General features: G+C 37.3%; 2 protein-coding genes across 2 annotated transcripts; both read left to right on the top strand.

Annotated features, from left to right (window-relative positions):
• Positions 1 to 15,904: 15,904 nt before the first annotated feature.
• Positions 15,905 to 33,851, top strand: MOB1B (MOB kinase activator 1B; the record flags this gene model as incomplete). Its single annotated transcript, XM_079704559.1, has 5 exons — positions 15,905 to 16,076; positions 21,534 to 21,627; positions 28,331 to 28,464; positions 30,592 to 30,755; positions 33,774 to 33,851. Exons 1-5 carry the CDS (start codon positions 16,022 to 16,024, stop codon positions 33,849 to 33,851), a joined length of 525 nt encoding a protein of 174 aa, XP_079560685.1. The 5' UTR covers positions 15,905 to 16,021.
• An 11,097-nt stretch (positions 33,852 to 44,948) lies between these two features.
• On the top strand, positions 44,949 to 70,888 carry DCK (deoxycytidine kinase; the record flags this gene model as incomplete). The annotated part of the gene is made up of 7 exons (XM_079700377.1): positions 44,949 to 45,070; positions 49,761 to 49,876; positions 60,490 to 60,683; positions 61,677 to 61,824; positions 67,352 to 67,467; positions 69,014 to 69,104; positions 70,862 to 70,888. Exons 1-7 carry the CDS (start codon positions 44,980 to 44,982, stop codon positions 70,886 to 70,888), a joined length of 783 nt encoding a protein of 260 aa, XP_079556503.1. The 5' UTR covers positions 44,949 to 44,979.
• Between the last annotated feature and the right edge of the window lie 1,201 nt (positions 70,889 to 72,089).

The raw sequence follows: 72,089 nt of genomic DNA, 5'->3' as shown, positions 1-72,089 counted from the left end.
TCTCTTGTTGCAGAACATGGGCTTTAGGCTTGCGGGCTTCAGTAGTTGTGGCACACAGGCTTAGTTGCTCCACGGCATGTGGGATCTTCCTGGTCCAGGGCTTGAACCCGTGTCCCCTGCATTGGCAGGTGGATTCTTAACCACTGTGCCACCAGGGAAGTCCTTCCTTAGGTATGTTAATTCAGTTATTTATTCATCTACTTTCTAATTCCTAAAATTGTTGTTTTCTCCTCTTTTATTCTCTTTATCCTTATGGGATTGATTTTTTAAAAAAATTTACTTTATTATCACTTTGAGTAGGGAGTGGAAGCTAATGTGTGTTTTCAGCCCACCATCTTTAACTATCTCTCTTCAAAATAGTCTTCTTATAGGTACTGATCCATTTTATTGCCATGTTCTGTTTAGCATCCACAGTTTTATGGTGTCTCTAAGAGAAAGGAAATTATGTCACTGTGTTAAACTACTTAATGTTTTTTGAGTTCTTTGTTACTGCGATGTATTAGTAGGTAGTGAGTCTAAGAGTCCTTTTCCACCAAACAGAGTTCAATAACTCTAATTTTTGCAAAAGTACAGATTAATGTAAATTTGAGCTGCAAGGAGCTTTTATTTATTGTTTATTATCAGTCCTCACTGATATTCCAGATTATTCAGGTTATGCTTCTAGAGTGTGCTTTAGCAAATCTCATTTAAACTTTAATTCCTTTGACCTGAATTATTCATTGGTTAAAATTTATCTCCAAATCAGGAATTATCTCTTTTATTAAAACAAACAAACAAACAAAAACCAATTAGCTGCATTTGAAATTAGATTTATAGGAGAAAAATTATTGATAACTTTTGTATTCATGTTTCTAATATATTTCTCCAGTTCCAGTAATAAAAGAAATGGCTTTTCCTGTTTTCCAGGACACTTTATCAGTTTTTATAGGCATTAACATGGGCTTCTTCTTTTCTTAAAACTATTAATTTAATGCATTGACTTTCTTATAAATGCCATGGTTTTGAACTTTAATATAAATTATTGTACAAATATGAACAAAGCTTTCTATTAGAGTTACTATTTAATAGAAAAAGAATAAACCATAGAATACAAACTGTAGATGTTTTTAATTGAATAAAAGACCTATACTTATCATCCTAACATCTGTGTGTTTTTATCCAAAAGAATATATCTAAAGGATTAGAAAATAAATGTGGAGCTCTTAGAAGATTTCAGGAGAAAACGAATGTTCTCATGATAGCCTGAGAGAAGGGAGACAGACTAGGGCAGGAGTTCTTTTTCTGGGTTTATGAGCAGGTTTTAGCACTTCCCTGAATTCCTGTATGCAAAATATTATGTGTCTAGAGAGAAGGTTCATAATGTCTTTCAGATTATCAGAGGCTCAAAGTAGATTAAGAACTAGAGGTAAAAAGGTCAGTAAAGAAAAAATTGTATACATTTTTAAGAACATTACAGGAGGTATTTCCATCTTATGTACTTAGCTACAACTATGCATGTATAGTATGTACTATGCTTCTGTATCTATTATGACTGGGCCTATTTGTATAAGCTCAGAATATAAATTTAGCAAATGTTGTCAAAATGTTTGCTTTTACTTCACCGTTTTTGACCTGGAGTCCTTTATCAGTTTAGCTCAACAAACTTTTGTTGAGGATGTGTTCTGATGTAGGCCTTCTGCTAGATTCTGGAGATGCAGTGATGGCTTAAAACAGTCCTTGCCTTTGAGAATCTCACGGCGCATTGTAAAATAGAGACACATTTTAGTGTTCTGTGTGAACATGGAGAAGGCATCCTTAACATAGCTTAGGATATCAGTGAAGCTTCCTGAGGAAAAATGACCCTTGAATTAATTCTCTAGGGATGACTGGTAAAAAAAAGAAAGTTCAGTTAAAAGTGTATGAGATAAGGATGAGTAGGCTCCTTCTGACTTTCACTTTGTCTTTTTTTCCTAGTCAGGCTGGCTTTATTATAAGAGTTTAATTTCAAAGCACTTGGATCAGTAAAACTGCTGTGTCACTGAGTTGATACCTATTATGTTACTGCTTCATATTTGCAGGCAAATGATGGACTATAGGAGTTGTAGGTGAATCTTTGCTCTAGTGTTAACTTGAGATCTGTATCTGATGTAAAGATTGTTCCGTTACTGCCAAGACTGCAGACTTGATCTTTTGTTGAGCTCTTTATAATGAGCTGTGATTTTGAAATAGATGCCAGGGAAATTCTCCACTTTTACTTTGGTGGAAAAAAAAAATCCTGTTACTACAAGGAAGTGCTTATTAGTTTTTAAAGTATAGTTAAATTGCTCTAAACTATGGGAGGAAACCGCAACCTATTTAGTTACTACAAATAACTAAATAAAACGAAAAATAAGAGCTACCACCTCCCTCCCCCTCCCCTCCCCCAATGGGAGGAGTAGGCTTGCTTTGACTGAGATGTCTTGCTTTGATTGACCTATTTATTTATTTATTTATTTAACTTTTTATTTTATATTGGAGTATAGCCGATTAACAATGTTGTGATAGTTTCAGGTGCACAGCAAAGGGACTCAGCCATACATATGCATGTATCCATTCTCTCCCAAACTCCCCTCCCATCCAGGCTGCCATATAACATTGAGCAGAGTTCCCTGTGCTGTACAGTAGGTCCTTGTTGGTTATCCATTTTAAATATAGTAGTGTGTACATGTCGATCCCAAACTTCCTGACTACCACTTCCCCTTATCTTTCCCCGCTGGTAACCATAAGTTCATTCTCTAAGTCTGTGAGTCTGTTTCTGTTTTGTAAATAGGTTCATTTGTATCATTTCTTTTTAGATTCTGCATCATACAGTATTTGTCTTTCTCTGTCTGACTTACTTCACTCAGTATGACAATCGCTTGGTCCATCCGTGTTGCTGCAAATGACATTATTTCATTCTTTTTAATGGCTGAGTAATATTCCATTGTATATATATACCACATCTTTATCCATTCCTCTGTTGATGGAAATTTAGGTTGCTTCCATATCTTGGCTATTGTAAACAGTGCTGCAATGAACATTGGGGTGCATGTATCCTTTCGGGCCATGCTTTTCTCTGGATATATGCCCAGGAGTGGGATTGCAGGGTCATATGGTAGCTCTATTTTTAGCTTTTTAAGGAACTTTAATACTGTTCTCCATAGTGGCTGTACCAATTTACATTCCCACCAACAGTGTATAAGGGTTCCCTTCTCTCCATACCCTCTCCAGCATTTATTGTGTGTGGATTTTTTGATGATAGCCATTTTGACTGGTGTGAGGTAATATCTCATTGTAGTTTTGATTTGCATTTCTCTGATAATTAGCGATGTTTAACATCTTTTCATGTGCCTCTTGGCCATCTGTATGTCTTCTTTGGAGAAATGTTTGTTTAGGTCTTCTGCCCATTATTTGATTGGGTTGTTTGTTTTGATGGTATTAAGCCTCATGAGCTGTTTGTAAATTTTGGAGACTAATCCCTTGTTGGTCACATCATTTGCAAATATTTTCTCCCAATCTGTGGGTTGTCTTTTCATTTTGTTTATGGTTTCCTTTGCTGTGCAAAAGCTTTTGAGTTTAATTTGGTCCCATTTGTTTATTTTTGTTTTTATTTCCATTATTCTGGGAGATGGATCGAAAAAGATATTGCTGTGATTTATGTCAGAGAGTGTATTGCCTATGTTTTCCTCTAGGAGTTAAAGGACCTAAGGTTGAAAATGAAATTTTGGGGTCAGGGTTAGGAAATCTCCCCAATCCATCTGTTACTTCTTTTGCTGTAGTTTAAAATCTTTTAGATTTGTTGCACCAAATAAAGATGATGGGTCAATCCCTTTCTGTAATACTGGGAACAATTGCTCCTTGCAATAAGAGCAAGATTTTTCTCTCCTTTCAGTATCATTATTTAAGATCATAAACATTTATTAGTAAACCTGTTATATCCCAGGTTCTTTGTTAGATTCTCGGGATTTAAGGATGACCAAGACATGATCCATATTCTTGAGTAACTCACAGTCTAGTGAGAGAGAGAAAGAAAAATGAAAACAAGTAAGCATGAGGAGGTACTGTTTTAATCTGACCCTTTATGGATTCGTAGAAGTATGGCAGGGAGATTGCTGTGGTCTGAATGTGTCCGCCCAGATTCATAAGTTGAAATTTTAATGTGCAATGTGATGGTCTTAGGAGGTGAGGCCTCTGAGAGGTGATTAGGTCTTCAGGGTTCCACCCTCATTACTGGGGTTAGTGCCCTTAGGAAAAAGATCCCATAGAGCTCCCTAATCCCTTCCACCATATGAGGAGGTAGTGAGAAGTGGCCAGTCAGAAACCCGGAAGAGGGCCTGACAATGCTGACACCCTGATCTTGGACTTTTGGCCACCAAAACTGTGAGAAATAAATTTTTGTTGTTTATAAGCCACCCAGTCTGTGGTATTTTGTTATAGCAGACTGAATGGACTAAGACAGGGATAAAGTGATGATATCTATATGTGTGTGTATACGTATATGTATAAATGCATATACATATAGTCCTTCATTCATTGAGCATTTTTAAGCTGTCATTTCCTATATTGCGCATTTGCTGTGTGACAGCTACCTTAAAACTAAGCTGCTATAGGGGCTTCCCTGGTGGTCCAGTGGTAAAGGATCCACCTTCCAATGCAGGGGATGTGGGTTCGATCCCTGGTCGGGGAACTAAGATCCCACATGCCGTGGGGCAACTAAGCCCATGCGCCATAACTACTGAGCTCCCGCCACAACTAGAGAGCCCGCATGCCGCAAAGTAGAGCCCATGTGCTTTGGAGCCCGCGCTCCACAACTGCAGAGCCCATGCACCCTGGAGCCTGCGCGTCGCAACTAGAGAGAGAAAACGCACACACCACAACTAGACAGAAGTCAGGCACTGCACCAAAGAGCCTGTGTGCTGCAACGAAAGATCCTGTGTGCCTCAACGAAGACCTCGCATGCCGCAACTAAGACCTGACACAGCCAAAAAAATAATAAAATAAATAAATGTTAAAAAAAAGAATGTAAAAACTTATTTTAAAAAATTAAGCTGCTTTAAATGTATTCATTCATTTAATTGTCATAATGGTCCTGCAAAATTGGTGATGTCATGTCCAGTGTTTAGTTGTAGCTTGGAGAAGTTATATGATTTATCTAAGATTTCACAGCTAGTAAGTTATGAAGACAGGATCTGAAACTGGGTCTTTACTCCAAATCCTTTGCCCTTTCCTCTTCTGTATCCCAGATACCATATTGAGCAGTGTAGTTACAAAAATGAAGAAGCCACAGCCTCCTATTTAAAAGAGCCATCTGAAAGAGAACAAACACATATATATGTTACAGGTGTTTTAAGCTACAAGGAGACAGAAGAGAGGATGGAGAGTTTTTCATGGAAGGTTAGGAAAAGTTTTTATAAAAGAAGTGATGTTCAAGCTCCCTGGGTGTTTCTTGGTTGAAATATCAGTATATTTGGAATTACTGCCAACTCAGTTGCAGGTTGATGCTCATTCTGAGCTCTGCATATGCAAGTTTTGGTTTCTTCCTTCTAACAATCCAGCTCATTGTAGAGGATTCAGAAAATGCAGTTACTGCTGTTGCATGGAAATCACCTAGATATTCAACTATGGGCACGTCCTAAAATCTCCTGTGGTTTTAGTATCTATTTACTGAATAATGAATTCAGTTCTGGGCAAAGGAAATTGCAGTCTGTATACAACTCAGAAGCTCAGAGGGTGATTGGAGATGAGTGATTAAACCTTAGTGTCTTCATCTATAGCTGAAATTATGCCTCACATAACTTCACAGATGTAGAAACTAATTGGCCTTTGCTTGTGAAGTGCTTTTTATTTTCTTAGGATTAGATTATAAAATTTTATGGGGTGTTAAATAAATAGTGAATTGACCAACCCCCTACCTGTTCTTGCATGAAGTCATGGAGTTACACTTTATACAATTGAAGTGTTATGAATATGCTGAAAATTGAGAGGTAACGCAGTTAGCAGTTTAATATACTTGTGCAGTGATCCCTAATGTGTGTTAAGGAGCATGATGTTAACATGTGGATGAAAAGTTTCCATGACTAAAGGTGTTTGGGAAACCCTGAGCTAAACCATAAGCAATTTTCTTTACTATAGGACTTCTCATAGCTTATAAAATACTTGTTTTAATAATATACTAGTGCATCTTTGGCACTGTGCTAACCAGTGAGGATGCCAAGAGTATTAGTTACCTTCAGTCTTACTTTTCCTCTGAGCCTGAGACGTGTAGGTACAATTGCCTGCCTAACTTAACCATTTGGATGTCTAATAGGTATCTCAATTTGTGCAAAATCCATTTCCCCAGACCTATCTCAATAAATGGCTCATTTTCTACCTGCTTGATACTAAAAACCTACGAGTCTTTTTTGATGGTCTTTTCTTCACCACTCTCCACAAATTCTGAAATCCAAAGTGAGTCCTATTGGTTCTACCTACAAATATTGGAATCTGGCTTCATCTTTCTGTCCCTGTTTGTCCAAGTGATCATTCTTTCATTCTTTCTTCTTTGTAGTTTCTTAACTGGCTTCTCTGTTTCTACTTTTACCCTCCTCCCAGTCCATTCTCTACATGGCAACTAGAATGATCCTTTTTAGACCATTAAATTAAGTCATGTTATACTTCCATTTTTTTTAATCTGCAAAGTCTTCACATTTATACTTAAAATGATAATCTAAATTCCATACTTTGGTCTCTAAAGTCTTAGCTAGTGTGGTTCTACAAGACTCTGATTTCTTATACCACTGTTGCCATCATTCATGCTGCCTTCATCACCATTACCTTCTTAACTCCTCTTCCTTGAAAAAGTCACTTTTGTGCTAGTTTATCCTATAAGCCTGGAATGCTCTTCCTTCTTCCCCAGATCATCCCATGGCTGATTCCTTCTTCTTGTCTTTCTGGCCTTAGGGAGGCCTTCTCTAACTACCTAACCTAATATAGTGCCTTGTCATATCACATTATTGGTCACATCATTCTGTTATTTTCATCATAGCACTTACCACTACCCAGTAGTGTTTTGTTGGTTTTACTTTTTCTTCTACCTCTCCTCCCCACCATGAAAGTAGAGATTCTCTTGTTCAGTGCTGTGTCCCAGGGCTTAGAACAGTGCTGCTTAGAATATAGTAAGTGGTCAGAATATGCTAGTTGGATGAAGGAATGCAAGAGTGAATAAATGGATGAAAGAGACTGACTTATTGAACTGGTGAGGAATGTTATTGGGAGGCTACTTTTTTTTTTAATAGTAAAGGTTTTTCTTTAAGCATTTTAAAATACTGAGCTGTAATTCACGTACTATAAAATTCTTCCTTAAAAGTATACAGTTCAGGACTTCTCTGGTGGTCCAGTGGCTAAGACTCTGCACTTCCACTGCAGGGGGCACAGGTTCAATCCCTGGTTGGGGAGCTAAGATCCCACATGCTGCGTGTTGCGGCCAAAAAAAAAAGTATGCAATTCAGTGGATTTAGTATATTCACAAAGTTGTGCAACCATCACAACTAATTCCAGAATATTTTCATCACACCCAACAGAAACCTTGTATCATTAGTAGTCATTCTCCATTTCTTCTTCTCCAGCCCCTGGCAACCACTAGTCTCCTTTCTGTCTCAATGGATTTGTCTATTCTGGACATTTCATATGAATGGAATCATAAAATATGTGATACTTCATATTTTGTGTCTGAATTTTTTTCTCAGCATGATAATATTGTCAAGATTCACCCATGTTATAACATGTTATCAGTACTTCATTCTTTTTTTATGGATGAATAACATTCCATTGTATGAATATACCATATTTTATTTATCTATGCATCAGTTGATGGACTTCTGGGCTGCTCACACTTTTTGGCTCTTATGAATAATGGTGCTGTGTACATTAATATACAAGTTTTTATGGACATAAATTTCAGTTTTCTTGGGAATATACCTAATCATCTCTCCTCCCCTCCCCTGACCCCCTGGCAAGCACTGATTATTTTACTGTCTCTAAAGCTTTTCCAGAGTGGCTTGTATTTGGAATCATACACTATGTAGCCTTTTCAGTCTGACTTTCTTCACTTAACAATATTCAATTAAGGCTTCTTCATGGTTTTGTTATTTATTTTTTTGTGGTTCCATAGCTTGTCTCTTTTTATTTATTTATTTTTATTTTTTATTTTTATTTTTTGCAGTACGCGGGCCTCTCACTGTTGTGGCCTCTCCCGTTGCGGAGCAAGGCTCCGGACGCGCAGGCTCAGCGGCCATGGCTCACGGGCCCAGCTGCTCCGCGGCATGTGGGATCTTCCCGGACCAGGGCACGAACCCGTGTCCCCTGCATTGGCAGGCGGACTCTCAACCACTGCGCCACCAGGGAAGCCCAGCTTGTCTCTTTTTAATCTCTGATCATAATATTCCATTTTATGGATGTACCACAGTTTATTGATTCACCTATTGAAAGGCATCTTGGTTGCTTCCCACTTCTACGACTATGATCAAAGTTGCTATAAACATTCACAGGCAGGTTTTTGGGTGGACATAGGTTTTCAGCTCAATTGGGTAAATACCTGAGTGGGTTTGCTAGGTTGTATGGAAAGATTCTGTTTAGCTTTGTAGCAAACTGCCAAACTGTCTTCCAAAGTGGCTGTGCCATTTTGCATTTTGCATTCCTACCAGCAATGAATGTTGCTCTGCATCCTCATCAGCTTTTGGTATTGTCAGTTTTTTGGCTTGTAGCCACTTTAATAGGTGTGTAATGGTATCTCATTGTTTAAGTTTGCAATTCCCTGGTGACAAATGATGTTGACTGTCTTTTCATATGTTTATTTGCCATCTGTTTATCTTTTTTGGTAGGGTTTGTTCATATCTTTTGCCCATTTCTTCCTTGGGTTGTTTTCTTATTGTTGAATTTTAAGAACTTTTTGTATGTTTTGGATACAAGTGCTTTATCAGATATATGGTTTGCAAAGATTTTCTCCTAGTCTGTGTGCCTTACAGTGTCTTTCACAGAACAGAGTTTTTAATTTTAGTAAATTGCCTACAGAGGAACCTGCTCCTGAAAGCACTGAGCTTTAGCCTAATGTTAAATACCTGCTGCCACTTGCCTACTGCTCAGAAAAAGGTCAGCAGAGGAGGATATTGGGATTCACTTGCTCAGAGACTCTGAATCACAGTGCTATATAATTCCTGAAGAGTCTCTTTTGGTCCTTTCACTCTCCTGTAGTCCAGATTCTGCGCTTGAAGCACAGTGGGAACCACTCTTACCTTCACTGAGAAGGTAAGTCTTCTACTGGGCATGTTCACTGAGTCTTCTACTGGGCACGTTCTAGGCTAGGTTTTTTTCAGACTTTCACTGTCACTGTATCTCATCAACTTTTTAATCTTACCAGATTTCCTCAATTTCTGATCTTCTCTTAGCTGAAATTCTTTCTTGCTTTCCAGAAATATTGAGGGTTTCTTTTTTTTTTTTTTTTTTTTTTACTCTCATAACATTAACAATAACAGCAACAGCACCACCAGTGATTAGTGATTTTAAAAGGATGTTAGGCAGAAATGTAAATAGATGTGTCTGTTCAGATTGCTAACTTTCTGAATCAAGATTGTATTTTTGGTACTCATAGCTTTTAGCCTTTAGCCTTTGACTTTATTATGTCTAGAACACATTCTACTTGATTTTGACAGTTTCTAACATTTTTTGCTGGTGCATATGTGTGTTTCTGAAAGTACAAATGTGTTTGGCAATGTTTTAGGGGAAATTACTCCCGTGAAATTGTATTTTTCCTTAATGGCAGTACTAAATATTCATATAAATTAGAAGAGGTGTGAAGAGAGGAAATGGAATTAGGTACTTTGAAGATTGTTTTTAAAAATGTACCTACTAATGACACTCTCAGTACAAATTAGCCTTGTGTTGTTTCATAAGTGACTTGATTAAACTTTGGTGATAGAGGAAGAAAATAGCTAGAAATAATTGGATAGAAAATAAAGGTAAGCATCATGTAGTGTTGGGTAGTGGATAAAAGAATGGGCTTTAAATATTTAAATCCTAGATTTAAATTCTGGCTCCTACTTTACCAATATTATAAGCTTGAGCAAATTATTTAAGTACTTTTAAGTCTCAGTTTTGTTACCCATAAAATAAAGTATAGCATGTACATCATAGAGTTATGAAGATTAAATGGGATATTGCATGTAAAATACTTAAGAGTACAAGGCCTGCAGTAAATATTAGTTAATATTAATCATCATCATTACTATCCTAGTGTAGGAGTTCTCAGCCTGAAGTTGACTGGAACTATCAATTAACAAGTATTTATCAAGTATCTGATCTCTAGTATTGGATTTAGACCTATAGAAGGAGCTACTGTTGTGAATATCAGGTTGGTACCTTGAGGTGGAACAAAGTGAGCTAATATTAGTGGAGTTCTTACCACAGGGTTCAATAGCAAGGTAGATGTTATTATTCCAAGCTGAGGCTTGGTAATGTTAAGTAACTTGAAGATAATGGACTGTTTTTGAGTCCCACTTCTGCCATTTAATTTAGCTAGGTGGTCAGAGTAAGTCACTTAACTTTGAAGGTATGGAGTTATTGACACAAATAAGTTGATGTTAATTTACTTCTAATTTTGAATATACTGACATGTTCTTCAGTGTCAAAATATACACATCTGTATTCTTCTAACCCTTACTAGTGCCCCTGTTTTGAGTTCTCTGTAAATCCGCCCCCCCCAATTCCTTCAGCCTTACGATTCTCCAGTCCAACTTAGAAAATACCAGTTTTGTTGATAGTTGGATTGAACAATAAAGGGTTAAAATTGAGGGTAATGAGGGTGTGACTGTGTTGAGATAGTAAGAAATGGTTTATGAGAATAAATGTAGGTGTCACAGTGGAGACTAATCTATTTAGGGTCTCAAAGAGGAAATAAATGAAGCTTTTGAAATTTACAAAAGGTGATCAAGTTGGGTGACTAATTATAAGGGATACCTGTTCAGAGTTTTCCCTTTAGACTCAGTTATTTACCTTTCAAGCCATCCTGTCTTGCTCTAGAAATTGATTGTCCTTCAAATATGAGTAAGAGGACTAGAATAAACAAACCTGACTCCTGGATTTGGAAAGAAAAGACCTCAGTGTAATGCTGTGAATTGTCAGTCACATTTACATTCTAATCAGAAAGCTCCAAACTCTCATATAGTTATGATGCCCTGTTGGGAGCTGTACAAGAGAAACTAGCAATTGAATCCCTGTCCTCTAAGACCAAAAAAGTATATAGCTACTCTCATACATTGTTAATGGGTTTTAAAAGGGTACAACTTATTTTTTGGGAAAAAATAGACCTTATATAAAAATTTAAAATGTATGTGCTCTTTAGCACAGCAATTTTATCTCTACGAATTTATCTTTCATAATATGAGGATACTTACTACAGCATTTTTTTGTTTTGTTTTATTTTTTATAGTTTAAAACGCTCTTGGAATCATAGTGGTTTTTTTTTTTTTTTTAACTTATTTATTTATTTATTTATTTATGGCTGCACTGGGTCTTAGTTGCAGCACACGGGATCTTTGTTGCGGCACGCATGTGGGATCTAGTTCCCCCACCAGGGATTGAACCTGGGCCCCCTGCGTTGGGAGTGCAGAGTTTTACCCACTGGACCACGAGGGAAGTCCCTGTGGCATTGTTTGAAGTAACAAATAACTGGAAACAACCTAAACGTTTATCAGTAGGTGACTGATTGAAAATATTATATACCTATATAAGGAAATATTATTCGGTCTTTAAAAAGAATAAAGTAGATCTACTTCTACCTTAATACACAACAATATTCTGGATATATTAAGTGAAAAACATTATTTAGTATACTATAGTATGCAACAACTGTATAAAACAGGCACAGTCATTCTTATGCTTGTATAGACATAGACTCTCTGGAAGGATACACAAGATATTTCTTCTGATACAGAAATTTCTTCTGAGGGGGTGGGGTGGGTAGGAGGGCTACATACTTTCTGTTATTGAAAATGTTTTTGAATATTTGCATCAAATGTCTTAACCTGTCATGTGAGATATATTTGCATTTGGCCACATACATTGTTACCTTAAGAACTTGCACTCATTGATGAGGATTTTTATGTACATGCTTTGATACTTGTACTTTTGAACTTGAGGACTGACTCTCTTAATCTTTTGACATGGGAATAAGGAGCAGTATTGAACCACCACCCCTTCCAAGGTAGGGTGCATCCTGGTTGAAGTTTCAGGTAGTTGAAGAAAAACTGAATATAGTTTTAAAAAAGAACATTTAAAAAATCAGAATACTGAAATGCTTAATTATTCTGCCTGAATAAAGCAGAAGGGTCAGGAAGAGGGGGAATTTGATGGAGGACTTGAAAGCATTTTGGAAGTGTGTATGTACATGGAAATGTGGAACCGAGGAGGGAGTCCTCAGGGAACTAAAAACATTTTATAAACATTATCTCATCTCTAAATTATACCCTTTTGTAGAAAGTTATTTTCCATACTTTCAAAAAACAAAGTAAAGAAATTGAAGCCCAGATGATAATTTGTGGTTTCCTAAGTAATATAAGAAGAAAATAGCAAAATGAGGACTAGCACCTTGTTTTCTTGATTTCCCGCCCAGCCCCATGATTATTCTGAGATCACCTGAACCGTGACATGGGAGTAGCACCAAAAACCAAACCAAAACATTTAAAAAATTCTATTTGGAACTTGATGTGTAAGAGCATTTGTTTCCAAAGTAAGGTTATATTTTCCCCAGTCTTAGGAGACAAGGATGGGAATAGGGGTTGAATACAGCTTTGTACATTGCACTACCATTTCTTTCTTCTTCTTTTTTTTTTTTTTTCCTGCGGTACGCGGGCCTCTCACTGTTGTGGCCTCTCCCGTTGCGGAGCACAGGCTCCGGACGCGCAGGCTCAGCGGCCATGGCTCCCAGGCCCAGCCGCTCCGCGGCACGTGGCATCTTCCCGGACCGGGGCACGAACTCGTGTCCCGTGCATCGGCAGGCGGACTCTCAACCACTGTGCCACCAGGGAAGCCCCCATTTCTTTTTTTTACTATGAGTCATTCTGGTTCAGAAAAAGGAAGGATACTAACATTTGCACAGCATTTTACAGCTTTAGAAACTTTTTTCACCTTTATTATTTTCTCATTTTGCAGCTCTTTATGATACAGGTAGTGGTAATGTTTTGTTATTGTTATTAGGCTTTCACTATTAAAGAAAAAATAGGCTCGAGAAAGTTGGGTAATTTGCTTGACATAACACAGCTGGTAAGTGTCAAAACTGGCCTTTACAAAATCAAACTCAGATTTTTTTTTTTCTTTCTACCCAAGTATTAGGTCTTTGAGGTATATTTGTTTAGCTTTGTGGAAGACCAATTCTGGGTGGGTCATCAACCAAGAAAACATTTGGAAACCTAAAACTTGAAGGGACAATGGTTGAATAAATAGGTGGTTCAGGGGAGCAAGGGAGGCTCTGACCCTCCTGGGTGCAAGCACTGCTGATGTGCTTGTTGTTCTCATGTACTCTGCCAGCCCTTTTCAGAGCAGCTTGTCACCTCAGTTGCTGCACCGGTCTCAGCAGTGGGCTAATTAAAGGGAATGTACTTAACACTAGGCCTGAAGACATGCACCAGATTGATGTTAGGAGAGCTATTTTTGTAGTTAATCATACATAAATTAGTGAAATGTCTTTTTGTAAAAAATATTGGTGAAGTTTATTTCTCACACTAAATTTTGGTAAAGGATGAGAAGGAGCAGGAAAATGAAATAAGCTTCCAGCTTGGTAGGCATAATGAGCTTTTCTACATTTTCATATTTTAGAGATGCTGGGAGAGAATTTGGCATTTAATACATTGTCTGATTAAACTGAAGAAGAGTTTCCACACTCTAGTGTGGGTCCAGACCCTGTGTCTAATATTGACTTTGGGGTTTACTCTGAGTGCAATGGAAAGCCACTGAGTGGCTTTAAGCAGAGGAGTAACATCATCTGATTAGTGTTTGTAAAGAGATCCTGGGCTGTTGAGTAGAGATGTCTGGCAGGGAGAGGGACCAAGGTTAGAGTTGAGGAGCATCACTTTACTCTAAATAAACACCTGAGAGACTTACATATAAATGAGAATACCATTATCTTAGAGTGAAAAATACCTGTCATTTGAATTGGATATTTGGGTTGACTAGTAAGTAGATTCTTAGTTTCTCTAAGGATTCTCAATATTTTTTGAAAACTCCTCAGGGGATTCTAAAATGCAGCCAGGGTTAAAAACTACTGCTTTATCTTGGGAAAAAAGGAAAGATCTTGGGGGTAAGCTTGGGAGAAGGGGGTTAAAAGTGAAAAGCTTTGGAGAGCTTGGAAAGTATAACTATTGTTTATCTGTTTTCTTTGGAATTTTATTTTCAAATTCGTATGTTCAAATGTCTGAATGTTAACGGTAGTATGAATTTAGTAACATTAAACTTTAGATAATTCCTACTTATCCAACTTCTTCTAATTCATTCTTTCCCTATCTGTTCCTTTTCATAAGAAGAGCAGGGGAGTATTGAGAATGGATGACTAGAATATAATACAATTTGATAAGAATTTGCCAGCATTGGGGCTTCCCTGGTGGCGTGGTGGTTAAGAATATGCCTGCCAATGCAGGGGACACGGGTTCAAGCCCTGGTCCAGGAAGATCCCACATGCCGTGGGGCACCTAAGCCCGCGAGCACAACTAGTGAGCCCGAGTGCCACAACTACTGAAGCCCGTGTGCCTAGAGCCCATGCTCCACGGCAAGAGAAGCCACTTCAATGAGAAGCCCACACACCGCAACGAAGAGTAGACCCTGCTTTCTGCATCTAGAGAAAGCACACAGCAACGAAGACCCAATGAAGCCATGAATAAATAAATAAATAAATAAATAAAAAAGGGGCTATCCGTTTGAACATCTCTTTAAAAAAGAAGAATTTGCCAGCATTAACAGAAGAATCCATCTCTTAAAAACTCTTAAAACCATTTCTAAGATGAGTTTCCATTGATTCATTTAAAAATATATTTCTTTGTGTATACATACACACATTTAGAAATTTGAGCAACCATATTAATGTCTAGCTACTTATCTGCATACCTGGGATTCTGAATTAAGATTGCTGTTGCTTCCTATAATTGGATAGAAGCACATGTAGCTTTTCTTTCTTGCTCTAGGATTTTTGTGCTTTATTGATATAAAATTATATATGTGTTTTACACAAAGGAAACAAATTATTTGTATTAGGCTGAGAGACTTAGAATAGGGGTAAAAAGGAATACAATGACTAAAGATTATCACAAAAGTACTTTTTTGTTTTTTGTTTTAAATATTTATTTATTTATTTGGCTTCACCGGGTCTTAGTTGTGGCACACAGGATCTTCTTTGTGACGTGTGGGATCTTCGTTGCGGCACTTGGGATCTTTAGTTGTGGCATGCGGTCTCTTAGTTGCAGCACGCAGGATCTAGTTCCATGACCAGGGATCAAACCCGGGCCCCCACATTGGGAGCACAGAGTCTTAACCACTGGACCACCAGGGAAGTCCCCAGTACTTTTTTGTTTTTATAGATTACAATTTATAATCCTGAATCAGTAATTTATTGTTAGATTAGTTAGTTGGATTAGTTATAGCTAAAAATTCTTCTTCTCCTTTGGAGTTACAGTAGGGAATGTAGAGAAGGTTTGTAGGAGTTTTGGGTGATCAAACACAGTAGTTACAACAGTGATGTTGCCAGGATTTAATGTAGCCGGTACAATTTAGGGCTGTTTATTTGTGGACTTTTAGGATCACCACTGTTATTTTATGCAGTAATATATTATAGTAGACTCTATTGAAGTCATGCCTTAAACACTGATGTGCCTTTTTCTTCTTTTCTATTCATAGTGGTAGTCGCTCTTCTAAAACGTTTAAACCAAAGAAGAACATACCAGAAGGTTCTCACCAGTATGAGCTCTTAAAGCATGCAGAGGCCACACTGGGCAGTGGAAACCTCCGGATGGCTGTCATGCTTCCTGAGGGGGAAGATCTAAATGAGTGGGTTGCAGTGAACAGTAAGTAGCCTTTCTGTTTCTCAGTAGACTGTAAGTTAGGTTAGTAGCCTCACTGTAGGTGAGTGTTGGAGTGCTCTCTATTCTAGGATTTAGTTAGCAACCTAATACCACAAGATAGTGGTACCTCAATTTACTTTAACCTTTATGGTATTTTATTTCTGAATATGGAGTTACATGAAATTCTTATCTCCTGTTATCATGTAATACAAAGCACAGATTTACCATCTTCATTGGAAAAAATGATAATAATAGCAGCAATTAAAGTTTATGGAACACTGTGGCACTCTGCTATTCTTTCTACATGAATTATTTTTATTTATTTATTTTATTGAAGTTTATTTGATTTATGGTATTAGTTTCAGATGTATAACATAGTGATTCAATATTTTTAGATTATACTCCATTTAAAGTTATTACAATATAATGGCTATATTTCCCTGTGCTGTACAATATACCTTTGTGGCTTATTTATTTGATACTTGCTGGTTCGTACCTCTTAATCCCCTACCCCTGTCTTGCTCCTCCTCCATTCTCTCTCCCCACTGGTAACCACTTGTTTGTTCTCTATATCTGTGTGTCTATTTCTGTTTTGTTATATTCATTCATTTTATTTTTTAGATCCCACATGTAAATGATATCATACAGTATTTGTCTTTCTGTGTTTGACTTAACTTCACTAAGCATAATACCTTCCAGGTCCATCCATGTAGTTGCAAATGGTAAAATTTCATTCTTTTTTATGGCTGAGTAATATTCCATTGTGTGTATGTGTGTGTGTGTGAGAGAGAGAGAGAGAGAGAGAGAGAGAGAGAGATAAAGAAGATGTGGTGTTTATATATATGTATATATACATACACACACACACACCATTATCCATTTATCTGTTTATGGACACTTAGGTTGCTTCCATATCTTGGCTCTTAGCCTCCATATGCTGCTATGAACATTGGGGTACATGTATCTTTTCAAATTATTGTTTTTATTTTCTTCTACATGGATTATTTTATTTCATCTTTACAACCTTATGATGTAGGTACTATTATTATCCCAGTATATAGATAAGAAAGCTGAGACAGAAAGATTGTAGTAATGTGCTTAGGTTATACAGCTATTGAATGCTAGGGCCTGGGCTCAAATATAGAGCTCTAAAATTTCAGAGACTGCGCTTTAACCCCTATGTTAAATTGCCTCTTTCAGTAGCATACTTAGTTATTTGTCTAAACTATGCTTTAAAAAGAAAAAAAGACAATTCAATAGTGATCTTATGAAATTAGTAAAATATGTTTATGATATATTCTTAACCTCTAGAAAGAAAAAAATATAAGTAAAAAATAAATATATTCTTGGGAATTAAGCCAGAGTAAGTTGGGGAATAAAAGTGGTACTTTAAAAAAAATTTTTTTTAAATTTTATTTTGATTCTTTTCTCTCTCTCCTTTTTTAAATTAATTAATTAATTTATTTTTGGCAGTGTTGGGTCTTCATTGTTGTGTGCGGGCTTTCTCTAGTTGCAGAGAGAGGGGGCTACTCTTCGTTGTGGTGCATGGCCTTCTCATTGCGGTGGCTTCTCTTGCTGAGGAGCACAGACTCTAGGCGCGCGGGCTTCAGTAGTTGTGGCTCACGGGCTCTAGAGCACAGGCTCAGCAGTTGTGGTGCACGGGCTTAGTTGCTCCGTGGCATGTTGGATCTTCCTAGACCAGGGCTTGAACCTGTGTCCCCTGCATTGGCAGGCGGATTCTTAACCACTGTGCCACCAGGGAAGCCCAAAAGTGGTACTTTTAATATTCAAGGTTTATCAGCATTGGTGAAGAAATTAATAGAATTTTATAACTGGAGGAAATTTATATGACTCTAGTTATAATAAATGAAATTTAATTGAAAATATACACTAAATGCCTAGGCTTTGATTAAGGAAAAACAGAGCAGTATTTTTACTGTAATATTTGATGGTATCTTATTGTAATTTGAAACATATCATGGGATTTATAAATTGAGCTGACACCCACTAACTTTTAGGAACCTAAAGTATTTTACTGAGATGTCTTAAAACCTTACTGTGACAACAGTTCTGTAAGAGCGGTATTATTAGAGTATGGTTATCCTCCTGGACCCAGAGAGTTTAGTTACTAAAGAGATAAAGTGATTTGTTTGCTTTATTGATGAGAGTCATCTAACCTATAAGATAGTTCTATGACACTTTAAGGACAATATTCAGAATAAGTTTCCAATATATGTGTACATCCTTTTTTTGGGTACTTGTTTGTGCCTTTTTGTACCACTTATTTGAGAGCTCATTTTCTAATTTTAGAAATCTAAGGAAAGCAGTGTAGAGCTTCTGTACTACATGAGATTGTGACTTCTAAGTATAAAAGCAGATCATTGTTTTCTGTCTGTATTCTCTCTTGTCTCAATTATCAGAACTGAGTGTCTGTACTATTGAAATGTCTAGAACTTCAGGAACTTATAAAATTTCACAGACATTTTGAAGTTACAGCCAGAAAAAAATTGCTTTGAACTGAAATGTTTGAACATCCCTGTAGAACATAGAATTCTGCCTTTAAAATACAGCAGTTGACTGAAATATTGGATTACAATTTTTTTCTTATTTATAGTAATCTTTCCAAGTGACACTTGATGAAGTGAATAGGATTTGAGGCTAGATAGATAATTTCCATTCACTGACAGTGATTAAGTAAACATTTCGGGTACATAAAAGAGTGAAGGGGATTTGTTGATAAGATTGGCATCTTAATGGCCTTTTTCCTTCAGTTTACTTGCCAGATGAAGATAAATGGGAGAAGATGGGAAATTTTACAAATTCAACAACTAGTCTCATAGCCAGAAACCAGAGGCTGGTTTTGAACATTCTGCTGCTAGAAAGAGTGATAGCTTAAAGAAGATACAAGGTTCAGAGTTTTGGAAAAAGTGGGTGGATGGCTTATTGTTAATTTTTGTGGCACAGAATCTTGAGGCCATATCTTCATTTGTGGAAGAAAACTAACAATTACTAGATGTCTACTTTATGGTAGACACGTATTTTGTTTTTTAGCACTCTGCAGTAAACTGAATTTTAAAGGTAGGAAACTGAGATTCAGGGAGGTTAAGTAACTCAACTATTAAGTATAGAGTTGGGATTCAAAGCCGTAGGTTACCCAATGTTCACGTGGAGGACAACCCGATTAAAAATGGGCAGAAGACCTAAATAGACATTTTCCCAAAGAAGACATACAGATGGCCAACAGGCACATGAAAAGATGCTCAGCATCACTATTCATCAGAGGAATACAAGTCAGAACCACAATGAGATATCACCTTATACCTGTCAGAATGGCTCTCATCAAAAAGATCACAAATAACAAATGTTGGTAAGGATGTGGAGAAAAGGAAACCCTACAGTGCACTCTTGGTGGGGATGTAAATTGGTGCAGCCACTATGGAAAACAATATGGAGTTTTCTCTAAAATTAAAACTAGAAATACCATATGATCCAGCAATTCTACTGCTGGATGTATATTTTAAGAAAATGAAAACATTAATTTGAAAAGATATATGTACCCCAGTGTTCATAGCAGCATATGGAAGCCAATAGCCAAGATATGGAAGCAACCTAATTGTATATCAACAGATGAATGGATAAAGAAGATGTGGTGTATAGACACACACACACACACACACACACACACACAGACACGCACACATGCACACACACACAATGGAATATTACTGAGCCATAAAAATGAATGAAATTTGCCACTTGCAACAACATGGATAGACCTGGAGGGTATTATGCTTAGGGAAATAAATCAGAGAAAGACAAATATTTTATGTTATCACTTATATATGGAATCTAAAAAATAAAAAAAGAAGAATGAATATAACAAAACAGAAAGAGACTCACAGATACAGAATAAACTAGTAGTTACCAGTAGGGAGAGGGTAGGTGGGAGGGGTAAGATAGGGGTAAGGAATTAAGAGGTACAAACCTCTATGTATAAAAGAAATCAGTTACAAAGGTATATTGTACAGGACAGGGACTATAGCCAATATTTTATAATAACTTTAAATGGAGTGTAATCTATAAAAATATTGAATCACTATGTACACCCAAAACTGATAAAATATTGTAAATCAATTATACTTCAATTTTAAAAGGAAAAGAAAAGAAAGAAAGAACACCAGTCTTTCTAAAGCTTTTATGTGGAAAGGAGAAAATACTAGTGTTATGAGTTCTATGTGGACATGTAAGAAAGGAAACCAGGTTATCTAACTTATGAACTTAGATGTAAAAATCCTAATAAAAATATTAGCAGATTGAATCTAGCAATACTTAAAAATTATAACACATCATGACCAAATTGTTCTTATTCCTAGAATACAAGGTTGGCTAACACTTGCAAATCAGTTGTAATTCACCGCATTAGCCAAAATAAAGGAAGAGGAAGAAATCATATGATTGTCTCAGTATAAGCAGAAAAAACATTCGGTAAAATTTAAAATCAATTCGTAATAAACTTATGAAATAAAAGTTGAGAACTTTTTTCTGATAAAGCATATCTACAATAAAGATACAGCAAACATCATATTTGATAATGAAATGTTGAAGTTTTTTCTCAGATTAGGAATGAGTTAAGGTTAGCCACCATCACCACTTTCCTGGAGTTTTAGCCAATGCCATAAGGCAGGAAAAAGAATAGAAGATAATAATAACTGGAAAGGAAGAAACAACATTTATGTTCATAGCCAACATGAATGAATGTTGACAAACCAAAAGACCATGATTTTATTACTACACCATCACTATTATTATGAATAGGTAAATTTAATAAACTTGTTGGCTTTGAGGTCTATATAAAAAAATTATGACTAGAATAAAAATTATAAAAAAACAAGGAATAAGAGTTTTCCAGTGAAACATGGAAAACTATTCCTTTATGATTGGTGCTTTCTGTGCTCTTCTTAAGAAATATTTGCATGCCAAAGTTCATGGACATATTTTTCTATGCTCTTTTAAACTTTATTGTCTTGCCTTTCACATTTAGATGTATGATCTACTTGGAATTGCTTTTCAGGTATTGTGTGAGTAAAGAGTCACGTTTTATTCTTTTCCATAGAGATAACCAATAGACTCAGAAACCATCTCACATTTTTTTACGGTGTTGTCTTTTTCTTAGTGATCTATAGAAGTTCTTTGTATATTCTGAATATAAGATTTTTATTGATTATATGTGTTGCAAATAATTTCTCCCACTCTTGCTTGCCTTTTTATTCTCTTAAGGGAGTCACTTAATAAACAGAAGCTCCTAAATTCAGTGAGGCAAATATTGTTTGTTTGTATTCTTTTCACCTGTTCGTTGTTGAGGAAGGAACACTGATAGAGCTGAGATTCTGCTGGAATAAAAGGTTGTTTGAGTAAAATTAAAATTTAACCTTTTACTTATAACTGATATTTGCTTTGCAGCTGTAGATTTCTTCAATCAGATCAACATGCTTTATGGAACAATCACAGATTTTTGTACAGAAGAAAGTTGTCCAGTGATGTCAGCTGGCCCAAAGTAAGACATGATTCATGATCAGTTCTCATTTTTACTTTATCATACAGTTCTTAGATAAGAAGAAAATTTCTGACCTTATAATTTCTGTATTTAGCATCTCCTTCAGTGATTTACCAATGACTAATACTTTGAGTCCAGATTCCTTAGCCTGAGCTTTATAGGCCTCCCTATTGTATTGTCCTCCATCCTGCCTTTCTTCTGTTTGCTTATACCTCTCTATCCAAATATTTTTTAAAATTGAAATATAGTTGATATACAATATTATGTTTTAGGTGTATTGCATAGTGATTTGACATTTCCGTACATTATGAAATGATCATCATGATAAGTTTACTAACCATCTGTTCCCATACAAAGTTATTACAGTGTTATTGACCATACTCCTTATGTTGAATATTATATTCCCATGACTTATTTATTTTATAATTGGAGGTTTGTATCTTTAAATCCCTTTCACCTATTTTGCTCTATTCCCACCCCGCTCCCCTCTGGCAACCACCCTTCTGTGTGCGGTATCTGTGAGTTTGTTTTCTAGATTTCACATGTAAATGAGATCATATGGTGTTTGTTTTATTTTGCCTGACTTATTTTACTTAGTGTAATACCCTCTAGATCCATCCGTGTTGTCCCAAAGGGCAAGATTTCTTTCCCTTTTTTTTTTTTTCTTTTTTCTTTTGTGGTACGCAGGCCTCTCACTGTTGTGGCCTCTCCCGTTGCGGAGCACAGGCTCCGGACGCACAGGCTCAGCGGCCATGGCTCACGGGCCTAGCTGCTCCGCGGCATGTGAGATCTTCCTGGACTGGGGCACAAACCCATGTCCCCTGCATCGGCAGGTGGACTCTCAACCACTGCGCCACCAGGGAAGCCCCCCCTTTTTATGGCTAAGTAATATTCCATTGTGTGTGTGTGTGTGTGTGTGTGTGTGTGTGTGTGCGTACACACACACCCCACATCTTCTTCATTCATCTGTTGATGGACACTTAAATTACTTTAATATTTTAGGTACTGAAAATAATGCTGCAATGAAAAACGGGTTGCATATATCTTGTCAAATTAATGTTTTTGTTTCCTTTGGGTAAATACCCAGAAAAGAAATTGCTGGATCTTATGGCAGTTCTATTTTAAATATTTTGAAGAACCTCTATACTTTTCTCCATACTGGGTGCACCAATTTGCAATTCCACCAACAGTGCATAAGGGTTCCCTTTTTGTCACATCCTTGCCAATACTTGTTATTTGTTGTCTTTTTGATAATAGCCATTCTAACAGGTGTGAGAAGTATCTCATTGTGGTTTTAATTTGCATTTCCCTCATGATTGGTGAGGTTGAGCATCTTTTCATTTGTCTCTTGGCCATGTGTATGTCTTTGGGAAAAATGTCTATTCAGGTCCTCTGCCCGTTTTTTAATTGGGTTGTTTATTTATTTATTTTTGATGTTGAGTTGTATGAGTTCTTTGTATATTTTGTATATTAACCCCTTATTGGATATATCACTTGCAAATATCTTCTCCCATTCAGTAGGCTACCTTTTCATTTTGTTGATAGTTTCCTTACTGTGCAAAAACCTTTTTAGTTTAATGTGGTACCATTTATTTATTTTTGCTTTTATTTCCCTTGCCTGAGAAGACAGATCCAAAAAATATTGCTAAGACTGATTTCAAAGAGTTTTCTCCTAGAAATTTTATGGTTTCAGGTCTTACATTTAAATCTTTAACTTATTTTTATTTTATTTTATTTTATTTATTTATTTTTAAAAATATTTGTTTATTTGGCTGCTCCAGGTCTTAGTTTTGGCATGCGGGATCTTTGTTGCAGCATGCAGGATCTTTAGTTGCGGCATGTGGAATCTTTTACTTGTGGCATGTGGGCTCTTCATTGTGGCATGCAGGATCTAGTTCCCTGACCAGGGCTTGAACCCGGGCCCCCTGCATTGGGAATGTGGAGTCTTAACCACTGGACCACCAGGGAAGTCCCTCTTTTTTTTCGGTACGCGGGCGTCTCACTGCTGTGGCCTCTCCCATTGCGGAGCACAGGCTCTGGACGCACAGGCTCAGCAGCCATGGCTCACAGGCCCAGCCACTCCGCGGCATGTGGGATCTTCCCGGACCGGGTCACGAACCCGTGTCCCCTGCATCAGCAGGCGGACTCTCAACCACTGCACCACCAGGGAAGCCCCCTCATTTTTATTTTAGTTTATGTTTGTACATGGTGTGAGAAAGTAGTCCAGTTTTATTCTTTTGCATGTAGCTCTCCAGTTTTCCCAACGTCATTTATTGAAGGGGCTGTCTCTTTTCCCCTGTTGTATATTTTTGCCTCCTTTGCAGATTAAGTGACCATTTAAGTGTAAGTTTGTTTCTGGACTCTCTATATTCTATTCCATTAATCTGTGTTTCTCCTTTTGTGCTTGTACCATACTGTTTTGATTATTATAGCTTTGTAGTATAGCTATAGTATACTCTATGTATGTATGTTTGAAATAGGCAGTGTGATACCTTCACCTTTGTTCTTCTTTCTCAAGATTGCTTTGGCTATTTGGAGTCTTTTATGTTTCTGTACAAATTTCAGAATTAACTTGTTCTAGTTCTGTGAGAAATGCCACTGTTATTTTGATAAAGATTGCCTTGAATCTGTAGATGGCCATGGGTAGGATGGTCATTTTAAAAATAATAATTCTTCCATTCTGTTAGCATGTTATATCTTTCCATATATTTGCTTGTTTTTCCATTTCTCTCATAAATATCTTAAAGTTTTCAGAGTACAAGTCTTGTACTTTTTTGGTTAGATTTATTCCTAGGTATTTTATTCTTTTTGATGCAGTTGTAAATGGGATTGTTTAAATTTATCTTTCTGATAGTTCACTATTAGTGTGTTGAAATGCAACAGGTTTTTGTGTATTAATTTTGTATCCTGCAACTTTATTGAATTCATTGATGATCTCTAGTAGTTTTCTGGTAGCATCCTTAGGATTTTCTATGTATAGTATCATGTTATCTGCAATGACAGTGACAGTTTTACTTCTTCCTTTCCAATCTGGATTCATTTTACTTCCTTTTTTTGCCTGTTTTGGCTAGGACTTCCAAAACTATGTTGAATAAAAATGGTGAGAGTGGGCATCTTTGTCTTGTTCCTGATCTTAGAGGAAATGCTTTCAGCTTTTCACCATTGAGTATAATGTTGGCTGTGGGTTTGTCATATATGGCCTTATTATGTTGAGTATGTTCCCTCTAAGCCCACTGTTTTGAGAGTTTTTGTTAATCATAAATGGATGTTGAATTTTGTCAAAGGCTTTTTCCTGTATCTGTTGAGATGATAATATGATTTTTATTTTTCAGTTTGTTAATGTGGTATATCACATTGATTAACTTGTAGATATTGACCATCCTTGCATCCCTGGCATAAGTCCTGCTTGATCACAGTTTATGATCCTTTTAAAGTATTGTTGGATTCGGTTTGCTAATATTCTGTTGAGGCTTTTTGCACCTGTGTTCATTGGCGATATTGGCCTGAAATTTTCTTTTTATGTGGTGATTTGTCTGATTTTGGTCAAAGTGATGCTGGCCTCATAGAATGAGTTGAGAAGTTTTCCTTCCTCTTCAATTTTTTTGGGATCGTTTGAGAAACATAGGTAATATAACTCTTTAAATGTTTGGTAGAATTCACCTGTGAAGCTGATTGGTCCTTGACTTTTGTTTGTTATGAGTTTTGGGTTTTTTTTAAAATTACTGATTCAGTTTCATTATTGGTAATCCATCTGTTCATATTTTCAATTTTTTCCTGATTCAGTTTTGGGAGATTGCATGTTTCTAGGAATTTATCCATTTCCTCGAGGTTGTCCATTTGACTAGCTATAATTGTTCATAGTAATCTCGTATGATCATTTGTACTTCTCTGGTATTGTTTGTAACTTCTCTTCTTTCATTTCTGATTTTATTTGTTTGGGCTTATCAATTTTGTTTATTTTTTCCAGGAACCAGCTCTTAGTTTCATTGGTCTTTTCTATTTATTGTATTATTATTATTATTAGTTTCTATTTCATTTAATTATGCTCTATTCCTCATGATTTCTTCCCTTCTAACTTTGGGTTTTGTTTGTTCCATTTTTCTAGTTACTTTAGGTATAAGCTTAGATTGTTTATTTGGGATTTTTCTTATTTCCTGAGGTAGGCTTGTATTACTATACAATTCCCTCTTAGAACTGCTTTTGCTGCATCCCATATATTTTGGGTCGTTATGTTTTTGTCTTCATTTGTCTCCAGGTATTTTTTGATTTCCTCTTTGATTTCTTCAGGGACCCATTGGTTATTGGGTAGCATGTTGTTTAGACCCCACCTGTTAGTATTTTTTGTACTTTTTTTCTTGAAGTGGTTTCTCAGTTACTATTTATTATCATTATTAACCAAGAAATGAACATTTTGGAATTTGTAGTTTATAAGTTCATACCATGATGACAGAAATAAATTTCAAAGACAATGGTCTGTCAAAGGTGGAATAAAAAAAGCAATGGGTGCAAAATAGATTTAGAAGATGAAGTCATCGTTAAGTATAAACGTGACAAAAGAAAAGGAAAGAATCAGGGAATCATAGTTATAAACTCTAGAAGTATAAGCAATATGCAGTTGTTTTATTTTTCAAAAAACCTTAGGACATTGAATATTAGTATTGTTCATAAAGCTTCAGGATATTGAAAATGATTTTTTGGTTTACTGTGCCTGCTTTTGACTTCTGCATTTAAAAATGAATAGGGAACACCTTAGAATCATTAACAAAATGAACATGATTGTGAGACAAATGCAAAAATGTTGAGGCTTCATAACATAAGGGAAAAAACATGGATGAGTTCCTGTCTTTAAATGAAGACTAAGTAATGATGGCCAGAAGTCCTACCATTCACGTTCTCTGTCTCCTAAGAGGCTCAAACAAGAAGAGGCTTAAGTCACACTTGAGACTTTTGTTTTATGTTAGGAAGAATCTCTTGACTGTGAAAGTGATTAAACAGTGGAACAGGATGCCAAGAAATGTTGGGGAATCTCCTCTTGGAGACCTTCGAAGTAGACTTGACATTCATCCCTGTTTCCCAGGGTTAGTGTGCTGTCAGAATATTTATTCAGGTGTATCCTGTTTAAGATTTACTGTTCAAGGTAAGTAACTACGATTAAATAGAAAGCATCCTTGTTATCCTATCTCAAGATACTTTTCATTGTTTAAAATACCCTGTAGTATTTTTCCATTATATTTTTTTCCAGCTCCTTTGCTAGGCTTAATCACCTATCATTACGTCAGTCCAAACTCTGGGTCAAGATTATAAAAACACAGTTGATTCAAAGAGAGAAGCTAAGTGGCAGAGGTAACCTTCAGAAACTAAAAAACTAAATGCTAGTTCAGTTTAGATAATTTTGTACATGGAGTTTCAGCTGCATGCTTATTCCTTGTCTTAAAAATCAGGTTGTAGGGGCTTCCCTGGTGGTGCAGTGGTTGAGAGTCCGCCTGCCGATGTAGGGGACACGGGTTCGTGCCCCGGTCCGGGAAGATCCCACATGCCGCGGAGCAGTGGGGCCCGTGAGCCATGGCCGCTGAGCCTGCGCGTCTGGAGCCTGTGCTCCGCAACGGGAGAGGCCACAACAGTGAGAGGCCCGCGTACCGCAATAAATTAAAAAAAAAAAAAAAAAAAAAAATCAGGTTGTGGTTGTATGTGTGTGTGTTTGTTTAGTTAACTCCACTAGCATTCTGTTGTACTGTTTTTACATACTCATTTACAAGCCTGTCTTCTCTACTAGTCTTTTTCCTTGAGAACAGAGTAAGTGTCTTTCATTTTAGTGTCCGTTGTTCAAGAACAGTATTCCTTGACACGGTATTTCTCACATGGTGGGTGAGAAATGTTTATTATACCAAAGGATAGTGTCTGGTTAATACCCAGATACTATAGGCATCTTTATTTGGATTGTCAATTTTCCTCAAAGGCATGTTTAGCTCCTCAACCAAATGTACTCAAATATTGAATCATTCTCTTTTTCATTAATCTTACTTAGGCACTTCCATGTCATTCTCTAGTCTTAACCCAAAATTTAAAGCCCCAAGTTAAAAAGAATTATACTGCGTAAGGAGAAACGTTTTTTGAGGAAGAAAACAATAATCATAAAGATTAAAGATGGTCATCATAGAAGTGGGAAGTAAACTTAGGGTTTCTACTATGGCAGTTTATACTATGTGTGATTCTAAAATATAACTGCTGTGTATGAAGGAAAGCTCACAAAAAATGGGTTTGGTGGGATCTGCTTAGTATGTATCCTGATAAATGCAAAATAGTCCAATAGCAATTTAAAAATGCTAAATTTAAGTGCCAAATGCAAAAAATCTTTATTTGGAGGAAGAGATTAAAATACATCCTGAATACATTCCTAATAAACATATATATGTAATATAAAGGGCTTCCCTGGTGGCGCAGTGGTTGGGAGTCCGCCTGCCGATGCAGGGGACACGGGTTCGTGCCCCGGTCCGGGAGGATCCCGCATGCCGCGGAGCGGCTGGGCCCGTGAGCCATGGCCGCTGAGCCTGTGCGTCCGGAGCCTGTGCTCCACAGGGGGAGAGGCCACAACAGTGAGAGGCCCGCGTAACAAAAAAAATAAAAATAAAAAAAAAATAAAAATATACACATTATATATAGGTATACACTGATATTCTGTGTACTTTTTATCTTTCCAATACAGATATGAATATCATTGGGCAGATGGAACAAACATAAAGAAGCCTATTAAGTGCTCTGCACCAAAGTACATTGATTACCTGATGACTTGGGTTCAGGACCAGTTGGATGATGAGACATTATTTCCATCAAAAATTGGTATAATTGTTTAACTGGGATCCATCATGATTTATCTAATTTCATGTGTTTCTAGGGCTTATTGCCTCTCTATTCCAGGACCCATGTTAGATTACCATACCTATCAAAATATTGCTAATCTTACGTACTTGAAAGTGTCTATCTTTTTCATACCAAGTTTATCATGAACATTAGGTAAACTTCCCTATAATTTTAAACAGTAAGAAGATCGGTATATCTTGGATAGTAACACATCTGGCCTGTGCTAGGGAAAAAAGAAACTGTCATTGGGTAAGCAGCCAATATCATCTGCTATAGTCATATTCATTTCTTGTTTAGGAAGGGAGTTTATATGACTTCAAAACAGTTTTACCTTATATTTGTGGCAAAGAGGGCATTTGTATTCATGACCCATGGTGTGAACCTTGCAGGCTGTGAAATCAGGCTAGGTGAGAAGAAAACAAGAAGATTTGACAGGTTGGCCTGTCATCAACTGAGTGACTTTTATATATGCTGACCTTTTAAAGGGCTGACCTTTCAAGTGGAAATTATTTACATTTAGACAGTTCATATGACTTTACTGTGTCAAACTCCTTACAACTGTGTTTTCTGAAAAAATTAAGAATTTTCTCTTTTTCAACTTTTTGACTGTATTTTATGCTTTTTTAGTTTTGGGGAGAAGGATATAGTGGAGGAGACAGCAATGTGTAAATAGTTGTTGTTATGGCTTGTTTTAAACACATTCATTGAATGCTTTAACTACTTTGGAGCCTTTGTAATAAAAGGTCTATTTTTCAAGACTGCATTACTTGTATACATAGTAATGGTTTGGGATAAGTTCCCTCATCTTATCTTTTATCTTCATAATATAATTTTTAACTTTTAATTTTAACCCAATTTCAGGCTTCTAGAAAATTTGTAAGAATTGTGCAATATGATTTATTATTGTGCAGTAATAAGAATTGTCCCTGTGTATCCTTCTTCCAGATTTTTTAGTTGCCAACATTTTAACGCATTTGCTTTCTCTCTCTCTCTCTCTCTCTCTCTCTCTCCCCCTCTCCCTCCCTCTCTCTCCCTCCTTCCCCACTCCACATTCTTTTCTTTTTCCTGAACTGTTTGAGAGTAAGTTGCAATTATGATGCACCTTTATCTGTATGTGCTTCAATTGTATTTCCTTAGAAAAATCACAGTATAACTGTCAGAATCAGGAAATTAACACCAGTACAATACTACTGTCTAATTTACAAATCTTATTCAGATTCTTCAAAAATTTCCAATAATATCCTTTAGAGCAAAAGAAAATGTTTGACATTTATTTTCATTCAGTGTCATGTCTCTTTAGCCCCCTTTAATGTGGAATATGTGTTTTTCTCAGGCTTTTTTGGTCTTTTCATGACACTGACATTTTTGAAGAGTGTAAGCATACTATTTTATATAGTGTCCCTTCATTTTGGGAGACACTTATGTACCCCAAAATGTCTTATGTTTTCTTGTGATCTGTAATATTTTTAAATGGGCAGTAGGCAATGTGATGACATTGAACCCAGTAGTACCAGTATTTACCTTGTGTTTTGCCAATCTGGATCATTTAGCCACTTTAACAAAGGATGTAGACTTCTGTATTTTTCTAGTTTTGTATTTGTTTAATGCTGTAAAAATGCTCTAATTCATAAAACAAGTCTCTCTAATTGAGCAGAGACTGCAGCTAATTTCACGGTAAATGTAGACCTGGTGTAGTAATGAAATAATTTCTATAGAAAAAAATATGAAAATGTATTGCAGGCATTTTAAACAAAACTAAACATAGTAATACATTATTTGTGTTCAGCATAAGAAATCTGAGGATCTGAATATGCATTTTGGCTCCATTACCATCTTAGACATTCATTTGTTTCATTTTGGTAAAGTGGTGGTATATTAGAGGCCTAAAGGGCTATACTGAAGACAAATTCTTATTCCATAGAAGCATTGAAGTTTATTTTCATTCATTATATGTTGAGAACTTTTGAAAAGTACAATGGGTATTTTAACTAGTCATTCATAAATAGTTCTTATTTTCAGCCTTGCCTTGGTCATTTATATTGCCATTTGCTGATAATGCCTTGTTCTCTTCTTGTTAATAGAGGGGGTTGTTTATCTATTTACTAGGTGTCCCGTTTCCGAAGAATTTCATGTCTGTGGCAAAAACTATACTCAAACGCCTCTTTAGGGTTTATGCTCACATTTATCATCAGCATTTTGACCCTGTGATCCAGCTGCAGGAGGAAGCACATCTCAATACATCTTTCAAGCACTTTATTTTTTTTGTCCAGGTAAGTTGGATTAGGAGATCTTTTTTGCTCAGAAAAAGCAGTTATCTACAGAGTTATGAGGTGAATACTACATCCATACTGTCAGGATAAAATTTGCTATATCTCTCTAGTCTTCATCCTCTTTTTTTTCTGCGGTACGCGGGCCTCTCACTATTGTGGCCTCTCCCGCTGCGGAGCACAGGCTCCGGACGCACAGGCTCAGCGGCCATGGCTCACGGGCCCAGCTGCTCTGTGGCATGTGGGATCTTCCTGGACCGGGGCACGAACCCGTGTCCCCTGCATCGGCAGGCGGACCCTCAACCACTGCGCCACCAGGGAAGCCCTAGTCTTCATCCTCTTTAATACTTGCCATGATGATAAAGATTGGCCTTCAGTTTCTGAATTCCATTGCAAATCTACAGTGAATCTGAGAGGTCTTACCTTGGATTTGCTTCAGTTAACAGGCCATAATGGAGCTGCTGAATAAAGAACCTGGCTAGTTTGGTAAACATGTAGATGAACTTGGTCTTGAGCACTCCTACTGCTGTTAACCCTCAATTCCTGTCTGCTCTGGATCTTTTTTTAGCATACTTCGGCATGGAAATGGACTCTAAATATCATACCTTTTTTCCTCCTGTTTAAAACCATATTCTGAGTAATTTTTGAATTAGGTACTGTCCCATTATTCCAAAGGGGAAAAAAATGTCCCAAAGAGTGTTGAAGTTCCAGAGGTCCATTAATTTTTGATCTGAATCCTTAGTTGACCTCCTCCTCCTTCTCTCTTTATTTCTCAGAGAATGGGCCTTAGAGATGTAGACTAAAAGGAGTGAGGCTATTCTTGTCCTGCTATAATAATTAGAGAGCTGAAAGGTAGGAGTGAAAAAGAGGTAGAAATGCAGAAGCTGAGCACCTATTTTTCGGTGGAGTTTGGAGAAGTGAGTTGGTAGGCAAGAGAGGTCCAAAGCTTGAATCTGTGTTGTTTTTGTATATCTGTGGGCGTAAACTTATAAATACCTTTCCCATGCCCCATCTCCACAAAGAAAAATGTGTTTATTTTCTCTCTATACACACTCCTCATAATGAGGACACACATTTTGTATCTTAACTTCACCTATATAAACAAATTTTAGGAGATAGTAACTTGCCAAAACTGTTGCCCTGAGCAATTATTTTACTGTGGTATCCCATCTGTAGACACCAATAGAAACAAAATGTTATCCTAAAATTTGCATCTGTACTTTGGTTTAGGCAGAACATGATTGCTTGAGGTTTTAGTGGTTTGGGAGAGGATATTCTCCCACCAGAAGGTTTAGTTTTACCTTATTATATGATCTTAAAGTACACTGTATCTCCTAACTCCTAGCAAAATAGTAAGGGATTGATATGTTGCATTTACCACATCTGAGCCTAGTTACATCTCAGGACACTGTGACCTTCTTAAAGGTGGGTCCATTAGTTATACAGTATCACCGCTTCTTTGAGTGAGAGTGGCCTCTGCCCTGGGCCTCACAATTTAGAAGTTCTGCTCTGGCCCTTCCCCATACTCCTCCCCACATGGAGTGAGAAGTCCATAGGGCCAAGAACATACCTACATAGATCCCTTCTGGTATGTGTTTGGATACCTGAGATTCAGAATTCCCTGCCCACATGGTCTCAAGTGTATTGCCAGGGTTTGCATGAATCTTTTCCTTTGGTCCGTTCTTTTAAGGGAAGGCCATATCTCTAATAGCCAGACCTAAGGGATAGCCAGATGGCAGCTGTTGGTGAGTGTGTGTGGACATTTCCTTTATAAGCCTGTCAGGGTGTCCACACTCCTGCATGTGAGACCCATTGAAGTACAGGATGGAGCTGCGGTTTGGTAGATCAGGGAGGTTTGCTGAGGGCCAGGGACTGGCTCTCCTCATGTCACGACTTTCCAGTGTAGACTGAGGAGTCTTAAGAATTCTAAATTTGAATCTGCTTTCCTGGCTACTATGGTGTGTTTGTTAAGGTAGGAGAATCAAACATATATAACGATATATTAGCTTAATGTAAAATACAGTAATTTAGTCATGTGATATATATCCATTTGTGCTCTTGGTCCAGACCCCACAAGTCTTAGTGGTAGACTTGCTACTGAGTGCCCCTTAATGCCTTCCTATTACTTACTGCAGTGCTTGGCATGTGATGGATGCTAATAAATGAGTGAAATTGTGAGCTCAGAATGCCCCACTGTGGCAGAATATCAAAAGATCAGAAGTATCAACAGCCACTTTTTTTTTTTTTTTTTTTTTTTTGCGGTACGTGGGCCTCTCACTGTTGTGGCCTCTCCCGTTGTGGATCACAGGCTCCGGACGCGCAGGCTCAGCGGCCATGGCTCACGGGCCTAGCCGCTCCGCGAACAGCCACTTTTTATTAGCCTTATAATTTATAGTTCAGGGGAAATCTGTTCATAATTGAATTTCAGAATGACAGTGGTAGAACTTCTAAAGAAGCACAATTTAAATCCAGGCTTTCTTACTTGTTCTTTACAGAATTTATTTATCATTTGTGGAGTCCACATTATTCATGTTATTCTCATACCACATTATATGGTAGCTTGCAGATACGTTAGTTAATAACATAAACTAACTTTTTTACTCTTCATATAATGCTTAAATTTGCCTGAGATTTTTTTTGATCCCTGCTTGGTTGACTATATCTAAATGGTGCCCTGGTTATTCTTTTTAACAGGAAGCAGCAACTCCCATTTATTGAGCGTTTACTTTGTGCCAGGGATTACATGAAGTGGTTAACATACAGTATCACATTTAGTCCCCATAATAGTCTTATGAGGTAATTTACCCTAATATTATTACAGATGTAAAATATAATATCAGAAGTGGTTAAGTGATTTATGTAAGACACAGAGGTAGGGAATAGAAAACATTTTCTTGAAAAAAAGATTTGACTTTTATTTACTTTAAAAGCTAGTATCCAACAAATGTTAATGGAAATCTGTTTTGGAATGAGATGTAAATAATATGTTTCTGCTATTTCTTCTGCCTTTGTCATACATAGGAATTCAACCTTATTGACAGAAGAGAACTTGCACCACTCCAGGAACTGATTGAAAAACTCACCTCAAAGGACAGATAAAAGGATGCAGATGCGTGCAAATTATTCCTCAAATGAAGCTGTGTGGAGTGAATTTGGATTTTGTTTTATTTTATTTTTATCTTGGTTGTTTTTATGTTAGGTTTGGGGGGCTTGTTTGGGTTCCTTTACCATTCTGTATTCAGTTGATGGGGTAAATTTTGTCTTAGTGGCATACAGTATTTTTTTTAACTTGGGGAATTTTTGATAATATTATATGTTGAAAGAAATGCTTATTGGTTGGACTGCTGATGGATGGGGGTTCTCCATTGTGTAAATTGTGGTTGATCTTTGAAGTCCCCAAAAGTCTTATGTTTTCAAGTGCCTTGGCAGGCTCATTTCTGAGGTGCAAAGCACAGACATAGAACTGAACAGGGCTTGAAACAATATTAGGATTACTACCCAGGGCACTTACTGATGCATGTTTCAAAATACCTATTGATAAAAGCCATAATTTACCTAAATTGGTGATCTCCAGCTTTTACTACATTAAAGAAACACAGTTTGTAAAGGTGTGCATGTAGAGCATAAAAAATTAGTATTTCTTAATTATTTTTGATATTGATAGTAATTCTGTTCAACAGATGATTAAAGTTCTACAAGCAGGTCTTTTCCATCTCTTGATATCTGTGATATTGAAACTTGAAGATGTTGAAATGTAATACCGATTACATTTTGGCTTCTTTCTACATGTTAACTGCACTGTAGGTGTAAAAATTCAGGTTATATATAGGTTTGCCATCTTCAGAGATGATGCTGAACTGTGAGGTTTCTTAGCAATTGCCAAATGAGCCATAAATCTGCAGAATCCCCTTCTACTTTGAAGAGGAGGTGATAGGAGTGTGTGTTTGTTTGCAGGGGGTTAGTTTGAATGGTGCATTATAGATGGGATTAAGTACAGGGAGTCAAGTTCAAGAAAGTCCTTTCTCAAAACTCTTGGATAGAATGGCATGAATATTTTAATCAATATCTTGTAAGCAAAGTCTTAGAGACTTCCTTTTAGGAATCAACTTCCATGAGAAGTTAAACATAAATGACTAATTTTAGATATAGACATAAACATGGAATTTAAGGACTGTTTGGGGAAATTGATCACTTTACAGCATTTCCATTCAGTGAATGGAGCTGGTGTTTGTCTGTCATTTTAAAATGATACAGTACCTTCTTTACTTGTTATAAGGCCCAACTTGAAGCATTCTGACTTCTGATTTTTCCACTGTGAAAGGAAATCTTTCTTTGCAGTGATATCAGATAATGAAAGTGCTAAAGCAGTAGTTATTAACTTTTACATTTTTTTTGCTATGACTTTCTAGTCAACTATTCCCATAAGTAAAAAGTTCAGAAACTTAGTTTTTAAAATAAATGTTAACATTTTTCACTTCAGTTTTACTCTTGCGAAATATCCTTTTTAGACTTCTAGTTTTAATTTTGTCATTTCTGGTAAATCTGTTTCCTTCAGTTAGAAATATATACTCTTCCTTTGTTAGGAATATATACCTTTTTCCTTGTAGAATAGAAATCTTAGTCTGAAATTGTATAGACTAAAAACAGTAGAAAAGAATCTAAAATGAAATCAGTTTGTTTTTGCCATTAACAAGTAGAATAGTGATACAATTTAATGCCATTACAATTATGATCAGTAGAAACTGCCTTTTTCTCATTTCTAGCAATCATTCTCCAAGTACCAACAGTAGAAAGTAACAGGAGAGCCTGGCAGAGGCAAATATATTGGACATTCATTGGTCATATAAACTGCAATGAGAACTAGCTGATTTCCTTAAAACAAATATATAATATCAGCCACTGTGGGTTGATTCAGAAACAAAATCTGGCATCTAGTGATTTGGGGTCCTATCTATTTAGGCAGATGAAACATATGATTATTCAAATAGTCTTCCAATACTGCATTTGACTTCATATCAACCTAGTAATAAAGGGGTTGCAATAGCCAAGTGTGGAGAGACAAGTGAAACATTGTTTTTGCTCATTTAAGCCTTATACAGTAGTACACTGTACAAATGTTATTATAAATTAATGTTTAGTAGTCAGACTTACTTTTCCACTCTATGTAGATAGGAGTTTCTTATCACTGTGCCAGAATCTCAGGTGCCTGCTTCTGAGTATTCCTTTAAACAGAGGTATTGGGAAGTAAGGAAATATGTATGTGTATATATATGGTAACAAAGTAGAGACATTCTCCCAGGGAGAGTCCTGGCATTGTGCGTGGTGTTACATGGCTGCAAATAGGGAAACACGAGAGCATGTGAGAAATAACTGACTTAATAAAAAGGTGCTTTGATTCATTTGGTTCCCAGGAGCATTATAGTAAGATGCCTTTTATAAAATAAGGATCAAATCTTGGTTTTACAACATAGTTTGCTTATAAATGTCTATTGGATTCTTTCCAGATTTCTTAATTTGTAAATAACCAGGATAATGATTTCCCCCCTGCTCTTCATACAGAGATATAAAGCAGAAGTTGGTTTTCTCATCTGCTGATGAAAGCATAAAATATAAAGTAGTAAGTTAACATAGTATTGTCACAAAGCTTTGGTTAAGTGTTGATAGGAAGCAAGTTTTAGTAATTCTTTTAAATGACGGTGTAATGGAGATGGAGAGAAATTAATAACACAGTGAAAATCTTTCCATTAGCTGTAGGTGGTGCTACTGGCTTTCATTTACTGGCTTGATTATTCTGTTTCCCATAAAAACCATGGCACTAGGTTGCACTAAAACATTAAGTATGTGTTAGCTGGTAGAGGCTTTGGAGGTCAGTTTATCTTAAATTGAAAGATTTTAGATTGCTATCTCTTCCTACCTTTGTCATTTTTTTGTTTTTGTTTTTGTTTTTTTTGTTTTTTTTATGGTATGCGGGCCTCTCACTGTCGTGGCCTCTCCCGTTGCGGAGCACAGGCTCCGGACGCGCAGGCTCAGCGGCCATGGCTCACGGGCCCAGCCGCTCCGCGGCATGTGGGATCTTCCCAGACCGGGGCACGAACCCGCGTCCCCTGCATCGGCAGGCGGACTCTCAACCATTGCGCCACCAGGGAAGCCCCCCTTTGTCATTTTTAAATGCTAAATGGTCAGCATAAAATTAAGTAGGAAAAGATATGTTTAGTGTATAATATGTCACAGACTGAGTTACTGCCTGGCTTATCAGGAAAGATAAAGCACTACAATCTCTTATATTCAGGAATTACAGATAATGTGGATATTTATATTTTACATGTAATCACCAGACTGCATTTTATGTATTAGCATTTTCCTTGCTTAGGGGAAAATAGCAAAATGACAGATTTCTTTTATACCTTTGTGTACACCCTCTCTGAGAGAGTTTTTGATAACCACTGAAATGGTAAAATATGTGAGATAAAATTATTAAGTTGTAGGACTTCCTTTTAAGATAAATAAGTCATACCTTGAACATCTCAAATGAGAGTTGATCTTCAGAGTAGTTTCTTTGGGAGTACTACTTATTCCAGCTATGCTGCAAAGGTGTAATGTTTCTGGAACACTTTCAGTGATGCCTTGAGAATTGGTTTGTGACTATGCAAGAAAATCTGTTTTATCATTTCAGTTGCACCGAAAACTTTTCTGGAAGCTTAATATGACCTATCTCATTCACCAAAACAACTCCACTTTGGCTGTTTTCTTAGAACTAAACTATTAAGGAAGTTCAAAAGAATATGCCATAGGCTCTGAATTAGCAGAAGAGAATGTTTTGAGCACTGATTTGTAACATCATTTAATAAAAAAATAGTTTCCTGATGTCACTGCTTTGAAGTAGGCAGTATTGTTTGGATGTACAAGTTTTATTTTACTTTTTAAATTTAGTTTAATTACCTTACAGTTAAATATAATAGTTTACAAAACCAAAGTCTTTTTCTTATTTTCTATTTTTGGTCCATTTTCCTGATAACTTTTGGATTATATCTTGAGTACTGTAGGGTAGTTTTGATTGAAGGTATATTAAAAATAATGGATCCAATATTTAAGATAGAAGTAGCTTAAGGAAGCAGCAGCCTTTACCTCCATGCTTTTTTTTTTAACTTATTTTCATGCAAATGAACAATTTGAATTTAAAGACTGGAGATCATTGTAAAAAGAAATTGGAATACAGTTTATATATTAATTACGCTGAATTTAAGTCTGTGTGTCACAGTAAAATATTTCAGATTGTATAATCATTTCATATGTGATTTATAACTTTAACATTTTGAATGTCTTTTTAAAAGATATGAGACAAGAAGTATATTTGAAAATGTCACTGCATACCAAGAGGAAAACTTAACATATTTTGAAACTTATCTGGGATATTAAAGAATATACCAATTCCTAGAAACACTATTCTAGATCTGTACTTTAAGGACCGCTCCTAAAATGATTTAAATATCAGCGTTTTGTCATAATATTAAGTTTCACCATAGGAATTACAGTTGTTGAGCTATCAGTTTAATGGTATATGAGATAACTATTTAGAGCTAAAGCTATTTCATGATTTAATGGAAAAGTTTAATTTTAAGATATAATAACAATTCTGACTGCAGACAATTTGAATTTTTGAGGCTCTCCTAATTGGCTAATTATAGAGGAAAATTCATTTTGAAGGTATAAAACTATGCTGGATGTCTGCCAGTTGTAGCTGAACTGATACTTAAATTTTGACAAAAGAGAGAAAATACAGATTAAAATACTGAGTACTCTCAGTTTTGCAAGTGTGATACAAATTTCCTTTTCTGCATATAATACTACACAGTAGAAAAATTTGGATTAGAATCCTCAAAGATAGTGAAATCACTGGCCTTCCCAAGCTTATGTTTACTTGTCATCTCCTTCTCCTTGGAGGTAAATTACTTCCTTACTGGTGTTGACTTTCCATATACTCCTCCCTCCCCCATCTCACAACACACACACACACACACACACACACAAAAAAAAACAAAACAGATTGATTATATAGGTCCTCACTGTTAGTGATTCTGAAGTGATTGCTGTCAATATGTAGGTTGCACCTGGAGTGTTGGATGATACAATTTACATAAGCATTTTTGGTTTGTTTTGGTTGACAGCTTTCTTTAAATTACATCACTGAAGCTGAGATTACTAGAGATATAAATTTAAATCTTTTATTAATATTTAATTTCTGTTATAATTAAATTCTTATATGTGTGGGTGTTTCTTACAGGTTTGCAGGTTTTCATTTTTTTTTGTTTACTTAATTGTGCAAGTTGTAAAATAGATTCTCGCATTTTCATTTTAAGAACACTTTTCTCCTTAAATTGTTCTGCAGAGATAACTGTTTTTAGGGGAATAGTTTTTTACAGCCACTAAATTGTATTTGTTATTTTTGTACATGCATTACTAGGGTGGTAAGGACACTAATCTTGTGGGGAAAACTTAAATTTGTTTTATTTGAACTTTCCCTATACATTATTACTAAAAATTATCTAGGAACAGCATCATGAAATCTAGGTTGAGAGAGAATACAATAAACATGAGAATACTTAAAGTTTTAATAGAATCATTTCTAAGGACAAAACCAGAAGAATACTGCCAGTGCCATAAATGGAAGTGTGAGGCAGCATTTACACTGTGCAACTGTTGCAGAGAATGAGTAAGACAGGATCCTGCGCTAATGGAGATGGACAATTTCTCTCTATTAAAGTAGCTGAATCTAAAACATGAAATGCAACATGGGGGCTATATTGTAAACTGTGCCAAGATTACTCAAATTGTAGCTACTTTTGATCAGACTTCAACTGTTCTATCATTTTTGTTTTAAAAGGGGATACTGAGGGAATTCCCTGGCAGTTCAGTGGTTAAGACTTGGCACTTTCACTGCTGGAGGCCCAAGTTCTATCCCTGGTCAGGGAACTAAGATCCCACAAGCCATGTAGTGTGGCAAAAACTAAAAAATAAAAGGGGATACTGAATGTCAGAAAATCTGTAATATGTTTTAATTGAGAGATGTAAATAATGTATACAGACTTGTATGTGATGGGGATTGGAAATATTTAAATTCTAGGGTTTTTTTTTCTTTAAAGGAAGAAACTGAATGTTTATTTAAAAAATAATAAATAGTTATGTTTGGCCATGAATCCTGACTTTGCATTACTGTTTATTTTTGCTGTAGGTGTTCCCACACTTCACAGATTCCTAGAGAAATATTGAAGGGTATATGAAATATGTTGAACATTTAAAACTTGTTAGGCATTATTTTTTATAATGCTCACAACAACCCTGGAAGTTAGTGGCTCAGTGTCTTCTATACTAGAAAACTAAAGTTTAGAAATTATAGAAGTCACTGATTAGGGCTAGGGTGTGAAAACCCAAATATGCTTGACCTTGAGGCCAGTGGTTTTGTTTATTTTCTTTAAATATACTATTACCATGAGAATAATTAGCAAAATAATTATTTGTTCACCTTTCCATTAAGCTTTTATCTAATATTTTGTCTTCATTACAGACTGTTAAAGAATACAGTATGGGAGAATCCTCATTTTACCCTGATATCTAAGTTCCAAAAGGAAATGTATATTTTAGAGTATTCTTAGAGTATCATTATTTAGAGGTATTTATGTTTAGAGGAAATTGTGTTTAGACCATTAGGTTGAGAGTATTTTGATGGTAGTAGCCATAGTTGCCCAGTGTCACTAATTGGTATTTGAGATGAAGACTAGGAGTAGAAAATGCTAGTCCATGCTGATGTGGACTGTGTCTGCATGCTTTGCTTCTAATGTACTGAATTTATATGGTTCTTTATAATATTGTATGGAATGATGCATTTTGGTAACAGGTTCTAAATTATTTCTTTAATGCTTAAACAGCCATGCTTCATAGATACTGTTACAAACAGCATAATGATTATAGTGTCATGTTTTCTTTATGACTTAAGTTCACCTTTACAAGTATGCAGCAAAATATAGGTTCCTTTGCTAAGGAGCTATATAGGGCTGCTGGCTTGCTCCTATGCCCTACTAGTATGTTATTTTGCTGTCATACTTCAGACTTGCTGGAAGCACTCTGACTCCCAATCTTGCTGTTATGATGGCTTCTGCATCCTTCCGTTTTCTAGGCAGTAATGAAGGTTGCAAGTAGAAATTTAAAAGCAAGTTTATTAAGTTGATAAATATCCTTTTACAGAAGTTGTTGGGTTGGTGTACACAAATGCAGGGCCCGTGTAACCACTACTTATCAATGTTCAAGACCTCTTATTTTTTCAGCCTTTGTTCTCATTTTCTCAGTTGGTTTAGAGTTTTATTTATTTATTTATTTGGCTGTGCTGGGTCTTAGTTGCGGCACACGGAAATTTTTTTTTTTTTTTTTAGTTGCGCATGTGGGCTTTTATTTGGGGCATGCGGGATCTAGTTCCCTGACCAGGGATCGAACCCGCGCCCCCTGCATTGGGAGCTCGGAGTCTTAACCACTGGACCACCAGGGAAATCCCTAGAGTTTTCTTAATAAACTTGTATGTTATCAGTTAGGAGACACTGTCTCATTCTTTAGTTATACCAGCATTCCTGCTGGAGAAAAGGAATTCCTAAATTGAAGGAGTAGTAAAATTTCTGGGAAGGAAGGGTTAAGATGGTAGCATGCTCGCACCTGATTGAGTGCTCTAATACAGAGGTCCCCAGCCTTTTTGGCACCAGGGACCGGTTTTGTGGAAGACAATTTTTCCACAGACAGGGCACGGGGGAGCGGGGGTGGGGATCAGGCGGTAATGTGAGCAATGGGGAGTGATGGGGAGTGGCAGATGAAGCTTCCCTTGCTCACCTGCCATTCACCTCCTGCTGTGCAGCCGGGTTCCTAACAGGGGGTTGGGGACCCCTGCTCTAATACCCTGTATTTTATCTGTAATTCCAAAATCTGAAACGCTCAGAAAACAAAGTATTTTCTTGAATTCACTGCAAACTTAACCTGATCTGAGGTTAATAGTCTTTATTCTACTTAATGTGAAAACATGTTTCACTGCAAAATGTTAGTATACTTAACACTTTGGCAGTAGGGTGAGGAATGGTTACATAATATATGTGGTATATAATTATATTTCTTTTCTAAATTCCAAAATTAAAAAAAATTATTTACTTGGTTGTGCTGGGTCTTAGTTGTGGCAGGTGGGCTCCCTAGTTGTGGCAGGTGGGCTCCTTAGTTGTGGCATGCAAACTCTTAATTGTGGCATGCATGTGGGATCTAGTTCCCGGAGCAAGGATTGAACCCAAGGCCCCTGCATTGGGAGCGTGGAGTCTTATCCACTGTGCCACCAGGGAAGTCCCATAAATTCCAAAATTTTAAAAATTCTGAAACAGAGTTGACTACAAGAGTTTCAGATAAGGGGTTGTGGACAAAAATCAGGGAGGTACTTTTTTTTTTTTTTTTTGCGGTACGCGGGCCTCTCACTGCTGCGGCTTTTCCCGTTGCGGAGCACAGGCTCCGGACGCGCAGGCTCAGCGGCCATGGCTCACGGGCCCAGCCACTCCGCGGCATGTGGGATCTTCCCGGACCGTGTCCCCTGCACTGGCAGGCAGACTCTCAACCACTGCGCCACCAGGGAAGCCCAGGGAGGTACTTTTGAGAGTGCTTTTCTCTAGTTTCTTTCTTGTGTTATCGACTGGTTATGCACCATAATGGGAAATTATGCTGAAATTGATGTAAAAAGAGCTAGGTTTCCTGTTTCCCCATTTGTATTTTTGAGGTACACTCTTCAGTTTGGAGGAACTCAAGTTCTCACAGCCAGACACTGGCAGAACTGGGATTTGAAACCAGTCTTTAATTTTCCAGTGCTTAAACTCTCAATCACTGCACTATACAAGTACTTCTTTTGTGGTTTTTGTTTTTGTTTAGTTGTTTTTTGTCTGGTTTGGTTTGGTGGAGGGGGAACCACACTTGGAGATTTCTAATCCTCAACTTCAAACATCTTTGTCAGATCCACATGGGACTTACTGAGTTCCACTTTCCTCCTGTTGAAGGTCTCAGAGACTTACCTTGCCTTATTACTCTCTCAGTAGCTGCCAAAACCCTTACCATTACATGTTTTTTTCCCCCAAGTATGGGTGTGGAATATAATACCTAGTAGCAGGAATTCCCTGGCAGTCCAGTGGTTAGGACTTTGAGCTTCCACTGCTGGGGGCCTGGGTTTGATCCCTGGTTGGGGAACTAAGATCCCGCAGTCTGCTCAGTGGGACCAAAAAACAATAAAACAAAAACCTAGTAGCTTCCCCAGCTTCCTTTCCATCCCCATGACAAGTATTCGGGGCTTTTTCATTTCAAGGATCCTGCTACTAATTACTGTGGGGATAAACAAAAGTAATATACATAAAATACTACCATAATGAAATAGGGAATTTACAAAAAATGATCTTTTCTGTTTTCATCCTAGAGTTCCCCATGGAATCACATTTTGATTTCTGCCTGCTATTTCTGAGAACAGATTCACCATTTACCCCCTTCTTCTTACTCCACCTTTTGATGCATTTCAGGTCTGATGTTGGTTGTAAGGTAGAAAGGAATAATAGGGCCTTTGGTTTATGTAGACAATTTGAACTTGGGAACTTCCAGACTGGGGAGTGGCCTGTTTACTAGGTCTTTACCATGATTAAAAATGAATTCCTCTGGGCGTTTCTACACTGCATTTGTCCCCAGCTAGATGAGTCATATAAGGCACATAAGAAGGCATTCAAAATTCAACATACATTTGTTAACTGTGTGCTAGGTGTAGGGTATGCAGATTTAATTAAGCTTATAGTCATGCTGAACAGAAACCTACCCAGTGTGGTAACTTCTTCACAGCATTGTAGGGCAGAGAAATTTTCCCTCTTCAGGTGCTGGTCTAATAATGAAATTGACATAAGATTAACAGGAGAAAAACATTTAATTACATACGGGAGCCCCATAAAAATGTAAGACTCAATGAAATGACTAAAGCAGGAAGCTTTTATATCTTTTAGACAAAGAAACAATACATTTGTGATGAATTGACAAGACAAAGGGGTTTGGGCCTGGTGTAGTAAATTGTTGAAGCAGTAACAAGGTTTATTTATCCAGCCTTCTCTGCCCTAAATTCCCAGTCTCTGGCGATAGGATGCCTTCTACCCTCCTGGTACAGGGAAGGTAACTTTTATATGGGAGAGTTAGCCCCCGCCTTCAGGAGGAACAAAGGATGGTCAGAGTGTCCTTATTTAATTCAAAGTAATATGCCAAAGTGGCAAATTTGGGGTGGCACCTTCTGCTCCCCTTCAGCATAAATGGGGCATCCAAATCAGGATATGAGAGATCAGAAAAGGCTTCCTGTGGTGTGGCATCTGAATACTTCAATTCCCATCCCAGTTCCACTCACGCTGACTTTGAGACTTTCAACATCCCTCCTCACTGCCTGTTTCCTCACTGATAAATGGGGCTCATGGTAGGATCTCTGGCACTTGATTGCTAGTTAACCAATGAAAAACGTTCAAAATAATGTCTGGCACACAGTAAGACTGCAGTACATTCCCAACGCCACCCGGCCTGATGATAGCCTCCAGGCTGCGAACACAGGGTAATGTGTTTGGTATTCTACTACTCACTGCCTCACCCTTGACAAGTTAAAAGTTTCAAGTCCAACCAACTCGGTCCAGACGCTCAGAACCCACAAACCCCACGGGACAAACGAGTTCCCCAAAGCCCGGCCCACTCCTGGTGACGAGGGCAGGTGGCGACCTCTACCCTCGAGCGCCTTTCGTCCTTGGGCACCCGCCGGGATTCCCACAAGATTAAGGGAACGCTCCCCGCCACCGCCTTCTGGGCAGAGATGCGCCTGCGCGCGCGCGGCCCCGCCCCCCCGCTCCCCGTGACCCTTCGTGCTGGGCGCGCACGGAGGGGCCCCGCGCGAGGCGGGCTCTGGCGGAGGGGCCCAGGAAGGATCAAAGGTTTAGGGGAAGGCGGGGGCGTGGCTTCCCCGCTGGGCGGGCGGCCACTTCACAGTCCCGCCTCCGTCGGCAGCTTCAGCCGCGCGCCAAAATCAAACCCGGGTACCCGCCGGCCAGAGACCCTGCTGTTCAAGGAGAGCTCCGCGGCGGCGGCGGCCCAGTCGCGCACACCTTCGGCCACCTCCCAGCCCTCCCTGCCCGACGCGCTCGGGGCCGCCACAAGACGAGGCATGGCCACCCCACCCAAGAGGAGCTGCCCATCTCCCGCGGCCAGCTCTGAGGGGACCCGCATCAAGAAAATTTCCGTCGAAGGGAACATCGGTAAGGAGCCTCGGGAAGTGTTGGTCCCAAAGCAGGGGTAGTCGCGGCAGCGGCGGCTGAAGCGCCCCTTCGCTTCATCCCTGCTGCTCCTCATTGAGGGCTTTCCTCCCAGCCTGCTCCTGTGCTTGCAGACGCGCCCTCAAATTCCCCAGCCGCCGAAAGCACCCGTCTCTTGCCTCTCCAGCTTCCCTCCCGTGCCACGAGGGTGTTCGTGACCCCTGGGCGTCTGGCGGTGGGCCTAGGCCTGCGGGCCTTGTGAGGCGTGCTTGGGGTCCCTTTCATCCTCTTTGTTTGGGAAGGGTTTTGTTTTTGCGGTGTGTGGTGGTTTTTTTTTTGGATGTGTCTGGTATGTCATTTCTTGAGGTGCAATATACATGTTAAAGGATCCCTTTTTAGGTATACCCCTCTATGAGGTTTGACAAACATACAATGTTTTACTACCACCAAGATCAAGATTCAGAACATTTCCATCCCTGCAGAAAGTTCCCTCTTGCTTCTTTATAGTCAGTCTCCTCTCCACTTCTATCCCCTGGCAAGCAGTGATCTGATTTCTAATCCTCTAAGTTTTGCCTTTTGCAGAATGTCATATAAATGGATTCATAGAGTATGTAGCCTTTTGTGTCTTGCTTCTCTAGTTTACCATAATGCTTTTACATTTATTCATGTTGCTTGTATCTGTGGTTTGTTCTTTTTTGTTTCTGAGTAGTATTCCACTGCACGGATATACCACAGTTTCTCTCTCCCAATTGTGGACATTTGGATTGTTTCCAGTATTTAGATTATGAATAAAACTGCTGTAAACATTCAAGTACAAGGAAAGAATTTTTAAATGATCTTAGCGGAAGGAGTTCCTCACTCCCTACCCAACATCCAAGTAAACATTGTGTTATGATTCAAAGACCACTGCTATTTCTGTTCTTAACCCAGACGTCATTTTGCAAGATACATGAGAACTTCCGATTCTTCTCTGTTTCCTACCACAGGAAACCTATGCCTGGTACTTCCTGTTTTGATAGGATTTTGTTTTTTTTTTGGTTCCACGTTAGGTACTGGCCATTCATGCATACAGCAAATTTTAATTCTTACCGCGCTGAAACACTTGTACTTCTTTAAAAAGGCAAGGTAGGGGCTTCCTGGTGGCGCAGGGGTTGAGAGTCCGCCTGCCGATGCAGGGGACACGGGTTCGTGCCCCAGTCCGGGAAGATCCCACATGCCGCGGAGCGGCTGGGCCCATGAGCCATGGCCGCTGAGCCTACGCGTCCGGAGCCTGTGCTCCGCAACGGGAGAGGCCACAACAGTGATAGAAAAAGCTGAACACACCCTCAAAGAGGACATCTTGTTTCATTGCTCCAATATTAAGGCACCAGTGGGAAAGATCAATGTAATAAACTCTCATTTCTTCTTAGCTGGATAAGTTCTTTGAAGGTGAATGTTTACTAGTATGATTCCTCACAGCTACTTATTGGATATAGAAGACCATGTATCAAGACAGGAGAAAGTAGATGAACAAAACCTTTCAAAAGTAAATTTGAATGAACAACGTCTCAGATTTATACCACAATCCCTTCCCTTTCCTAAATCCACTGAAGCAATGTATCATATCTGGAAATTTACTTCCTTCCAAGCATCTTTAATCTTCTCAGCACGTAAAATAATTTCCTAATATGTCACCCCCTCTCCAGTTTCTCAAAATTCTTCCAGAGCAGTCTTTCTGTATACAAATGTGATTGTGTTATCCCTTGCTTAAGATTCTCTGACCTCCCCATTACCTACACTGGAAGGAGCTGCAAACTGATGGCCTGCATTTACACAATATTGGCCTGCCCAAATTAGAAAAAAGCATTTTAAATTAGTTGCTAGCATTTACAAATGTTGAGATTTCCCATAAACATCTAGATTCTTGGCTTCTCTTGAAAAATCTGAAGATCTGGTAGCACTGTGTTTCTGTAAGAGAACCATTTGCTCTTTAGATGGGATATGTCACTTACCACTTAACTGTTTTCCCTGACACTGCAGCTTTGTCATTTGCTGTTTATTAATGCTCTTATACTGTTGTTCATGTGCCCTCCGCCTTATTTGCCAGACCCAAATAAGCTATATATGTACAAATTGCTAATCTGTGTATAGAAGACTATTTCATGATTCCTCTATTTTCTAAAATTTGAACTTTAATTGGTCATTTTCATTTCATACTCATGTAACTTGTTTTCTCATGTTCTCTAACTAAAATACTCTCTTATGTTAGATTTTGGAGTCCTTACCTACTTCTCATCTTAATGGTCTGTATAGAATGATTTTTGGCATCATTATGCCTACTTGGCATTAATAATTTTGTTAGGTCCCATGACTTTTTAAAGTATTAACATCAGTGTCCTTGGTTCTTGTTCTCCTTTGCCTTCCTAGAATTTTAATTTATTAATTAGCTTATTTTCAAGCTCTCCATTTCCTCCCCAAAAGTTAAGGAACTGGATATTAGTCTGATTGGGAACTGCAGGTAACTATTTTTACACTGCTTGAACTAAAGAGTAATTTTAGAGAGTAACTGTTATTACTCTTAAAATTTCAGAGTATGACCACATGAACTTTTTCTGTTTGTAAGCAGTATCAGAAGAAAGCTGAATGTTCTAGCCTTAAGTGCTTTCAGACTCTAGCTGATGGCTGGTGTTTTAATGTGTTCCTTGGGTGCTCTTTCTGAACATCATGTTTTCCTTCCTTCCTCCATCTAGCTCAGTGAATGTCTGGTGAACGTTTTACATGCTTCCATTCACTTCTTCTAAATGGCTTACAGTTTCTGTGCTTATCCTCTTCACATGAAATCTGTGGTCCACCAGTGTTTTTCCTATGATTAAACCTCATGGTCATCTAGTTTATCCTTAAAAGTTTTTTGCCTGTCCTCTGGTGGTAATATGACTTTTGTGTTTTGCTTCTTAACTGTTCTCTCTGTGTTACCTTATGATTGACCCTCCCTCTTTTTTTTTTTTCTTTTCTATCGACGTTTGTAATGTTTTAGGTTTGATTATAGTTCTTCAAGTCAAAGGTGAGTTCTTTTTGCCCTCTTTGGATCCAGTTTATAAGGAAGAGGAGGCTTTGCTTCAGGTGCTTTTTTCATATGTTTATCTATGTGCGTGTGCATTTGTATTCATATATATATATAGAGAGAAAACATCATGCTGACCAGAGATGACTAATATAATCACATTTGGTGACTTCATGTAGGAAGGGTGTGGTGGTCATTAAGACTATTGTTAAACCCTGTCAAATTCTAGGTCAAGACTTTTCCTACTATTAAATTGAATGAATTCCCAGATAATTTTTTTTTTTTGCGGTACGTGGACCTCTCACTGTTGTGGCCTCTCCCGTTGCAGAGCACAGGCTCCGGACGCGCAGGCTCAGCGGCCGTGGCTCACGGGCCTAGCCGCTCCGCGACATGTGGGATCTTCCCAGACTGGGACAGGAACCCGTGTTCCCTGCATTGGCAGGCGGACTCTCAACCACTGTGCCACTAGGGAAGCGCTCCCAGATAATTTTAAAATAGTGAATATAATGTCTTGGTTACACCCAAACTGTTTTCTTTTTTTCCTTCTAGATATCTCAGAAACTAGTGAACGATCAGGTAGAATGAAGTCTATACAACTTTTTTTTTTTTTTAAGGAGTTTGATAGAGTGCACAGAACCATAAAAGTGAAGCAGAAAAAACATGGCTATTGCTTGTAGGAAGTGTTTTGCGAAAATATTTTTATAATTTCTGTTAGCCGTAGTGTTGTATGGTAATTAGTGTCATATAATAATAATCATATTATTTCCCATCCTAAAACTCTGGGAATTGGATGCTTTTTTTTTTTTTTTTTTTTTTTCTGGCCACACTGCTTGGCTTGTTGAATCTTAGTTCCCCGACCAGGGATTGAACCCTGGCCCTCGGCAGTGAGAGCTCAGAGTCCTAACTACTGGACCACCAGGGAATTCCCTGGAGGCATCTTTATATTAATTTTGTGGTTTATTTTGTTGTTTCTAGATTGGTTTTAGATAGGAAAAACCTGAGTTTGTTTGTAAACTGAATGAATAGAGCCAGTAGAGAGGAAAATTTTGAAAATGCAAGAGCCTGGAATGACTGTCACTGTTGTGATGGTTTACTTATTTATCACAGCAGTTTCCATGAGGAGGGTATTATTATTACAGTCTCCATTGTATTATGAGGAAACAGGCTCTGAGAGGTTCAGTGACTTGCCCAAAATTACATACCTAATTAAGTGGGAGAATAGCCTTAACCACTTTCCACAGTTACCTCTGTTTTGTTAAGGAAAGTAAGTCTAGGACTAGAATTTTTACTTTTTTTTTTTTTTTTGCGGGATCTTAGTTCCCTGACCAGACCAGGGATGGGACCCATCCCCCCTGAACTGGAAGTGCGGAGTTCTAACCACTGGACCTCCAGGGAATTCCCTAGAATTTTAAAAATTCTGTTCCATGGCTTTGGTAAACTAAAAGCAGTAACAAACAAGTGAGCTTAATACAGGTGGGCAGGGATCCTTTTACTTTTCATTTAAATAAAGTCTAAAAGAGAAAGTTTAGAAAATCAAATGCTTTTCTTTTTTGTATTGTTTGCTATTATAAATTTTGTAAAAGCTGATGGCTGTCTTGGCATTTTTTTCCTGATAAATTTCCTTCCTCAGTTTCACTTTTCCTCTCACAACAGCTGCGGGGAAGTCAACATTTGTGAATATCCTTAAAAAAGTCTGTGAGGATTGGGAAGTGGTTCCTGAACCTGTTGCCAGGTGGTGCAATGTTCAAAGTACTCAGGATGAATTTGAGGTATGAAAATAAACTTTATTTAATAAAATAAAAAATTTTGATTTAGAGAACAGTTGTATTCTTGGATTTTGTTTTGTTTTGTTTTTTTTCCTTTTGCAATAAAACTTTCAAATATAGGGCTTCCCTGGTGGCACAGTGGTTAAGAATCCTTCTGCCAGTGCAGGGAGCACGGGTTCAAGCCCTGGTCCTGGAAGATTCCACATGCCACGGAGCAACGAACTACTGTTCGTTGTACGCTGTTCGTTGTACGCCTGTACGCAACAACTACTGAGCCTGTGCTCTGGAGCCCGCAAGCCACAACTACTGAGCCCGTGTGCCTAGAACCTGTGCTCCACAGCAAGAGAAGCCACTGCAATGAGGAGCCCGCAAACTGCAATGAAGAGCAGCTCCTGCTCGCCACAACTGGAGAAAGCCCGCACGCAGCAGCAAAGACCCCACGCAGCCAAAAATAAATAAATTTAAAAAAAGCAAACAAACAAACTTCCAAATATAGCTCTAGGTCTGTATCTTCATTTGGGCAGTAGTTACGTGGAAGTGTATATATATGTATAACACGCATTGAACTATGCACTTAAGATTATGCACTCCATTGCATCTAAGTAGAATTTTTAAAGTTTTGAAAAATTAATTAAAATGTTGGTTTTTTTTTTTTTTTTTTTTTTTTTTTTTGCAGTATACGGGCCTCTCACTGTTGTGGCCTCTCCCGTTGCGGAGCACAGGCTCCGGATGCACAGGCTCAGCGGCCATGGCTCACGGGCCCACCCGCTCCGTGGCATGTGGGATCTTCCTGGACCGGGGCATGAACCCGTGTACCCTACATCGGCAGGCAGACTCTCAACCACTGTGCCACCAGGGAAGCCCAAAATGTTTTTTTATTTTATTTTTTTAAAGAAGATGTTGGGGGTAGGAGTTTATTAATTAATTAATTAATTTTTGCTGTGTTGGGTCTTTGTTTCTGTGCAAGGGCTTTCTCTAGTTGTGGCAAGCGGGGGCCACTCTTCATCGTGGTAAGTGGGCCTCTCACTATCGCGGCCTCTCTTGTTGTGGAGCACAGGCTCCAGACGCGCAGGCTCAGTAGTTGTGGCTCACAGGCCTAGCTGCTCCGCGGCATGTGGGATCCTCCCAGACCCGGGCTCGAACCCGTGTCCCTTGTATTAGCAGGCAGATTCTCAGCCACTGCGCCACCAGGGAAGCCCAATTAAAACGTTTTTAAAAAATCTAATTGGGGCTTCCCTGGTGGCACAGTGGTTGAGAGTCCGCCTGCCGATGCAGGGGACGCAGGTTCGTGCCCCGGTCCTGGAAGTTCCCACATGCCGTGGAGCGGCTGGGCCCGTGAGCCATGGCCGCTGAGCCTGCGCGTCTGGAGCCTGTCCTCCGCAGCCGGAGAGGCCACAACAGTGAGAGGCCCCCATTCCGCAAAAAAAAAAAAAAAAAAAAATCTAATTGTAAGTTAAATTTCTTGCGTGGCTTTTTACATTTTGTTTAAAAATAGGTAAATAAGAAAAACAAAAACAGCTACCCAATAGCTGAATTTTACTAGTTTATTTCTCAGGACTTTTGTCCTAGAGACAGCCATTATTTTTGTACTTTCGTTCTTGTCAGACTTTCACCCTGGACACAAGTTTAAATTTCCCAGAACTTTCCATCCTACACTGCAAATGAGAAAGAGGGCATAATTGTTAAATTCCATTCTTTACAGCAAACTTTATTGTATGTGTATGAAGAAGAGAGATCTGATTGCTAAGATTTTTGTTTCTGGAGAAATGAGAATTGAAATTGAAAGCAGCATAGCAGAAATGGAAAGATGGAAATGTGTGCTAGAAACTTGCTTTGTTAGGTCTGAGGAGAACAGAGAGGTTTTGAAAAAGAAATGTCTAATTTTAAAAGTTTAGCTGTTGGTCTAGGGAATCTAGGAATAATAATTGAATATTTAAAATGTAAATCATATATACAAGGAGGAGTCACCAGCCAAGGTACTCTGCAGACTTTGAGGACATTGGTTTTTAACAACAAAAAGTATTTTCTCATATACCTGTTTGCCAAACATAGTTAACTTTAAGTCTGGAACCCAGCTCACTACACCCCAATCCTTTTAATAATCTAGGACTAAACCCTGAAGGGACTTCCTTCCCATATGGACTCCATCTCCTTAAGAAATTGATATTTCAGTCTGGTCTTTGAGGAAGGGCAGAGTTAGCCTTAAGTAGAGTTTTAAAGTGGGTAAATTTATTTGCTTCTTTCAACATTTTTTATTGACATATGATATAACTATAGAAAAGTATATAAACCTATGTACAGTTTAAAGAACAATTTGAAGGCTATCATCTTTGTAACCATCACCCAAGTCAAGAAATAGACCATTACTTTCTCGTTCAAGAAGTCCCTGTTTGTTCTTCTCAGGTCACAGTATCTTCTTCCCAAGGGTAATAACTCTGCTAGGGATAATCACTCACATAAAATAATTCTTGTGATAATAATTTTTCTGCTTTCTAAAAAGAATTTGATGTACATGAACATATCTCTAAGAAATATAATGTTTTGTCTGTTTTTTAATGTTGTATAAATGAAATATCTGTTTGCATTCCTTTTCCTCTTGCTTATTTTGCTTAATGTTTGTGAAACTTGTCTGTATTGTTGCATGCAGCTATAGCTTGTTCATTTTCATTGCCATGTGGTATTCAATTGTGTTCATATATCGCTGTTTGTCCATTCTATACCTTTGATCAGTTTTTGAGTGGTTCCTAGTTTAGTTGCTGTAAAAACAGCCCCATTAGGAATATGAATCCTGGTGTACACATGCAAGAGTTTCTCTTGGAATAAGAAGTAAAATTACTGGGTGGTGGGTATGTGTATGATGCCTACTTTCTGAAGTGGTTTTACCAGTTTACATTTCCCACAGTGTACTGAAGCTGTCACTGGTCCACCCCTTTGCCAATATTTAGTATTGTCTAGCTTCCTAAATTTTATCATTCTGTTGAACATTTAATATCTTTTATGTTTTTAATTTATATTTCCCTGATTGCTAATGAGATGGTGCTCCTTTAATTAATTAATTTATTTGCCATTTGGATTTCTTTTGTAAAGTCCCTTTTCAGGTGCTTTTGCCCATTTTCCTTTGGATCTTCTGTCTTCCCTCACCCTGCATTTTTACCTCTTAAAGTATGTCTTGTGACCTCTTTCAAAGTGCCCTATTCAAGTTTGCTTACATTTAGAAATGAGAGACCTGTGTTCTAAAAATAATCTTTCTCACCCTCATTTCTGGGTTCAACTTTCAGTGCAGTCATTCTCAGGGGTTAGGTAGAAAGTAGCCAAATTAAACCAATGTGAAAAATACAGAAGGAACCCTTTCATTGGGGGAATGTTAGACTAGATTGGATTAGGTGACCTTCATTTAAGGTCCATTCTAGTTTTAATATCATAGCTTCTAACTCATATTAAACATGTATAACTGGTTTGTTGGCATATTAAATGTTTCTGCCTCTCAGTGTACCTTACTTTTTTTTTTTTTTTTGTCACACCACACGGCTTAGTTCCCTGACCACCAAGGATTGAACCCGTGCCTCCTGCAATGGAAGTGCAGAGTCCTAACCACTGGACTGCCAGGGAATTCCCAGTGTACCTTATGTTAACCAAGCACACAGGAACATATATAAAAACTATAATGTCAAAATTTTTAATTTGCAGAGAGAAATGTAATTATCAGATTCATTGATGTAGGTCAGCCCATTCTCTATATAGGCCCAGTAGAAGGAACTTATGCGATCTCAAGGATTTGGGGTGCTTTTTCAAACAACAAACAATCCCTTGGGAATTTAAATATGTGGGATGCCTCCCGGTTAAAAATGACTGCCCTAGTGAATCACTGTTAGTGTTAGGAGTGTATTGAACCCTTTAGTCGTGTTGGAGAGGAGAGGTTGAAAACATTGCATTAATATACATGGGAAGACAATTTATAATAAGAAGGTTGTCTATTAAGCTTAGAATCAGAGCTCAGGGAAATTAGTTATATTATCTTAATGACTGATGTCATCAGACTAAGATGCATTGATGCATCTGCCTCCATTTTAAGAATTGGCTTCATGGATCTGATATTCATGTTTATGGGCTGGAGCATTTTCTTCCTGTGTACTAGAGTCAAAATTCCAAACTTTCTTCATAACTACCATGCAAGTGAACCTACTATTATTGTTAACATATACTTTCTTTTTTTCTTTTTTTTTTGGTGGGTACGTGGGCCTCTCCTGTTGTGGAGCACAGGCTCCGGACGCGCAGGCTCAGCGGCCATGGCTCACGGGCCCAGCCGCTCCACGGCATGTGGGATCCTCCCAGACCGGGGCACGAACCCGTGTCCCCTGCATCGGCAGGCGGACTCTCAACCACTGCGCCACCAGGGAAGCCCCATATACTTTCATTAACATATACTTTCATCATTTTCCTGTAATCCAGTCATGTCTCCACCATGTTACAATTTGGTAACCTTCATTGGATTTTGTGTATTTGTGTACGTTCTTGGAGGATAGTTTTATTTTTGTGTGTGTATTAAAGGCTACTATGGGGCTTCCCTGGTGGCGCAGTGGTTGAGAGTCCGCCTGCCGATGCAGGGGACGCAAGTTCGTGCCCCGGTCTGAGAAGATCCCACATGCCGTGGAGCAGCTGGGCCCGTGAGCCATGGCCGCTGAGCCTGTGTGTCCGGAGCCTGTGCTCTGCAACGGGAGAGACCACAACAGTGAGAGGCCCGCGTACCGCAAAAAAAAAAATAATAAAAATAAATAAATAAATAAAGGCTACTATGTTGTTAATCCTCTCTACTTAGGTGGAGTTTCAGATTGTGGGGATAGTATTTTGGGGATAAGGTAGTGGAGTGTGAGGGTAGTAATGAGTGGATGGGTTCTCAGTATCTTTGGATATTTTCTTCTTTTTTCCTGGACCTCAAGAAATGGAATTTCTTCCCTCATCCTGGGGCCCTTCTTTCCCAGACCCATCCCTGACCTATTCCTTGGGATTATAGTGTGAACCACTATCCAAATCTAAGCTTTCTTAGCATGCTGTCAATAGTGAGAAGTAGACTGTCTTCAGACCCAACTCCGGTAAGCCCTGTCCTACTTCGAATGTTCTCCATTTAATCACACTTCTTGGCAGTAACACAGGGATGGGAAGAGTTGGGCTGCTGGTACCTTTGATCTCTTCCCCAAATCAGTAATTTAATTTGCACCTGCATGTTTAGCTGGTTTTGTTTTTTACCTGCCACCTAGTGGCTGAAATGTTGCTATACTATCGATGAGCTCCCACCAATTTTAGCAAAATAAAGAGGAAGAAAGTACCTAGAAAGATTATGTAGTCTCCCCTCCCTTCCCCTCCCATGGTAAGATTATCTTTAAATCATATGACCCAGATGATTATCAGTCTTTGTATTAAAGATTTATTTCAAATAACAATGTGCTTTATTTGGTGATTTATGTTATTATTTAGGCCCAAAGCTTTGATTTAATTGCTTTCTTTTAGCTTATTTTTTGAGGTCTACAGACTGTTAGGAAGATATTTTTAGTCTGTTTCTCAGTGAGCTGAATTCTTTTGGGAGATCTTTGTTATTTATTGTGAAATGCTATTTTACTTTTATCTAACACTTCTTACCACTAAGAAGTCACTGAAAAATTAGTAACTCTGCGAAAGAAGGGATAAAATATACTTATCTGTGAAACAACAGCATATTTTTTGATAAGTCATTCTTTTTTTTTAATTTAATTTTTATTTTTGGCTGCATTGGGTCTTCGTTGCTGTTCGCAGACTTTGTCTAGTTACCGTGAGCAGGGGCTACTCTTCATTATGGTGCGCGGGCTTCTCATTGTGGTGGCTTCTCTTGTTGTGGGAGCACGGGCTTCAGTAGTTGTGGCTCGCGGGCTCTAGAGTGCAGGCTCAGTAGTTGTGGCGTATTCTTAACCACTGCGCCACCAAGGAAGTCCGTATCAGGTAAATTTAAGGTAATACTTGCTGCTGTAGTAAAGTCTCTGTGGTTTAAGATGATAAAATTTCATTTCTCAGGCAGTGTACAGTACAATATGGTATTGAGTGGATGGCATACCATGCTGTCACTCAGAGAGCCAGGCCCCTTCTAATGTGTGGCTCATCTAACCTCTAGGACAGTGCTTCAAACTTTAGTGTTCAGTAGAGTCACCTGGAGGACTTGTTAAAACAAAGACTTGGCCCTCATCCCCAGTTTCTGATTTAATAGGTCTGGCAATGGGGTGTTGAAAATGTGCATTTCTCGCAAGTTCCCAAGTGATGTTGATGCTGCTGTTATGGGGATCATACTTTGGTACCCCTGCCCTGGAGTTGAAGTTGAAAACCGCTGCTCTAGGGCCTTGGTGTCTTTTGCTTCCAGTTGATGAATAAAGAAAGAATCATCACTTTTGAGAGGTTTTTATGAGTCCAGCCTGGACATGGTAAACATTGCTTCTGCCCTACTTCCACTGGCTAGAACTGAGTCTTCTGGCTACAGTTAATTACAAGGGAGACTGGGAAATAAAGCCTAGCTGTGTGTCTAGGAAGAAAAACAACCTGGTTTTAGGGAACACATAGTAGTATCTATCACATGCAATTTCTAAATAGAAGTACTTTAAATATATTTGTTAATGTAACTTAAACTCAAAAGTGCCATGTTTAATTAATTAATGTAGAAGTTGTTGAAGTTTATTTTAAAGTTAATGGGTTATTTTAGGGAATTCTCTGGTGGTCCAAGTGGTTAGGACTCCGCTCTTCCATTGCAGGGGGCACGGGTTCGATTCCTAGTCAGGGAACTAAGATCCCACAAGCCGTGGGGCGCAGCCAAAAACAAAACAAAACAAAACAAAATAAAGTTGATGGTCATTTTGGTAATAGGTATTTGTGCACCAAAGACAACCTGAAATAGTAAGCCCAGATAATGATAAAGACAAAAAATTGTTTTTCACGGTTAGTTTTATTTATAAAAATAACTCAGATGTATTTTCACTAGTGAATTTGTATTTGTTATTAGTGAATTCTCTATTGTATAATTATGTAAAGTTATCCATGTCTAAGATAAAATTATTGAAATACAGAGCACCAGCACCAGTTAATTATCCACATAGTATCTGAATATCTCCCTTCAAGAAATCAAATTAAATATTACTTACTTTATAGATATAACTTCAGTATTTAATAGCAGATCAACATTTTGGAAAGAATATGGCTTTATTGTCAGTCTTAGACTTGAATCCTAGTTTTGCTGCTTACCAGATATATTGATATTAATGAGTTATTCAAACTTTTTGAGCCCCATTTTTAAAATTTATAAAATAGTGTCAGTAATGACTATTTCATAGGGTTGAGATAATGTATGTAAAACTTTTCATGTAGTCCCTGGCATAAAATAGATAATAAACAGTAGGTATTATTATAATTATTAAAATTGAAGTATATTTTCTTAATGAAGGGATATTTTGTGTAATGAACTTAGTAGTTCTTCAGCAAAAATTCTTTATTTTCTAAATCTAAGACATAAAAAATAAACTTTTAAGAAAACTTAAATATGGCCTTTGTGTTCACATTCCTAAGCACATTCTTTTTTGAAAATATGCTAAGTAAGCTACAGATAGTGCAACCAGGGATAGAGCAGACTAATCCAAGACTTAAATTTTGTGTTTTGAATTAACATTTATACTGCAGAGAATTCCATGTATACGTAAATACCACTACACCTCTGCCCCTCTTTTTTAGTGTCAAGTAAAAAAACTTTTTAATGTATATTTTTTGATTATTTGATAATAATTTAATATTATGTATTTAATATTTAAATATATTTTATTGAGCTATAATTGACATATAATATTGTATTAGTTTCAGGTGTCCAATGTAGTGATTCAACATTTGTGTACATTGTAAAAATGATCACCACAGGAAGTCTAGGTACCGTCTGTCACCATACTAAGTTGATACAATATCATTGACTCTATCCCGTATGCTGTGCTTATTTATTTTATAACTGGAAATTTGTACTTCTTGATCCCTTTTACCCATTTCACCCCACATCCCCTACCTCCCTCCACTCTGGCAACCCCCCATCTAGACCTGTGAGGCTGGGGGTTTGGTTTTGTTTGTTTGATTCCACATGTAAATGATATCATGTGGTATTTGTCTTTCTCTGTCTGACCTGTTTCACTTAGCATAATACCCTCAAGTTCCATTAATGTTGTTTCAAATGGCAAGATTTTGTTCTTTTTTATGGCCAGGTAATATTCCATTGTATACATACACCACATCTTTATCCATTCATCTGTCTACAGACACTTAGGTTGTTTCCATATTTTGGCTATTGTAAATAATGCTGCAATGAACCTAAGGGTACATATATCTTTTCATACTAGTGTTTCTGTGCCTGATATATTTTTTTAAACTTTAAAAAATTAATTTTTTTTTATGTGTGGAATAGCAGCTTGTGCTCTTTAGCTAACTTCTCTTATAAATCCAGCAGTCAGTGTTCATAAAGTTGTCTCTGTTACTAAGAGTAATTTCCAAAATGCTATGCTTACTAGGGTAGGAAAATAAAATAGACACTACTGTCCTCTTTATAAAAATAACTACACAAAAGTTTTGATTGAGTTGATAAACTTCATTTAGCTGGAAAAATTCACTTGTATGAAACATTTTCTCCCTGGATGATGATGAATAAGTGGAAAGTCAGTTTATAATTAAGTTAACAAAGGCCCTTGAAACTCTAATACAATTAAATTTATTCTTTAAGCAGTTTGGGAAGGCAATTACTTCACCCTTATTTCAGTTCATCATCTGCTCAGTATTTCTAAACAGCCCTATTGTTGACTGTTAGCCTCTTGCCATTTTATGCTTTTTTTTCTTCCAGTTTTGAGAAGAAGTTTCACTTAATTATGTGGTTTGTGGTATGAAATTTAAATTCTGCCTCAAAGTGCCATGTGTTTGTGTGGTTTTTAGTTCTTAACTGAAACTGAGGTCCGTTGTAATGTTTACACTTCTGGATTTTTTTTTTTTTCCTCAGGAAAACCACCTACCTTGAGCATGAACTTTCAGGAAGTGTTCAGGGGTATTTGAACTAGGATTGAGAATAGGAATTAGGCAGTCATATTTTATTCCTTGAAAGTTAGAAAACAAGATTAAAGACTGTATAACTTTGGGGGGAATCTTTATATAGCTTGACATAGAAAAGATGATGAAGCATCCCTGGGTCCTGGGTTTTGTTTTTTCTTTCTTTCTTTTTTTTAATTTTTATTTTATTTGGTCACGCGGCACATGGGATGGATCTTAGTTCTCTGACCAGGGATCGAACCCATGTCCCCTGCATTGGGAGTGTGGAGTCTTAACCACTGGATCATCAGGGAAGTCCCTTGTTTTTTCTTTCTTAATCTGACAACTCTAATATCAAAAGTATTCTAATATATTCTATTACTGTGCAATCAATTTTAATTTAAAAAGAAAGAAAATACTGTCACTCAAAGGAAGAAATTTCAGGGACTTCCCTGGTGGCGCAGTGGTTAAGAATCCGCCTGCCAATGCAGGAGACACGGGTTCGACCCCTGGTCTGGGAAGATCCCACATGCTGTGGAGCGACTAAGCCCGTGCGCCACAACTGCTGAGCCTGTGCTCTAGAGCCCAGGAGCCACAACTACTGAGCCTGCATGCTGCAACTACTGAAGCCCGTGCACCTAGAGCCTGTGCTCCACAGCAAGAGAAGCCACTGCAATGAGAAACCCATGCACCGCAATGAAGAGTAGCCCCTGCTCACCACAGCTAGAGAAAGCCCGCATGCAGCAACGAAGACCCAGTGAAGCCAAAAATAAATAAATAAATTTATAAAATAAAAAAAAGGAAAAAATTTCAGTGGCTTCTTTCTCTTTACCGCGCCCCCCCCCCCCTTTTTTGATTTGGAAGCTTCGAATGTTAGAATTTGTTGACTTTGGCCTGTAGTAGTGAAGTGGCAATGGATAGATGCTCAAAATTATTTTCTGTATTTTTTGCAAATGATTCATTGAGGATACCAAGCCTCTTTAAAATAAATTCATGGTTTAAATCAGATATTCCCTAACGTAAATGACTTTAATCAGATTATATAAAAATCTAATAACAAGAAATTGGCTCTACAGAATATAGAAAAGTGGATGCTATGGTTGGAGAGAGATTAGCAAATAGATACCACCAAGGTATCTCAGGAGTTTTTCAGTGTGAAAGGAATACTGGTAGGGACCTAGGATGGCTTTGCCTGTTTAATTACTTAAACACATCGTACTCTGTCCTGGGGAGGTGCTAGGCTAGAAACCTGAACAAAGCAGTGTTACTAGTAAACTTTTGTGATATTTTGTAAGAGCGGTAAGTAATTTCACTGTGTTCAGAGGCAGGTGTGAATATCTCATTGTCTTGATTTGTGTTTCTCTAAATTAGCAATGTTGAGCATATTTTCATATGCCTATTAGCTATCTGTATATCTTTGGAAAAATGTATATTCAGGTCTTCTACCCAATTTTTAAATTGGGTTTTTTTTTTATTTATCCAATTTTTTTAAACTTAAAAAACATTAAAATAGCCCTATTGATCATTGCTTTTTGTTTCTTTTTTCAAATTCAAAACAGGAACTGACAACGTCTCAGAAAAGTGGTGGGAATGTTCTTCAGATGATGTATGAGAAACCTGAACGGTGGTCTTTCACCTTCCAGTCATATGCCTGCCTCAGTCGAATACGAGCTCAGCTTGCCGCTCTCAATGGCAAGCTCAAAGATGCAGAGAAACCTGTATTATTTTTTGAACGATCTGTGTATAGTGACAGGTATATATAAATGACTGTACTTGTCAGTTTGGAATCTTGGCTTAGAAGTGGACTTTTTTTTTCCTGTTTCCTGGGAATCAAAGTAATAAGAGAGGCTGAGTTGGAGATTTGAGATGGAAAATGACATTTAATACCTTCAGCAGTTTGGTACTAATGCCATTAGGGAAGTTCTAGCATAATTGCTAGCTGCCATGGAAACTGGTATAGTGGCCATCTCATCTCATTCAAATTTGCAGAGAAGTTTTTTTTTCTTCCAACCCTCTTAAAATTCTTATCTGCTCTGGTTAAATCTGGATCTGTATTCTAGACTTGCACCTGGAGCTAGGAGATCATATATCTCTAAGGGAGGCTTAGAATTACCCTGCTTATTATGCAAGGATTGTTTTACTAGAGTTAGATCTGAGGTTCTCAAACTTTAGGACCCCTTTCATTCTTAATAATTATTAAGGAGCCCAAAGAGCTTCGTGTCTTACTGATATGTTATTAGATATTAAGGTTGAGAAATATAAAAAACATTTATTAACTATTTAAAGTTAGTAATAATAAATCCATTACATATAAACATAAAAAGATGTGAAAATTATATCTTTCACAACAAAAAATCAGAAGAGTAGCATTGTTTGAAACTAAATCTCTTTAGTGTCTGACTTAATAGAAGTCAGCTGTATTCTCATTTGTGCTTCTGTTTTTAAGCAGTTGTAAGCTTTTGGTTGAAGCACAGTATATAAAGTAATCTGGTCTCTCACAGAACCCCTAGGAGGGTCTTGGGGACCACCAGGGGTTCTCACACCACATTTTTGGGAACCACTGGCCAAGTTCATATTTTCTGTAGTTGGAGATAATGTGTTGTTTTCTTCTGTTGTTGTTTTTTTCTGCTAACCAAGGCATTATCTGCCATGGGTTTAGGAGAATGTTTCATGTCCATTTAGTAGATCCGTTTTTTCTTTGTGCTTTTTGGAAAGAATTTATGTGTTGATGTAGACTCTCTTTCAGGTATATTTTTGCATCTAATTTGTATGAATCTGACTGCATGAATGAAACAGAGTGGACCATTTATCAAGACTGGCATGACTGGATGAATAACCAGTTTGGCCAAAGCCTTGAACTGGATGGAATCATTTATCTTCGAGCCACTCCAGAGGTGAGAAACAATAAAAATTTGTTTTGTCCATTGACATTTCAGAGTAATATTTAGAAATCCTTTCAGTGGTATGCAATGAAGGCGATTTAGTTTAACTCCACTCCCCACCTCCAAATTAGAAACTCATAACTGTGTAGATAGAAACATTCTTTTTTCCTAAGCAAACTGTAAGCCCACATTTGGAAGTTGCTCTTCTAGGCCCCTCCTCTGTTCTTCCTCAGTTCTGTTCTTCATTATTTCTTCCTGACTTTCTCAGGGTCTGTTCTCTATCACAGCTGCATTAAGAAACTTTCTAAAGCAACCCCTAGAATGTAGGCTTCATGAGGTGGAACTTTGGGTATTTTAATTACTGTTGAATTTCCATTGCCTAGAATAGGGCCTGGGTACATAGTGGGAGCTCAGTAAATGTTTGCTGAAGGACAGGCCAAGTTGGTGGAGGTCCATTTCAAGAAATCCTTTATGGTTGTTTGTGGCTTGGAATGGGTGGGCAGTAGCAGCTGTAGTTGAGAAGAGCCTTAGAGGACCCTTGCCATTTTCAGTTAAGGGAGCTTACTTGAAAATGTGCCTTTTGTCATAGGTTGTAAATAGCTATTCTTGTTTACATATGAAATTATGTTATGAATCCAGGAAGACCAAGTAGATAGATGCCTTTCATAAAAGTAACCTAAATAAGAGCTTACATTTGTTAAGGAATTTCTGGTGTTGGTGCTTGCACCCCCATTTTTCTCTGTTTTTTATTCCTGTTTCTTCCCTAAGTCACAAAGTAGGCTCTGGTGAATGTAAATGCCATGACTTCTAGCCTGAAAGAATACCGTATTGCTATTGAAGCTGAATTTTCAAAGAAACTAGGTTTCTGATTCCAAGGGATGATTTTGTTCCTCTTCTAATGTCAAGTAAGCCAGAATTTAACAATAATAATTTTGAAATTCATTTTTATTTTTGAAAAGAATTTTTGTTTTTAATTATGAAAATAATAAATACAAATATAGAAGAAAACATGAAGAATACTAATAATTTCATTCTGCTAGAAACATTCATAGTCAATATCTTAAAGTCTAACACAAAACTTTATTTTTTAAATATTTTTAAACAAGTAAATAAATTTATTAAAAAAAACAAAAACAAAAAACATTCTATTCTGGTTACCACTCTTTGTTACAGTCTATTCCATTTTAACTCATTTCCATTTTTCCCATGGTCTTTAGAGATAAGAGCCTCAAGGGTATGGAACAGTTCGATAGTAATTCCTCATCTTGAAAATTCACGTGCAGTGTCAGTTGTGTGAATTAGCACCCCAATGCTACATGTGTCTGAGGCCTGTGATTTCAGGTTCTCACTGGTGAATTATTTATTTTCAAGTCACTGTCTTGAAATGTTTTCGAGCTCCCTCTCTCTCACTCCGGCTTGTGGATGGAATTTTACTAGCTCTCTTTTAATTAAGGCACAACCTCTCAAGACTCTTTGTTTTCTTCAGGAAGATCAGCTCCAGCTCCTTATACTACATAGCCTACTGCCTCAAATCTCCTGGAATGACTCAAAACCTCAAAGCTCCATACTCCAACCTGGGCTGGTTGTTCTGCCATTCTGTTTCAAATTTGCTATTTTTGGATTTTTTATTCTTATCCTCTTGAGACACCTATTCACTTATCTCTTGTGGATCCTGTATTGCCTGGCTCTTCTTTTTTTTTTTTTGGTTTACCCTTTTTTTTTTTTTTTTTACATTTTTATTGGAGTATAATTGCTTTACAATGGTGTGTTAGTTTCTGATTTAAAACAAAGTGAATCAGTTATACATATACATATGTCCCCATATCTCTTCCCTCTTGCGTCTCCCTCCCTCCCACCCTCCCTATCCCACCCTTCTAGCTGGTCACAAAGCACTGAGTGATCTTCCTGTGCTATGCGACTGCTTCCCACTAGCTATCTATTTTACATTTGGTAGTGTTTATATGTCCGTATATACACTACCACTCTCTCACTTTGTCCCAGCTTACCCTTCCCCCTCCCCGTGTCCTCAAGTCCATTTTCTAGTAGGTCTCGGTCTTTATTCCTGTCTTGCCCCTAGGTTCTTAATGACCATATTTTTTAAGATTCCATATATATGTGTTAGCATACGGTATTTGTTTTTCTCTTTCTGACTTACTTCACTCTGTATGACAGACTCTAGATCCATCCACCTCACTACAAATAACTCAATTTCGTTTCTTTTTATGGCTGAGTAATATTCAATTGTATATAGGTGCCACATCTTCTTTATCCATTCATCTGTCGATGGACACTTAGGTTGCTTCCATGTCCTGGCTATTGTAAACAGAGCTGCAGTGAACATTGTGGTACATGACTCTTTTTTTTTTTTTTTTAACATTTATTGGAGTATAATTGCTTTACAATGGTGTGTTAATTTCTGCTTTATAACAAAGTGAATCAGTTATACATATACATATGTTCCCATATCTCTTCCCTCCTGCGTCTCCCTCCCTCCCACCCTCCCTATCCCACCCCTCTAGGTGGTCACAAAGCACCGAGCTGATCTCCCTGTGCTATGTGGCTGCTTCCCACTAGCTATCTATTTTACGTTTGGTAGTGTATATATGTCCATGCCACTCTCTCGCTTTGTCACAGCTTACCCTTCCCCCTCCCCATATCCTCAAGTCCATTCTCTAGTAGGTCTGTGTCTTTATTCCTGTCTTACCCCTAGGTTCTTCATGACATTTTTTTTCTTAAATTCCATATATATGTGTTAGCATACAGTATTTGTCTTTCTCTTTCTGACTTACTTCACTCTGTATGACAGACTCTAGGTCCATCCACCTCATTACAAATAGCTCAGTTTCGTTTCTTTTTATGGCTGAGTAATATTCCATTGTATATATGTGCCAAATCTTCTTTATCTGTTCATCCGATGATGGACACTTAGGTTGTTTCCATCTCTGGGCTATTGTAAATAGAGCTGCAATGAACATTTTGGTACATGACTCTTTTTGAATTATGGTTTTCTCAGGGTCTATGCCCAGGAGTGGGATTGCTGGGTCATATGGTAGTTCTATTTTTAGATTTTAAGGGACATCCATGCCGTTCTCCATAGTGGCTGTATCAATTTACATTCCTACCAACAGTGTATAAAGATTCCCTTTTCTCCACACCCTCTCCAGTATTTATTGTTTGTAGATTTTTTGATGATGGCCATTCTGACTGCTGTGAGATGATATCGCATTGTAGTTTTGATTTGCATTTCTCTGATAATTAATGATGTTGAGCATTCTTTCATGTGTTTGTTGGCAATCTGTATATCTTCTTTGGAGAAATGTCTATTTAGGTCTTCTGCCCATTTTTGGATTGGGTTGTTTGTTTTTTTGATAGTGAGCTGCATGAGCTGCTTGTAAATTTTGGAGATTAATCATTTGTCAGTTGCTTCATTTGCAAATATTTTCTCCCATTCTGAGTGTTGTCTTTTCGTCTTGTTTATGGTTTCCTTTGCTGTGCAAAAGGTTTTAAGTTTCATGAGGTCCCATTTGTTTATTTTTGTTTTTATTTCCATTTCTCTAGGAGGTGGGTCAAAAAGGATCTTGCTCTGATGTATGTCATAGAGTGTTCTGCCTAAGTTTTCCTCTAAGAGTTTGATAGTGTCTGGCCTTACATTTAGGTCTTTATCCATTTTGAGTTTATTTTTGTGTATGGTGTTAGGGAGTGTTCTAATTTCATTCTTTTACATGTAGCTGTCCAGTTTTCCCAGCACCAGTATTGAAGAGGCTGTCTTTTCTCCACTGTATACTCTTGCCTCCTTTATCAAAGATAAGGTGACCATATGTGTGTGGGTTTATCTCTGGGCTTTCTATCCTGTTGCATTGATGTATATTTCTGTTTTTGTGCCAGTACCATACTGTCTTGATTACTGTAGCTCTGCAGTATAGTCTGAAGTCAGGGAGCCTGCTTCCTCCAGCTCTGTTTTTCTTTCTCAAGATTGCTTTGGCTATTCGGGGTCTTTTGTGTTTCCACACAAATTGTGAATTTTTTTGTTCCAGTTCTGTGAAAAATGCCACTGGTAGTTTGATAGGGATTGCATTGAATCTGTAAATTGCTTTGGGTAGTAGAGTCATTTTCACAATGTTGATTCTTCCAATCCAAGAACATGATATACCTCTCCTTCTATTTGTATCATCTTTAATTTCTTTCATGAGTGTCTTATAGTTTTCTGCATACAGGTCTTTTGTTTCCCTAGGTAGGTTTATTCCTAGATATTTTATTCTCTTTGTTGCAATGGTAAATGGGAGTGTTTCCATAATTTCTCTTTCAGGTTTTTCATCATTAGTGTATAGGAATACAAGAGATTTCTGTGCATTAATTTTGTATCCTGCGAGTTTACCAAATTCATTGATTAGGCTCTTATAGTTTTCTGGTGGCATTTTTAATATTCTCTATGTATAGTATCATGTCATCTGCAAACAGTGACAGTTTTACTTCTTCTTTTCCAATTTGTATTCCTTTTATTTATTTTTCTTCTCTGATTGCTGTGGCTAGGACTTCCAAAACTATGTTGAATAATAGTGGTGAGAGTGGACATCCTTGTCTCGTTCCTGATCTTAGAGGAAATGCTTTCAGTTTTTCACCATTGAGAATGATGTTTACTGTGGGTTTGTCATATGGCCTTTATTAAGTTGAGGTAGGTTCCCTCTATGCCCACTTTCTGGAGAATTTTTATCACAAATGGGTGTTGAATTTTGTCAAAAGCTTTTTCTGCCTCTACTGAGATGATCATATGGTTTTTATTCTTCAGTTTGTTAATATGGTGTATCACAATGATTTGCATATATTGAAGAATCCTTGCATCCCTGGGATAAATCCCACTTGATCATGGTGTATGATCCTTTTAATGTGTTGTTGTATTCTGTTTGCTAGTATTTTGTTGAGGATTTTTGCATCTATATTCATCAGTGATTTGGTCTGTAATTTTTGTTTTTTATAAAAAAACAGTATCTTTGTCTGGTTTTGGTATCAGGGTGATGGTAGCCTCAGAGAATGAGTTTGGGAGTGTTCCTTTCTCGGGCAGGAGGATTCTTAACCACTGCGTCACCAGGGAAGTCCCTGAACTTTTAAATTTTTAACAAAACTTTATTGAAGAATAGTTGATTTACAATGTTGTGTTTAATTTCTGCTGTACTGCAGAGTGACTTAGTTATATATGTTTATATTATTTTTCATATTGTTTTCCATCATGGTTTATCACAGGTAAATTATTTGTTTTTTAACTAACCTTATTTTATACAGTATATTTCAAGTATGGATGCCAAAAGTTTATACACATATTTTGACTTATTTTTTGAGAGTAACACTTGGTTTAGAGCTACCAAATGGTTGAAAAGCACAAGGAGGGGAAAATGAACTACTTCAACTTCCTAGGGAAAATAAATAGAGATTTTGACTAGCATATCTAAAGAGACACTAAGGATAAATTTAATGGCAGCTGTCAAGAATAATTGTTCCTTGCCTCCTCCACTCCTCCTACCTGTTTCTTATTGCTTGCTTTTAGAAATGCTTGAATAGAATATATTTACGGGGAAGAAATGAAGAACAAGGCATTCCTCTTGAATACTTAGAGAAGCTTCACTATAAGCATGAAAGCTGGCTCCTGCATAGAACACTAAAGTAAGACTTCCTTATTCTTATTTACTACTCATTTTAAATTCCTTTATCAAATGTTAATCCAAATCATGTATAATTTTTCATTTTCAGCCATTTTTATTTATTAGTATTGTAGGATCTCCCAGAATTAAGTATGGATTTTGATTCTTTTTATTGCAATGAGATCCTGTTTTCTTAAAGTTTTTATAGCTAATCTCCCCCAGCAGTATTTACAGCATAATATATGGGATTTCACATTAAGGGATAAAGTAGGAAATATATCTGAATACATTATTTAGGTACAAGCATACCTTGTTGTATAGCACTTTACTTTATTGTGCTTCGCACATGCTGCATTTCTTACAAATGGAAGGTCTGTGGCAACCCTGTGTCAAGCAAGTCTGTTGGCACCATTTTTCCAACAGCATTTCCTAATGTTGTGTCTCTACATCACATTTTATAAATTCTTGTAATATTTAAACCCTTCACCAGCAAAAAGATTATGACTCTCTAAAGGCTCAGATGATGGTTAGCATTTTTTAGCAATAAAGTATTTTTAAATTAAGGTATGTACTTTTTTTTAGACATAATGCTATTGCACACTTAATAGACTGCAGTATAGAGTAAATGTAACTTTTGTAAGCACGGGGAAACCAAAAAATTTGTGTGACTTGCTTTGTTGCAATATTTGCTTTGTTGTGATATTCACTTTATTGCAGTGGTCTGGAACCAAACCTGCAGTATCTCTGAGATATACTTATACCCTTTCAGAGAGAATTTTAAGATATTTCAAGTTTGTTTCTTAGATCACTGTACTTTGTCATTAGTCAGATCTTGGTTCAGACGCATCTCACTTATTAGTATGCAATCTTAGACAATCTCTGAGCCTCAGAGTGACCTCCCTGAGCTTTAGTTTTCTCATCTATAAAATGCAAACATTCCTGGACTTCCTTGGTGGTGCAGTGGTTAAGAATCCGCCTGCCAATGCAGGGGACACAGGTTCGAGCCCTGATCCGGGAAGATCCCACATGCCGTGGAGCAGCTAAGCCCGTGCGCCACAATTACTGAAGCCCTCGCACCTAGAGCCTGTGCTCCGCAACAAGAGAAGCCACCGCAATGAGAAGCCCATGCTCCGCAATGAAGAGTAGCCCCTGCTCTCCACAAGTAGAGAAAGCCCATGTGCAGCAATGAAGACCCAGCACAACCAAAGCCCATGTGCAGCAATGAAGACCCAACGCAGCCAGAAATAAATAAATAAATGTATTAAAAAAAAAAGACAGCAAAATTCTAAGAAAAAGCAGACATTCCTACTTTATGGTATGATTTAGGTTTTTGAGGAGAATTACATTTCACAATGCCTAACTTTATATATTTTATACCTGAGATTTTTAGACATGTATAGTAAATCTAGGTGAGAAAGAAGAGACTGCCAGATTGGCAGGATAATTTTAATATAAAATGATTGATAACATTTTGTTTTCCAGTGAAGACATAAGAATAAATTTTTAGTATTTCTCTTTTATTTGTTGCTTTTTCTAATTATTTTATTCATCTCTCTCTTTTCAAACAGAACCAACTTTGATTATCTACAAGAAGTGCCTATCTTAACACTGGATGTTAATGAAGACTTTAAAGACAAACACGACAGTCTGGTTGAAAAGGTAGATTTATACAAAGACTATAAATAATGTTTGTTTTGTCTTGTCTAAAGAAGTGTTCTAACTTTGTGAGAAAACAATTTTCTAAGGAAAGATTACATAAAGTTATATTAAGAGACAGTTAAGAGCTTTAGAGGGATTTAGACTGTTTAGATTCTCATCTTAATTTCAACTTCTAGCTTTGTAGCCTTAGCTAAAATGAGGACCTTCTTTATCCTTTAGTTTCTTTATCTGTATCATAGGGGTAACCACATTAACAAAAGTTCTTGCTCACTAGCCTCTGCTTTGTTCCCTATTCTTCCCCTCTTCCCTATACCACCAATCTTTAGATAATAATAAACCATTTGTGAAATTAATCTTTTTTAACTAAATTCAGTATGGAAGATGTTTGAAGCTGTAAGATATGGATCTCATCCATTTTTCTACTAACTAGAGTCTTGAGATTAAAGATTTTTAGTTTTGAGCTCTATTTGGGACCTTGTCAGTGATAACTTGGCACTGCCTAATCCTTGAGTCATTGTCCTAATCGGAGTTGATCTATCCTCCATATATTTGGAAGTTGACTATATTCTATAAAGTGAGTGGTGCTCATATTCATAAAGGGACTGGCAGAGAACCTATTGATGAACACTTGAGAGAGAATAGTAATGGGATTTGTATAACAAATATCCTTATATCCATGTTAATTAACTTAGTGATCTTAGAGCTAAAGAAGAAGCCACATTTTTTTGTTGTTTGTTTAGTTTTGAGAGAAATCTTATTTTTCTTTTTTCCTGTCACAAAATGTCTGCTGTTTACTATAATAGATATTTAACATTTATAAGGGATGTATCTCAAGAATTTTGAAAATCTCACCATTTATAGATAACTACTGTAGCATATAGTTGTTTTTCCCATGATATAAAGAAAAGCATATCTGGAAAATTCAAGTGACCTCTTCATACTAATTTAATGATGTTAAAAAACCTAGTTCAGAATTCACTTGTGATACTGTTAAAATAAAATAAATAAAATTAAGTCAGCCATTGCAGTACTAACAGCCAACCATCATTTTAACTAGATGAATCTGTAAAACCACTTTTTAATTTTATCTAACACTTCTGTATTTTGATTAATAATCACCATTTCATATTATTATTATTTTTGGTTTAATTAGTTTTGCTAGAAGTTTGCTTTCTTTTTTAGGTATTTTTTCAAGGCAATAATCTTTGTCTATTCAGAATTACTGTGCAGTCTAGAATATGTAGAGAGCAGTATCTTGAATTGTGACGTTGGCCAGTTGGCTAAGTTCATTCACTACTTATATGATCTTTCCTCACATACTAATATTACAGTGTATATATATGATTCAGATTTGTGTTTCAGAAAAATTATAAATCTGTTACATAGATTACATACATAATCAGGACCTTTAGACTTATTAAACCGTTGCAATTATTAATGTTATCAATACTAAAGCTGCACATGTCAGTAGTCCGTGGTATTATAAAGAGATAATAAAATTAGTGTTATGGCTGTTATAGACCTGCATCAATCTTAGATGTAAATTTAATAACTCCTGTGATGACATTTTAGGTCATTCATCTTCTAATACTGAAGTATTTGTTAATATTTCTTTTGAAACTAAATGATATGGCTTTGTGATAGAGTTACTTATACAGTTGAGGTCTTCAACTGTGTAGATACTTTTAATTGAAAATGAATATTAGATATCTCAAATTAGCCAAGGAATTATATTAATATTTTTTTCCTCCCCTCAGGTAAAAGAATTTTTGAGCACTTTGTGATCTTGCTGAAGACTACAGGCAGCCAAATGATTACACATACTTCAGCTTTGTGTATCTTCATAGGTCCATATTCATACAAGTCTCTCTTCTAAACCCAAGTTTTTAACTATTTTTGTTCCAAGAAAAAAATTTTTTTAATGAATCCTATACAAGAGTTTATAGCTAGTTTTTCTTTTTTCCTTTTTTTTTTTTCTTCTTTTTTGGGGCTTTAAAGAAAGAAAGACATTTAAGTATCCCTTACAACAAGAAGTCTGGGGGTAGATGGTTCCAGAATCATTATAGTGGCTAAGCTGCATCATAAAGGACCCAGCCTCCTTCTGTCTTTCTCCTCTATTATCCTCCTCAGCTGGTTGACTTTTTTTTTTTTTCTGGTGCTTCTCATCTCACTGACCAATTTCTTAACTACAAATTTTAATGTTACATAGTAAATGGTGATGTGTCCTGTGTAAATTAGTGTACCTGTTAAAAATTGAAAAGTGGAATTTAAGAAATCCCTAGAAAAAGTATGATGAGGTTTTATTTTAAATACTTTTGATCAGGTGCCTTCCCTTCTACCTTAATTTATGTGGAAGATAAGACCAGGTTTAGTATTTAATTACTTCACTGATTTATTAATGTGTCTATAATACATTTGTAGAGAAGCAGGTTAGACTTTGTTCCCTGTTTGTAGTGGCATAACTTATAAATCATTTAATCTTTTTCCTGCCTTTGTTTCTACATCTATGGTATGAGTGAGGCTTCATCTTTTGCATGGGATTTTGTAGGATTAAAGAGAAAATGTTTCTATACTTAAAAGATAACTGAAGATTATTACATGAATAGAAAGATTGAATTTATTTGGAACTCAAATAGCTACCTGCTTTTTCCCTTCTGAGACCATTCTTTTAGAATGGAGTATTACTATTATAGTTAAAAGATTGGCTTGAACTATGATTGTCTTTAAGTCATTTGAGGTGGAATTATAGTTTTCCTTAATTTATTCCCATTTTTATAGGTAAAATGTTAGTGGGACATAGTGAGGGATACATTTTTCCATTTTATTTTTTATTGATGCTATACTGGGAATGAGTAGTCTTTCTTTATACTTGGTGAGCTGTCAAAAGGGAAACTGAAGACAAGGTAGATTTTCTTCTTTGCAGTTAAATCTGTTTAGTTAGTCCCAGCTCTTATTTCTGGATTAATTAGGCAGCCTACTATTTAA

This window comes from Hyperoodon ampullatus, assembly GCF_949752795.1.
Source record: "Hyperoodon ampullatus genome assembly, chromosome: 1".
Lineage (NCBI taxonomy): Eukaryota > Metazoa > Chordata > Mammalia > Artiodactyla > Ziphiidae > Hyperoodon > Hyperoodon ampullatus.
This window is presented reverse-complemented; position numbering and strand designations above follow the sequence as displayed.